The 72,089-nt window shown below is 41.3% G+C and overlaps 1 long non-coding RNA gene and 1 pseudogene across 2 annotated transcripts, besides 3 other annotated features; both read left to right on the top strand.

Moving 5' to 3' along the window:
- Window positions 1-15,472: 15,472 nt before the first annotated feature.
- On the top strand, window positions 15,473-34,751 carry LOC105377616 (uncharacterized). Of its 2 annotated transcripts, none has more exons than XR_007058515.1 (2): window positions 15,473-22,396; window positions 30,142-34,751. It is a non-coding gene; the product is annotated as an uncharacterized LOC105377616 (long non-coding RNA). The 2 variants fall into 2 exon arrangements; XR_007058514.1 differs by having other exon boundaries at window positions 15,473-22,406.
- Window positions 28,917-29,092, top strand: RNU1-51P (RNA, U1 small nuclear 51, pseudogene; annotated as a pseudogene).
- Window positions 43,129-44,328: an enhancer, noted in NCBI's record as "BRD4-independent group 4 enhancer chr4:190615457-190616656 (GRCh37/hg19 assembly coordinates)". NCBI's record gives its function as "activates an origin of replication core promoter dependent on BRD2, P300/CBP, MED14 and CDK7 cofactors, and independent of BRD4, by STARR-seq in HCT116 cells {active_cell/tissue: HCT116}" and the evidence as "EXISTENCE:reporter gene assay evidence [ECO:0000049][PMID:35650434]".
- Window positions 50,174-51,373: an enhancer, noted in NCBI's record as "BRD4-independent group 4 enhancer chr4:190608412-190609611 (GRCh37/hg19 assembly coordinates)". NCBI's record gives its function as "activates an origin of replication core promoter dependent on BRD2, P300/CBP, MED14 and CDK7 cofactors, and independent of BRD4, by STARR-seq in HCT116 cells {active_cell/tissue: HCT116}" and the evidence as "EXISTENCE:reporter gene assay evidence [ECO:0000049][PMID:35650434]".
- Window positions 51,887-53,086: an enhancer, noted in NCBI's record as "BRD4-independent group 4 enhancer chr4:190606699-190607898 (GRCh37/hg19 assembly coordinates)". NCBI's record gives its function as "activates an origin of replication core promoter dependent on BRD2, P300/CBP, MED14 and CDK7 cofactors, and independent of BRD4, by STARR-seq in HCT116 cells {active_cell/tissue: HCT116}" and the evidence as "EXISTENCE:reporter gene assay evidence [ECO:0000049][PMID:35650434]".

The following is a 72,089-nucleotide window of genomic DNA, read 5'->3' as shown; positions in this document are numbered from 1 at the left end:
TGTTATATGTTAATAGAAATCCTCTCTATACAGAGATTTAAAAAGAAAATGCTGTTAAAGTGTTATCCAATAACAACTACCCTTATATTTGTATTGTAACTTTATACTGTTAGATGAAAATGCCAACAGAATGTCTCTTCTGGTCTGAGAAGAATAGCCACATATAAAACCTGTCTGCAGCTTACTGTTCTCTAGCAGAGGTTGTGCTTTTATGGATAGCTCACTGGCCTGCTTCCTAGCAGAGGCTCCTAGCTGGAGGGAGGACTCTAACTCTCATGGCATGTGCTGCTTAGTCTTGAGACTAAGAATAAGGGTTTGGAGTATAATAATTAGTTCTTGGTTCTGTTCTGCTTGGAAAAAAACCTCAGAAAGCCTCTTGGTGCCCACAATGATGAAAATAGTCATTACTAATTGTATTCGTGGGCACCCAAGGCATAAACATGTACAAGGCACTTAATAATAACACCATCATCACATCGACTTTTATGATTCTTGGGCTTACCCTGGGCCACACACTTTGTTGGGAGCTCCACACATTGTCTTTCAACCCCTCGCGGCACCTTGAAAGCTATAATCCTTTTGTAACAGATGAAGTGTCTGAAATGCAGAAAGGTTACTGGACTTGTTTAAGTCCAAATAGATACTGCAGAGTGGGGCTGGGGCTCCCTTGACTCCAGACTTGCCCATCTCCAATGCCAGCATCCTTCTGATTTTCCTGCCTCCAAAACTCAGGGATTTAGATGAATGATGTATTCATAACATGCTAACTCAACAAACACATTGATTTAGTGTTTTCTACATGTTAGAAACTGACTTAGCTTGACATTGGAGGATAAAAGATTGATTGATTGGTTGATCAAATGGTTTTTGAATGCTTATTATATGCCAGAGGTGTGCAATACTATAGAAAGATAAAGATGAATGGTCCTTTGTCTTAAGAAGGAACCACCGTTTCTTGGATGTCCTGGATGGTGGTGTTTAAATACTATAGGACAAGAAGCAGCAGAAACCTAAATGGGAAGCCTTCTGTTTGAAAACCCTTCCTTATTTAGGCATTTTAAAAATGTATTAATCTAAGAAATTTGGTACTTTTTGAATTGGAAAGTGGACAATCATATTTCAAGAATGGTTTGAGGCAGGCTTAGCTTAGGTACAAGTTATTATAATTATTATAATTTGTACGTAAGCTAAGTGTATTAGTCTGTTCTCGTGCTGCTAATAAAGACATACCTGGGACTGGGTAATTTACAAAGGAAGGAGGTTTAATTGGCTCACAGTTCCACATGGCTGGGGAGGCCTCACAATCATGGCAGAAAGTGAAGAGGAAGAAGGACACATCTTACATGGCAGCAGGCAACAGAGAGCTTGTGCAGGGAAATTCCCCTCTATAAAACCAACAGATCTCATGAGACTTATTCACTACCACGGGAACAGTATGGGAGGAAACGGCCTCCATGATTCAATTATCTCCACCTGGCCCCGCCAGGTGGCTAATGTGCAGGGATTATTACAATTCAAGGTGAGAATTGGGTGGGAACACAGCCAAACCATATCACTAAGCCTACCTCAAACCATTTGTAAAATATTCTTGAAATATAATTAGTTTTCTAATGTACTCTCATTCAAGTTCTTGTTTGCCTCTGAAACTCACCAGTAGATATGTAAGAAATAGTATTCAAATCACGTGAGGCTCTGACCATATCATTTCAAAACATGCTCATCTCTACTTGAGAACATGACTCCAGCGCCATCTCTTCTGAGATCCTCCTTGCTGATTTTACTTAAATTAGACGCCTTCGCATACCTGCCACATCACTTTACACTGTTAGATTTTTACATAGCTTTGTCATTGCCAGAAATTATCACCTACCTGTCTGTTCATTTATTGCTTTGTTTTGACAAAGTGTTTGATTTATGCAATATAACATTTAAGTGAAAAGAGACTCAATGTTCATCAATAGAGTTTAAAATTTCCAATCTATATGACATTATCAATAGCTTTTTTATATTAAAATACATTTTATATTAAACATACTTGTATTCACGGATGACCCAAATTGTTGGAACTAAAATTTACATTTATATAAACCCATCATTGATCTAAATACAATATGGATATGAATTTATATGTACTTTAATGTCATCAATATTAATGTGAATTCCAAATAAAAATCCATAAAATTGTTAAACATGGAGGAGACAGATATAAAGGTCTAGGGGAACAGCATTTCAGATGGAGGAACAGGCAAGGAGAGGAGCTTGGAGTGTGGTGAGGAACAGGCTTGGAGAGGAGCTTGGAGTGTGGTGAGGAACAGGCAGGAGAGAAGCTTGGAGTGTGGTGAGGAACAGGCAAGGAGAGGAGCTTGGAGTGTGGTGAGGAACAGGCTTGGAGAGAAGCTTGGAGTGTGGTGAGGAACAGGCTTGGAGAGAAGCTTGGAGTGTGGTGAGGAACAGGCTTGGAGAGAAGCTTGGAGTGTGGTGAGGAACAGGCTTGGAGAGAAGCTTGGAGTGTGGTGAGGAACAGGCTTGGAGAGAAGCTTGGAGTGTGGTGAGGAACAGGCTTGGAGAGAAGCTTGGAGTGTGGTGAGGAACAGGCAAGGAGGGAAGCTTGGAGTGTGGTGAGGAACAGGCAAGGAGGGAAGCTTGGAGTGTGGTGAGGAACAGGCAAGGAGAGGAGCTTGGAGTGTGGTGAGGAACAGGCAAGGAGAGGAGCTTGGAGTGTGGTGAGGAACAGGCAGGAGAGAAGCTTGGAGTGTGGTGAGGAACAGGCTTGGAGAGAAGCTTGGAGTGTGGTGAGGAACAGGCAAGGAGAGGAGCTTGGAGTGTGGTGAGGAACAGGCAAGGAGAGGAGCTTGGAGTGTGGTGAGGAACAGGCTTGGAGAGAAGCTTGGAGTGTGGTGAGGAACAGGCAGGAGAGAAGCTTGGAGTGTGGTGAGGAACAGGCAGGAGAGAAACTTGGAGTGTGGTGAGGAACAGGGAGGAGAGAAGCTTGGAGTGTGGTGAGGAACAGGCTTGGAGAGGAGCTTGGAGTGTGGTGAGGAACAGGCAGGAGAGAAGCTTGGAGTGTGGTGAGGAACAGGCAGGAGAGAAGCTTGGAGTGTGGTGAGGAACAGGCAGGAGAGAAGCTTGGAGTGTGGTGAGGAACAGGCAGGAGAGAAGCTTGGAGTGTGGTGAGGAACAGGCAGGAGAGAAGCTTGGAGTGTGGTGAGGAACAGGCAAGGAGAGAAGCTTGGAGTGTGGTGAGGAACAGGCAAGGAGAGGAGCTTGGAGTGTGGCGAGGAACAGGCAAGGAGAGAAGCTTGGAGTGTGGTGAGGAACAGGCAAGGAGAGGAGCTTGGAGTGTGGTGAGGAACAGGCAAGGAGAGAAGCTTGGAGTGTGGTGAGGAACAGGCTTGGAGAGAAGCTTGGAGTGTGGTGAGGAACAGGCAAAGAGAAGAGCTTGGAGTGTGGTGAGGAATAAAGAGCATTTGAAATACTCACAGAAGGTCAATGTGACGCAGATGCGGTAAGCCAGGCAGAGTGTGGCAGGAGATAAAAATAGAAAGATAAACAAGAGCCAGATAATACAGGGCTCTGTGGAACATAGTAAGGAGTTTGAATTTTATCCAAGAGGAATGGGAAGCTACTGGAAGGCTTAACCAAAGAATGACATGCTTTTATTTATACCTAAAATAGATTATTGTGTTTCCTCTGTGGAAAAGGGATTATAAGTGGGCAAGAACAGAAACAGTTAAGAAGTCATTACAGTACTTGAGGAAATGGTTCATGAGTTGGACTGGGTGGTGCAATGGTGTGAGAGAGAAGAGGGCAGATTCAGCTGGTGAGCTGATTGTGGGAAGTGAGGGGGAAAGAATGGGACTTCTAGACTTTTGGCTGAAGCAACTGGGTGGATAGTTCTATTTTCTTGGATTGAATGTTTTGGATGTGTTAAGTTTCAGAGGCTTATTAGGAATCTATGGCTAGTCAGGACTAGAAAATATAAATTTGGAAGTCATACACTTAGGGATGATAGTATTTGAAAGCGTGACCCAACTTAGCTTAAGTGGAGATAGGGAGGATAGATAGAGAAGGGAGAAGGCCCAGGACAAACATCAGGGTTTAGAAGTCTGGCAGAGAAGCCAAAGCCCTCAGAGAAGACCGAGGAGTAGCCAGAGAAGCAAGGGGATTGACTGGAGAAGGTGGCAGGGAAGCTGATAGAAGGAAATGCCTCAACAAGCATTCTCAGGTCTGCCGGATGCTGCTGAAAGAAAACGAATCACCATATTTGGCAGAAAGAAAGAAAATGAATCACCATATTCGGAAACATGAAGGCCACTGGTGGCGATGATAAAAGGAGCTTTATGGGAGTGGTGGGGAAGGACACTGACAAGAATGGAAGGAAGAGAATGAAATTCAAGGGAGTGGAAATGAGGAAAAGAGCTAGAAAGACACTGGCTCAGGGCAGGGTTTCAGAGGGAAGGATATCTTGGAGTTGGTTAGTGTGTTGGTGAGAATTCTCTTGTGTGGATGACATTATGATGGTGCAGAGGAGAGAGCGGAAAACAGCTGAAGCAAAGCCTGTGCACCTTGAGAGCTGGTGAGGTCCCGAGTGCTGGGGGAGGTGTTGCCTTGAGACAGGAATGGGAACACCTTGACGTTGCTTCCATCCTCCTGGAAGGTTGGAGTTGGTGGAGGGGAGATGGAGTTCCTCTATCTCTTCTCGATAGAGAAGGAAGAAGAAGAAATATTGGAGGCTTCAGGAGCATAAAGAAAGTGTGAAATACTTGGATGTCTTGAATACTGGAGTTTTGTTTACAAGGGAAGTGTAGCACAACCTCTGGACGGTGATAAGTATGTGTTTCAGATTTGTGACCTTGAGTTTAGAGTGTGGACAGTCACTATGGCTTTGTGATTTTCTTCAGCTGCTGGCTGATGGTGCAGTGAAATAGAATTGTAAATGGGACCTCAAGCTCTCCGGAGGAAATCGGCTCTCGGTGACTAATGGAGACACCCAAATTTAGATAACAGATTCAAGTGGCCATAAGGGGCAGTGAGAGGAGAACCATCTCTTCACAAACATCGTACTTCATGTGCTTTCTGTGACCAGAGCCAAGAAAAACAGTGGCTAGACTCCTCATCTCCACCCCATTGGCCATTTTAAAAGAAAACACCTGACAAAGACACTTTTAATGTTGGGATGGGAAGCCACCCAGTCAAGGCTTGGCTATCTCAACCAATAAGAACTGAACACACGTGAATCCTACATTTGCATAAACAGACGTGACAGAGAACCTGGGAGAAAACTTTTCCTATTTGAGCCATAAACCCTTCCTTTGTTCTTCGGTGCACACACTTTCATTTGTGCTTCTGAAGAAATGTCTGCGGGAGTTGTTTTTTTTTTTTTTTTTTTTTTTTAACTGTTTTATAGACAACAAAGCTCTTCCTTTTTCCTCTGCAGATTTCATGATCTTTTATTAACAGCGCTGAGTAGGTGAATAGTTGGTCTGAATAGGTTATTGCTTTGCTGTGTGAATTCAATGGAAACAAAGTTTGTGGTTATAGTTTATCAAATTGAATAACGTGATTATAATGATGGGCCCTGGACCCCAAAGTGGGAAAGTTCAAAGTAAGACCAGGAGGGGATGATAGATAATAAAAACATTTTAAGGTCAATGGATTTGTGGTTTACAATGTTGAAAATGGTTGGAGTAGGCAGCACAGAGTAAGTGAGCTGGAAAGATAAGGCTTAGTAGGAGAATGAGATGTTAACATCAGTCTTTTTAATATTATTATTATTATTTTGAGACAGAGTCTCACTCTGTCATCCAGGCTGGAGTGCAGGGACACAATCTCAGCTCACTGCAACCTCTGCTTCCCAGGCTCAAGCAATTCTCCTACCTCAGCCTCCCGAGTAGCTGGGACCACAGGCACCTGCCACCACGCCTGGGTAATTTTTTGTATTTCGGGTACAGATGGGGTTTTGCCATGTTGCCCAGGCTGGTCTCTGACTCCTGAGCTCAGACAATCCACCCACCCTAGGGGCTTGGATTACAGTGTGAGCCACTGCACCCAGCCAGTATCAGTCTTATGGGGTGGGGCATTTATTGTTATATGGCAAGGGCTAAGGTGTGGTCGTGGGGCTGGGTCTCATGGGATGGTGGAGGAAAGAGTGTCGTGGGAGAGAAAGCTAAGGATCTGAGAGCTCACTGCTCAGTGGATTATCTACGCGCAAGCTGAAGTCACTGAAAATGGTAACAAGGGTAGGTAGAGATGAAGATGGAGCCAGCCGCTGAAGTCCGTGGTGGATGAAGGAAAGAACGTGGGGGGTCTGAAGATGGCAGGGAAACGCAGGTGGTCTAGTCAGATGGCGTGTGCTCCAAAGGAGCTGGAGGCTTTTGGAGGAGAAAGGAGGAGATACCGTGTGAATACAGCAGTGGGAGTAAGGGCGTGCTTGCCCCACCTGCAGGCCATGGCTTATGTGCAATATGGGAGGAAAAACATTCCCGTGGAGAAGGAGGCTGGGAAAGTCATGCTCGCTGATAGCTAGGGGTGAAGAGAATTTTTAAAGAGGAACTACAGTATGCAAGAGAGGATTTAGGGAGCTGATATATACGAGCAGGATGCAGAGGAAGAGTTTGGGAAAATGGGATAGGGTGAGAAATTATAGAATGCACAGGAAGTGATGGAGAGGAGTTAGTAAATGGTCAAATGACTTTGAAAATCCAATCATTTCAAAGCACATAGCCTTCTGTGCTAAGGAGAAACACACAACTGCTTTGCTAAGGCAGGCATGGCAACATTAACTGTCCTCTGCTGCCCCTTCCCTCTGTCTGTCTTAAACTCAGAAGCCCCATTCTCCTGAGCTTTGGTTGGGCATATGGCTGCCTGCTGGAGACTGCATATCCCAGCTTCCCCAGTGAAAAAGCTGGACCATGTATCTAAGTCCCCCAGCAGTGAAAGGCCCTTAAAAGGAGGGATTTGGGGCTCGGTTTCTCTTCTCATAGGATTAAGCATGGGTGTGGTGGGGAGTCAGTATCGACGGCATGGATGATTAGAACATCCCGAGGAAAGCCAGTGCAATGTCAAGGGTATCAGAGCCCCAGATGACTTCATGCAGCGGAGCTGCTTACCTGCCCTGAGCCGCCTGCCTGCTTCTCGAAAGTGTGAAAGATCAATCGGGTCTACTTCGTTAGGCCCTAAACACTACATCGCATGTCCAGGTTCTGGCTTTGAACGTATTTGAACATATGCTAATAGCCAGTCTCATTATGTCACTTTATAGAATCACATAAATCACCCTTTCGGACCCTAGAATATTCCTGGTCGAGGTCAGGACACATTTGAAAATGTGGGAAAGGCTGTATAATAGCCTTCAGGTTTTCATGACTTGTTTACTACCTGAGGGATTAGTCAACAAATTTAGTAATCAATCCACAGATATTTGAATCAACAAAAAGGACTGACAAGTGTCATGTAATTTTCCTCATGTTTTTGAGGGTTACGTGGCAGGTGCTGTTTGTATCATGTCCTCTTCAGCTCCTTTTTAGGGGAACAGTATGCCAGCATTTCTGCGTTTTGGGGTGAGGCCTGCTGTCCTCACCCTGGTGCGAGCACATGAAGTAAACGGGACACCTAACAGTGTGGTTTTCCTCTCTGTGCCAGCGGCTCGGATTCCCTCCCTCACCTGCAGGCTGAGCAGGTCGGCTTGTCCGTCATTCTGCCTTTTAAGTGAATCAGAGGGCAAAAGTTCCCTTTCCCTGGCACAGTTGAGCCATCTCTTTTGATTCAGTTGTGGAAGTCTCCAGCCTCAGTGAGGGCTGTAAAAGGCAATCATGCAAAGTGTCTCGTTCTTTAAGGGAATGGTATTCGTCAGATTTCTGACTTTTTGGAGATGCTGTTGGTGGAGAAACACTTTCTGATGCTTCAAATGCAACATCTTTTATGCAGTTCAGTAAGAAAAAATCTTCCTCAATCCTCATTTTTACAAACATGTCCATTTGATTTGTTACTTTGCATGGTTACATTATTTTTGTGTAATAATTACTGTGGCTTTTAATAACAAGGTTAATTATCACTAGCAACTTAATGTATTCCACCAGGAGCACTTTTTTTTTTACCCTGTCTTCCTGTTATGTGGTAGTTTTTCTGTTTCTTCCAGTAGAAGCTTCAGTGAGGCTGCATGCATGCACAATAAAGGGTTGTACGAGCAGTGTTTTGGGCAAGACAGGCCTGGAGAGCTTTGTCCCATGCCAGTGCCATGGGGCCCAGTGAAAGCCTGGCCTGGGTATTAATTAAGGACAGAGACACGGAGCACCATCCAAGGGGAGAGAACAAATCTGTTCCTTCACAGCAGATCCTATTTGCAAGTGCCACTCTCTCTGCCTGAAATTCTCCTCTCCCAACTTTCCATCAGTTTCTTGAGAGTTTTCTTTTTTTTTTTTTTAAAAAAAAACAACTTTGTTGAGATATAATTCACATTCCATACAACTCACCCACTTCAACTGTATGACTCAATGGTTTTCAATATATTCACAAGTAGGTACAAACATCACCACAGTCAATTTTAGAACATTTTTATCACCTCAAAAAGAAACCTAGAACTCTTTCCAAATGGCCCCATCTTCTCACCCCCATGGCTAAGAAACCATTTACCTCCTTTCTGTCTGTGTGGACCCCTCCATTCTGGATTTTCATATGAACGGAATCATAGAGTATGTGGTCTTTTGTGACTGACGTCTTTCACCTACCACGATGTTATTAAGGTTCAAGCATGTTGTAGGATGTATTAGTACTTCATTATCTTTTATGGCTGAATGAGGTTTCATTATGCAGATAGACCTTATTTTGCTTATCCATTTAGCTATTGAAAATCTGGCTTTTGTGAACAATGCTGCTGTGAACATGGACATGAAAATGCCTCTTCAAGATCCTACTTTCAATTATTTGGAACATATGGGTAAGTTGTCTTTAGTGGCCTCATTAAAAAAGTAAAAAGCAAACAGGTGGAATTAATTTTAATAATACGTTTTACTTACTTCGATATATCCAAATCTCACGTCAACAAATCATCAATTAAACACGTAATAAGAGAGTTTGCATTCTTTTCCACTCTAAATCTGTGAAATCCAGGACATAGTTTGCACTTGCAGCTGACCTCAGTTGGAACCAGCCCATTTCACGTGGCCAATACCCACAGGTGCCTAGTGGCTACTGTGTTGAACAGGACCCTCTAATCCTTGAGGTGCTGGGATTCAGGAGTAGCTGACTGTGTGGTGATAGCTGCTGCTGAACTTCAGGTTGCATCCTCTTTCTCTCTCTCTCTCACTCCTCGAGAAACATACAGCAAAAGCTCTTGGCAAAGCTTCCAACCTCATTGTCAGACCCATCTGATTTTATTCAGTGAGAAGGATTATGTGATCTGGCTTTTGATATGATGAGCTAAGTTCGAGTTGTATTTCTTTCAAGAGAATTTTGAGTCTGAAATACAAAAAGTGTCCCAGAAATACACCTATTCTCCCTTGTGCTGAGTCACTTTGGACAATTTAACCTCAAATCATGACAGGGAATGCTTGATACTTTGCTGTTCAACATTTTGTCAGCTCTAATGAGTGTTCAATTTATAACTAATGACAATGCATCTTATAGGGTGGGCCAGCCCATATGGGTGGGGGTCGATGTGAGAGGGTTGTCGTTATAATTTCAGCACGTACTTTAACAGTGGCAGTTGTACATTTTGCATAAAGGCCTGAAGTCTTGTGACATCAAGAATATATGAGGAAAAGAAAAGCGTCTTCCAATACAAATAATGTAATATGATAGTTATTCACATAATATTGCCCCTTTTCACTTGCGTTGTTTATTTAAAACCGAGTTAGGGAGGGTGTGACAAAATAACAGATGCTCCCATGAATGCTCATCTCTTTAAATCTGGCCTCAGCTGATGTCAGTCAGAGTCTACTAGACTAATGGGGCTGCTGCAAATCTCAGCTTTGCCGCCGGCTTGGGCACGTTTCCTCAGCGTCTCTGGCTCCCCGTATTCTTGTCTTCAACACAATGGGTGGAAGTGTGGTTCAGTGTCTAAGAAAGTCTCCAGCACAGTGTGGGATGGGGACAGGCTCCTGTTTTCCTTTTCTTCTCAGAAGCCCAAGAGCTGGTGCACCATCTTGTTCGTCTCGACTCACAGGTACAGGTTTGGGATCACAGTGTGCATTATTAGGGACAGAAAGAGAGTGCCACTGAGATAAAGGCAGGAAGAGAGTACCACTGAGATACAGGCAGAAGGCTACCAAGGACATCTTTATATTCTTTTGCAGACCACTGGGGTCACTTGAATTTAGAATTTACCAGGTGCAATTTTGCAAACTATCTTAATTATCTTGACATTATAAAAGCCTGTAATCTTGTACTTCTGACATCTGAGTAATTAGGGCTTTGAACACCAGTGCCTTCTAGGTCACAGGCTTGCATTTTTTCCACTGCAGATTGGCTGTCAGCCATTACCACCTTTCTGCTCCAATGGAAACCTTTCTAAATGAGAGCGGGATTGGACAGGATGGCTTTGATTTGAATCTCTGTAAAAACAACTTTCATGTATTGAGCTGCATTGAATTTTTATTTGCGCACTGAACTTTATTTTATATTTTAAAAAGACAAATAACAAGCAATTATATTTGGCAGATAAAAAGAGACATATGAGCATGATAAATTTGGCTGTGGATCTCTCTGACCTAATCTAATAATCATTTTGGTTTCAAAAGCCGAATGATTTCTCAGAGCAGCTTGTTACTTGCTTATACAGCTCAGTTAAGAAGAACACAAATAGTTCCCCAGGCACACCCAAGATACAGCAACATTATAAAACACTGCTTATTAATTGCTTTTTAGGTTAAGAATTATGGTAAGGTAAGATTTTGATTTTTGAGAGACATTAAAGTAAAATGATATTTACCCTTCACATGCTAATTTACCCTTGTAAGTTATGCGACATTTTTATCCATTCTGTAAGTTGTGTGAAGCTTTTGAAACATCTTTAGATAGAAGTTATTTCTTTTCAGTCTATTTTTCTAAGAACCTTTGCTGGCAAATAAGAAAGTTCATTTACCAGGGGATATGTATAAGTATTGAATGTTAAATATTTGTTGGGGGAAGATGAAAATGACATTAACGCATCAATTAACAGTTAGTGCAAATATTTTTAACACATTGTTAGGCCCTACTTCTGGTTTTCAAAATTATAACACCATTACGTCATAGGAATAAAATTCTCCTTATAAAATATTTATATACATATAGTACATATTATAGGGTGTGATATATATATAGTGTATATTATCTGTTATTTTATATATAAATACACAGTATTTTACAGGACTTGTTTATTCCAGAAGAAAGCAATTTTGTTAGAATTTTATATAAATCTACTTTTTGACTAAAATTTACTTTAAAGAAATGATACAATCCTTTGGGCAAACTATTGAACAAACAAAAATTCCCTTTTCACTTTCCATTGAGATGATTTAGTTGAAAACATTCAGTTGAAAAAATCAATGTACATATTTTAGAATACTTTTTTTAGACCAAGCTGAGGATTTGGGGTCTGTTCTTTACTGTGGGGGAGGGAATGAAGCCTCAAAAATGATCTTGTGCAATCGGAAAAGTTGTTAGAAGCCTGTGTCCGTGAGAATGAGAAGCAGGTAACCATACTTGGTGAGGATGCTCAACCAGCTACCATTGCGCTCCGGGGAGCATGTGACCAGTGTTACTGCGGCAGACCAGAGCCTGGGTCACCCCCGGTATACCGACTGTGAGTCAACCACTCCCTTAAAAAATGGAAGCAGTGCATCAGAGTCATGCAAAATATCTGCTACACCTGCCTGACGGGTCACTGATGGGCCATGCTCACCCTGCAGTGAGTTCCCTTAGAGGCGGGTTATGACGAGGGTCCCATCCCTGCCTCCTACTGCTGCTTTAATGCTGCTGGCCTGCCCACTCACCATCACCCAGAATAGCCTAAGATCCCACCCTGGGCACTAAGCTCTGTTTCTCTGTCTTTCACAGATTTCCCTCCCATGTATCGTCATGGTCCAGTGTGTCTTATTTCACTTCCCTGGACCTTCACTGCCTGGGTTAGGATCAGTGCAGTGTCAGAAATACAGACTTTAGGTCGCAGCTCCTACTCGGGTAAGTTACTTAGCCTCTCTGTCTCAGCTCTTTCGTCTCCAAAACACGTAAATTTATTACATTGACTCATTAAAACCCCAAGCCTTGAGAGGAAGGTTGATAGTACATGGATCTTTTCATTTGCAAGGATGGGGAAGAAAGGAAAAAGAGAGAATTTAAAGGTAATAGAATAAAGTTGGAGAACTTGTTCAAATGACAATTACATTGTCTGCTTTTAAATCATGTATTTTATTTATTTGTTTTGCCATATTTTGTTATTTAGTACCAACTAATTGCCAGACACTGTACTGGGCTCTCGGTGTACAAAAGTACAGAGAACCCAGATCCAGGGCCTTCCATTTGCATGGAGAGGAGGTTGTAATAGACATATGAACACACAGGTATAGCAAGTGTAGAAACTGAAGTGTGACAAGATATTTGTCAGGCAAGAGGAAGGCACTGACGGTGGCCCAGAATTCTGTCACAGAGGAGGAGACATTTGTCTTGAATTTCGAAAGGTGGAAAAGGGTTAATCAGCATTAGCGGGGAGGAATCTGGGCAGAAAAGGAAAGATTAGAGTGTGCTCAGCCTCTTTGGGAATTGATAAGTGGTTTGCACAACCGAAAAGCAAGGTGTGAGGGGAGGACCTATGAGATTCAATGGTGGGGCATGTAGACAAGGGTCCTAGGAGCCAGACAAAGGCATTTAGAGTTCACACTTCAGGAATCAATGACCACGACAATGATGTGACGAGGTCACAGAAACCAGCAGAGAACATAGTTTTTTTAAAAAAGTTGCCTGAATATAGCGGCTCCTGCCTGTAAGCTTAGCAATTTGGGAGGCCAAGGATGGAGGATAGCTTGAGTCCAGGAGTTCAAGACCAGCCTGAGCAACATAGCAAAATCCCATCTCTACACAAAATTTAAAAAATTAGTCCAGTGTGGTTGCATGTGGCTGTAGTTCCAGCTGCTCAGGAGGCTGAGGCAAGAGGATCGCTTGAGCCTGAGAGATTGAGACTGCAGTGAGCCATGATTGCACCACCCCATCCCTGCCTGGGCAACAGAGTGAGACTGTCTCAGAACAAAAAATATTATTAACATTTGTTTTGATTGACAAATCATAACTGTATACATTTGTGGGGTACAATGTGATATTTTGATAATTGTATACAAGATGAAATAATTAGATCAAGCTAACATATTCATCGCCTTGCTTACCTGTTCTCTTTCATGGTGAGACAATTGAAATTTATGCTCTCAGTTATTCTGAAATATATGACACATCATTACTGACTACAGTACCTTGCTATGCAATGGATCACCAACCCTCTGTCTATCTGAAACTTTGTTCTCTTTGATCATCAACTCCTCACTCCCTGTCTTCCCACACCCCGCACCTGTCAGCCTCTGGTAACCATCATTCTACTTCCTGTTTCTATGAGTTCAACCTTATTAGATTTCACATGCCAGTGAGATCATGGGGTATTTGTCTTTCTGCGCCTACCTTATTTCTCTCAGCATAAAGTCCTCCAGATTCATCCATGTTGTCACAAATGACAGGATTTCCTTCTTTTGAAAGGCTGAATAGTATGCCATTGTATATATACCACATTTATCCATTCATCCACGGATGGACACTTAGGTTGATTCCACATCTTGGCTGTTATGAATAGGGCTGCAATAACTATGGATGTGCAGACGTCTCTTGGACCTACCTTCAGTTCCTTTGGATACACACCCAGAAGTGAGATTACTGCATCATTTACTGGTTCTATATTCAGTTTTTTGAGGAACCTCCATGTCATTTTCCACAATGGCTGTAGTAATTTACATTTCCATTACGCATAAGAGTTCCCTTTCCTCTGCATCCTCTCCAACATTTATTTTTCATCTTTTCGATGATAGCCATTCCAACAGGGGTGAGGTGATAACTCATTGTGGTTTTTATTTGCATTTCTCTAATAATTAGAGATGCTGAGCATTTTTTCATGTACCAACTAGCTACTTGTAAATCTTCTTTTGAGGACTTTGGGTCCTTTGCCCATTTTAACATCATCTAATTATTTGTTTTCTTGCTATTGGGTTGAGTTTCTTTTATATTTTGGACATTAGCTGCTTACTTGATGTATGATTTGCAAATATTTTACTCCATTTTGTGGGCTGTCTCTTCTCTCTGCTGATTGTTTCCATTGCTGTGCAGAAGCTTTTGAGTTTGATGCCATTTTATTTGTGTGTTTTTGCTTTTATTGCCTGTGCTTTCAGGGTCTTATCCAAAAAAAATTATTGTCCACACCAACGTTATAGAACTTTCCCTTATGTTTTCTTCTAGTCATTTTAGAATTTCAGTTTTTATATTTAAGTCTTTTATCCATTTTTTAAATTTTATTTATTTATTTAGAGACAGGGTCTCACTCTGCCACCCAGGCTGGAGTGCAGTGGTGTGATCTTGGCTCACTGCAACCTCCGCCTCCTGGGTTCAAGTGATTCTCGTGGCTCAGCCTCCTGAGTAGCTCGGATTATAAGCACCTGCCACCAGCCTGGCTAAGTTTTGTATTTTTAGTAGAGATGGGGTTTCACCATGTTGCCCAGGCTGGTCTCAAACTCCTGACCTCAGGTGATGTACCTGTCTCAGCCTTCCAAAGTGCTGGGATTACAGGCATGAGCCACCATGCCAGGCCAAATCTTTTATCCATTTTAAGTGGATTTTTGTGTATGTCATAAGATAAGGGTCTAATTTCATTATTTCACATGTGGATATGCAGTTTTTCCAACATCATTTGTTGGAGAGACTCTCCTTTCCCCATTGTGTGTTCTTGGCACCCTCATCAAAAATCAGTTGACCATAAATGTGGGGGATTATTTCTGTGTGTTCCATTCTGTTCCATTGATTGATTTGTCTGTTTTTTATGCCAGTTCTAGGGTGTACTAATTGCAACTGCTAAAAGAGTTTAAAATGAGGGAGTGTGATGCCTCCAGCTGTGTTCTTTTCCTTCATGATTGTTTTGGCTATTTAAGGTCTTTTGTAGTTCCATGTGAATTTAAGGATTGTGTTTTCTATTTCTGTAAAAAATGACATTGAATATTTGATAAGGGCTGGACTGAATCTATAGAACATTGGGTAGTTTGTACATTTTCACAACATTATTTCTTCTACCCATAAACATGGAAAATATTTCTATTTATTTGTGTTTTCATCATTTTCTTTCATCAGCATTTTATAGTTTTCAGTATGCAGGTCTTTTACGTCCTGGGTTAAATTAATACCTAAGTATTTATTTATTTTGTTGCTATTGTAAATGGGATTTTTTTTTGAAATTTACTTTTTAAATATTTGTTATTAGTATATAGAACGCTATTGATTTTTGTACGTTGATTTTATATCCTGAAACCTTAATTTGTTTATATGTCCTAACAGTTTTTTTGTGGAGCCATTAGGGTGTTCTATATAAAAGATCAATTTGTCCGCAAATAGAGACATTTCACTTCTTCCCTCAATTAGAATGCCTTTTGTTTCTTTCTCTTGCTAAGACTTCTAGTGCTATGTTGAGTAGGAGTGGTGAGAGTGGGCATCCTTCTCCCTGATCCTAGGAGAAACGCTTTCGACTTTCCACCATTGAGAATGACGTTAGCTATGGGTGTGGCATGGGCGTCTCTCCTGTGCTGAGGCAGCTCCCTCTATGCTGGATTTGCGAGGGTTTGCTATTACGAAGGGCGTTGAAGCACGCTGGGGGCTGAGCCTGGAGCACCTGTGGGGGTGCTTCCTGTGGCGTGGTGCCTCTGGCTAGTTTCTCTGATGTGGCACCTCCATGGGCCAGGCCCGATCTGTGCCCTGTTTGCTGTGAGCCCCACCTGTTTTTGTTTCTAACTGGCCCTGTGGGCACTCCCAATGTTTCCCGTGGGACAAGACAGGTGTGAGCTCCTGCAAAGTGGCCCAGAATGGTGGGGATGTGTTTCCCATGGGACAAGACAGGCGTGAGCTCCTGCAAAGGGGCCCAGAATGGCGGGGAAGCGTTTCCTGTGGGACAAGACAGGCGTGAGCTCCTGCAAAGGGGCCCAGAATGGCGGGGAAGCGTTTCCCGTGGGACAAGACAGGCGTGAGCTCCTGCAATGGGGCCCAGAATGGCGGGGGAGCGTTTCCCGTGGGACAAGACAGGCGTGAGCTCCTGCAAAGGGGCCCAGAATCGTGGGGAAGCGTTTCCTGTGGGACAAGACAGGCGTGAGCTCCTGCAAAGGGGCCCAGAATGGTGGGGAAGCAGAACTTCTGCCTCCAACTCACTTTCTCACCGTGCAACTGCGGATCCAGAGGAATCTCTGCATGTGAGGCTCTGCCAGGTTGGGGAGGAGTGTGCGCTCAACATCTCTCTCCACTTTTTACCATTGCAACAGCTTTTCTTAGCTCTGGGGTCCAGGAGTGTGTCTCAGCCTTAGTCCTGAATTCTGGGACATGCACGATGGTATTCTTGCCTGTGGAGAGCTGCTAGTTGAATTTCTGTGGTGGTGAGTGATGTCAGTGAAGTCCCATTCTGGTTTCTCTCTGATGTCACACTGAGAGCACAGTTTTGGTGAGAAGATTATCTTTGTGTAAAAGCAAAGAAGAGAGGAAAGAACCTGCGTTTCTCCTCTGCACTATCCGCTGCGTTTTTCTGTAGAATTGGGTGTGCCATTTGCAAGAGCTGTGTGTGTGCAGCAGAGCAGGCAGCCAACCAATCCTTGCGGTTCAGTGTGAGTTGGGAGGGAGAAAGCGCAAACCACTAAGTGTAGACAACACGCAGGGAGTTCATTTGGGAAGTTTAGCGAGTGGTGTCCAAAGCAGAGTTGCTCCCTCAGCACTATGGGCAGTTTGGGCCACACAATTCTTTGTTGTTGGGGAGAGAAGGCTGTCCTGTGCCTTGTAGGAGGTTTGGCAGCATCCCTGGCCTGGACACCCCATGACAGTGGCAACCCCTCCCCTAGCGGTGACAAACATAAAGGTCTCTAGATGTTGCTAAATGTCCTCTGGTGGGGGTGGGAAGGGCATTGCCCTGTGTGAGGACCGCTGGTAGAGACTGTTGCAGGGTTCAGAAAAGAGATTTTTGTTTTTCAGTTGGGACATACATGATCAGTCTTGGGGAAGGAAGCAGAAGCAATGGTGGAATAGGACAAAGATAAAGGAAAGAGGTGGAAAGTGATGAACACAGACCGCGATGACCCGGTGTGGGGTGATATGGGCGAGGACAGCATCCAGCGAAGAGGTCCTGGCTCCTGACTGCAATTTGGTGGCTCTACTGTACCCTGTGCAACGGGTATAGGTTGGTGCTTATTTTCTCTCCATGTGGTCAGAAGTCTCATCTTCAAAGTGCTTAAGCTGTAGCCCTTGCCCTGTCACCTCTGGTTATTGCTGGGACCTGGGTCACACTCCTGGTTCATCTGCTGGCCCCAGGCCGGGTGAGGCTCCCATGTGCCTGCTGGCCTGAGAAAGGCTTATGTGAGTCACGGGCTACTAGGGGCAGAGAGAAGGGAACAGGATGGAGAAATTAAGTGAGGAATAAGATTGTAGAAAGCCAGGAAGAAGCCGAAAGGGGACTTGGCTCTGGCAGCATTTTGTTTTGCATCAGTCTGTGCTGGAATAAGCTGTCGAAAGGTTGTCTACCCATTGCCCCCTGGTACCTTGTGCTGTGCTCATTGTTGGCAAAACACTTGAATGATTGTGGCCTAAATGTGCAGTGATAAAAGACAGAACATAGCTTTGTTATTTTTCTAACCAGAATAGGAGAGTGGCTTTTGGAATCAAGATTTAAAATTCAGCCTTATCCTCATGATTTGCTTGTGTTTTGGCTTGTATTTTGGCTTGTGCTTGAAATGACAAGAAGGATCAAGGGTTTAAATGTGATCTTGAGAAGACATGAGAGAGAGAATTGATATTTTCCTATCTAATATTTATATTACTTTCCTGTATAGAGTAGGCTAAGGATTTTATTTGGACGCTAATTGTATGTAATTCCTATAGCAGTTATTTTGATTAAGCCAACTAGATTTACCTCTAATTATTCATTTTAAGCCCTAGATTTAAAGATAACTTTTTATTCTCTGTAAACAACCTAAAAGTTGCCTTAGATTTATTTCATAATATGTAAAAATGCTGAAAAAGGGCTAGTTTGGCTGGAGAGACATTTTAATTTTTCCCTTTAATTTTAAATGACAATAGTGTGTGTATAGGAGCTGCGTTTCCTACCGAATATTCACCTGGTGTGGAGACTGAATAACATGCCACTCTAAGGGTTAATAAAAGCATTAAATAACTTGCATCTGGGAAACATCAATTGAATAGATAATTGCTTCTTTGTGTTTCTGCTTAGTAGTGGCTGGACATGTAAAGTTTCTATACCACAAAATGAAAACAGATGAGCAAACAAGAGGCCCGGGGTCACATAACCGATGCGTGCTCAAAGCTCGAAGCAGCGTCAATCAAACCTGGAGGGTACCATGTCGAGAGATGGTATCTTTCCATTAATCAGGAATTGGTACCCGGGTGATAGACGGCCTCTGTAATGAAAACCTCAGTTAGCAAACAGCCAGAAGAGAGAGAAAATAATCCAACCAGCCAAATAATCAAAGAACACATGAGGTGTCTGTAGGGAGATTTCCACAGTGGGAAACCCATAGAAAAAGTTCTGTCTCTCACTCTTGTTTTTGTTTTTTGGTTTTGGATACAATTTCATTTAAGTAGAAAGATCATCCATGATTTTCTCAATCTTCCTTATGTCTTTTATGCACTATACTTGCCAAAGTAGCATAGACAGAAAAAAAGCAGGAATCCTATGGATTTCCACCCTTAGTCCTTCAACTAACTTTAAAATAACTTTTAATTTTCTTATTCAGGTCTACATTCTAAGTCACACTCCCCTCCCACATGTCTTTGCCTGCTATTTTACTTCATTAATATTTACCAGCTTTTCTGAATTTAGACACCTAATTTTGTATTTTCATGTATTTCTCTGCATATCCTTCAGATCCTTATTTTCCTCAATATTCATGTAAAATATATAAACTATAATTTCTGTGTTCTTTTAAGAGATAGCAAGTACCTAAACAAAGGGGTGTTCTCCCGTGATTTTTTTAACTCAGCATTTTTTGCCAGAAATGGTCATTTGGGATTTATTCCCACGCCCTTGTGTTTTTCCCTCCCCCTCCCCTTTCCCTCCCTTCCCTCCCTTTATCTTTTTCTCTCTCCCTTCCTCCTGCCCACCCACCCTACATTTTTCCCTCCCTCCCTTCTTGCTCCCTCCCTCTCTTTCTTCCTCCCTCCCACCCTCCTTTCCTTCTTTTCCTCTCTTTCTTTGTCCTTTCTTCTCTTCCCTCCTCCTTTCCACCCTTTTCCTTTCACCACTATTTATTGAGTGCTTATTGCACAAGAGACTTTGAGTGTCCAGTGCTGGCTTGTGGCAGGACAAGCTGCAGACAAAACCCCTCAGACACCGAGTTGTAGAAGAAAGGGCTTTATTCGGCTGGGAGCTTCAGCAAGACTCACGTCTCCAACAACCGACCTCCCCAAATGAGCAATTCCTGTCCCTTTTAAGGGCTCACAACTCTAAGGGGGTCCGCGTGAGAGGATCGTGATCGACTGAGCAAGCTGAGGGTTCATGACTGGGGGCTGCATGCACTGGTAGTTAGAACGGAGAAGAACAGGACAGGGATTTTCACAGTGCTTTTCCATACAATATCTGTAATCTATAGTTAACCTGACCGATTAGGTCAGGGGTCGATCTTTAACTACCAGGCCCAGGGTGTGGCACTGGGCTGTCTGCCTGTGGATTTCATTTCTGCCTTTTAGTTTTTACTTCTTATTTCTTTGGAGGCAGAAATTGCGCATAAGACGATATGAGTAGTGGTCTCCTCCCTTAGCTAAGGACTCTGACTCCTCCTTCTGTGGGGCTCCATGTATTCTTTCTCATTGGCAACACTGGGAATAGCAGGGCCCAGTTGAGTTTGGAGAGTGTTGCTTAGTGCTCTTTAGTTGCAACCATCTGAAAATAACATGAAAAGAAAGGGGAATTTCCTGAAAAATGTTGGTGGTAGCAATGAGAGCAAGGCTCAAAGAATAAACTGGAAGCTGAGAAACTAGGCTTGAAAATAGAAATCAAAGGGACTGGGGAAGCAAGGACCCTGCATTCGTCTCTGGGCAGGAAGGGTTCGCTCAGCGCACTGGTGCTGCGATAAATATCATGTGCCTCTGCTGTTCTCTCATCACGGATCAAGAGTCCAAGCCTGGAGGGAGAGCGACTGACAGCCATGGTCTGGTCACACGCCTGCCTGAGAGCTGCACGGGAGCCGGCGAGGAAAAGCCCTTGCTGCTTCCAGTGTAAGGCAGGTGTCTGGATTTTTCTTCAAGAGAGCCAACACGATGAATGAAGGAACTTAAATCATGGCACGGTTAGAAAGAAAAGTAGCAAGACAGGAACTACTCCTTCCCTCCAAACAAAAAGAAAAACAAAATGAGATATTCACTGTAATTAATATGAATTTGCAAGGGAAATAATGCAGTATATGATCTCAGTCTCAACTTATATCTTTATTTCAACTATATCTACTTCAGAAAGGATTTGAAGGGTTTCCAATAAAAGACAAATAAAATGTTATAAATGGTAGATAAATGAAGATCAAATATGACCCTGGTAGAGGTATGAGAATTTTGTCTGTCTTGTTCAAGAGCTACACTGGCTGCACCTGATATAGTAGATGCTCAATAAGTATCATTACCTTCTGCCAGGTCCCTCCCAGGACACATGGGGATTATGGGAACTACAATTCAAGATGAGATTTGATTAGGGACACAGCCAAACCATATCAGTATTATATTTTATTGCAACTATTGGCTCAATAGGTGCACTATGTATTTTTGTTCAAAGTTATTGCTCAAGCGTTTACCGTGTATATTGTTAACTTATCACAGTTTATTCTTAAGTACTATTATATCATCTCCCAAGTAATATAAAAATCTTACAGCAGTCCTGGCTTTTCGTGGTTCTTATATGCAGGAATTTTTGTTACTGTGCTTTGGTTAGATAACATATATAATTCCTTCATGGACACAGTGCAAATTTCACTTTCCACAGTGTATTAACTATGTGTAATTTCATTCAGTACAAATTTTGATGCTGGTTTTTAGTACAAAAATTAGTAAGTATTTAATGGACAAGCATGATGATCAGTGAGCAATCATGCTGTCTCTGTGAAAGTGTGCTGGTTATTTGTCGCTGTGTACCTGTGCGTCTGTATGAATTTAGTTTAGACAGATATCAAGGTGTGTAGTTGTGTAAACTACTTGTCCTCCAGTCATAAACTCACATAATTTAACTTTTAAAGCACCATCACTGTTGGATAAGTGTCCAGGTCACCTTTATTCATTTGGATACCTCCATGAAGATGTTAAAAAGCCGCTTTTTACTAACAAATACAACTTTAATCGTCCAGCTAGTGGACCAAGGAGTTATTTCAATGTTTAAAGCCTACTGTCTTAGACAAACTTTTCAACAGACTACTGAAGCTACAACTGGAGATCATGCAATTTTTAAGCGAAGTTTTGAAAGATATATTACTTAAAAATGCAGTTGAAATACTTAAGCATCATGGCGGCAAAGAAAGTGAGTAATATGTGTGTGCAGTACAGCAGAAACTTGTATTGCTCTGTGAAAATAACATGCAGGATACCAACAGAATGCAAGTGGAGCTATTGGCTCATTTTGCTCCTGCTTGTGCAGAACTTTTCATGTCAGGCCATCTCCTGGGCTACTGGTGAGTTTATGGATCGGCCCAGCTGTAGTCTATCCTGTTGTTCCTGAAGTGGGGTGGAGGTCAGCCAGCAGCCTGCAAAAATGTTAGAAAATAAGAGTCAAGCAGGACTTCTGATGCCCCCAGATCATGTTATTGTTATGATCAGCCATCCACAGCAAGTGTCTTATTTGCATTATATCCGATGATAGTGATGGATCTGCATTGCTGTTTGCCTCTTGTAACCCACAGTGTGAGAATGCAAAATCCAGGGTTAGGAGTGCAGTCAGTGGCAGTGTGACTAGGTGTTTCTCTGTAGGATACTAAGAAAAATACAGCCCAGGAAACTGTTAGTGCTTTCATTTTGTTTCACTATAGGTCTGCCTGGATGATCAAAACAGATGGGAAGGAGCCATGGTGGGGCAATGATCCTGTTCTGTTGCCTCCTGGAGATTCAAGCATTATATATGGAGAGCTATCATCTCTACCCCTCCTCCCGGTTTACTCTCATGGTGAGCTCAGGTAGAGTTTAGCAGGGATGTTCATGTGAATATCGTCTGTGTTCGTGAATAGGCTCGTATTTCAGTTGCAAGCAACATGATAACCTTAAAGTTCAGTTGCTGGTTAATAACTGTCTTTTTTATTAAGTTGATACTGAACTTGATGTCTTTTTGCAGTACTAACAGAGATTACTGGTGCTACCTTTTAGCTTTTGATCATTTATGCAAGCCTAGATCTTTAGCTTTACGTTGTAAAAGGGGTATTTTTTTCAACATTTTTTTGGTGAGAGTATTAAAGTTGACATTATTATGATCACAAGTGTAAACAGGTATATAAGGAAGTGGCGATACATTGTTAAGACTGCTGTTATTCATGATGCTTAGCCAAATGGAGGTGCAATTAATACTGCCATGTAGAACTGGAATAACGTCAGCTCAGGAACAGCAAGTTTAGATAGTTTGACTGTAGTGAATTTTCATGAATGGAATAGTTAATCATTTTAGTGGATCTTGGGGGTCAATTCAGGCTGTTTTACTTGATCCACTTCTTATCATTATCCTAACAAAGTCTTCTGAGATAACACAGCACTGATAGTTGCTAACAGACTTTATATCTACCACGTTATTAGCATTTTATCTTGATACACTGATAAAATAAGCTTCAGGAATACTTAAAAGATTGCAATGGCTTCCAGCTGCCAAATGCTAGATTTAATTATTTTTTAGGACCAACATGAGGGTTTAGACACACCACTTGTGGTGCAGCACACATGTATTATCCAAACTGAAATTAGCAATTCAACTGAAGTCCATGTAGAGTCGAAAAATGTGAATATTTGGAGATGATCTAGCTCACTTTATTTTGTAGAAAAGAAAACAGATTCAGGGAAAGGGCATGCATTGCCTAAGGTGATTCAGCAGGTTTGGAGCAGAAATGCAATACAATCTCTGTTCTTTTGCTTCTCAGATCCAGAATTTTTTCACAGTACTGAACTACTTATGTTTCTGATTCCTTATTTTTTCTGTTTTATATTTTGCCAATATTGTCTTACCAAGATCCTATTCTTTACCCCAAATATTTAAATTCATTACCACTATTGTCTCTTTATAAGTAAAAGTACTAGTTGTTATTATAAATGATTATTCGATCACTTTTCATTTTTTTTTGGGTCCAGCACAAAGTTAGTAACAAATAAACATTATAGGCCTTGGCAATCCAAGGGGAGCTCAAGTCCTCCAGGGCACGTCAGGAAAAGGCTAAACGACAGCTGAGCTTCGAGTGGACAGAATACAGCTCTCATACGGACTGTTGAGTATTTGATGTTCTTCAACAATTTCATTCATCTTCAGTTTTTTCCTCTTTGAAGTGATGGATTTAGTCCTTGCTATACTCGACTTTCAAGTTTCTTTTGAAATAATTATAGATTCACAGGAAGTTGCAAAAGGTACAGGGATGTCTTAGGTACTCTTCACTAATTCTCCCAACGGTGACATCTCGCATAGCCATAGAGCATATCAAAACCTGGAAACTGACATAGGTACAATTCAGAAAGCTTGCTCAGATCACAACCATTTTGTACACATTTGTTTTTGTATGTATGTGTGTGTGTATTTGTGTGCATGTGTTCTGTGCATTTTTATCTCGTGTAGATCTCTGTAACTACAACCTCGACAGTCAAGATACAGAACTGTAGCCTCACCGCCAGGCTCCAACTTGCAATCTTTGTGGACACTCTGACACATTTTCCTCCATCCCTTCCCCTTGGCAACCCCATAGTCTGTTCTCCATCTTTACAATTTTATTTCTATAATTCATATAAATGTAATTGTACAAAATCGTATTTTTGAAGGGAAGAAACAAGTCACAGATATTTTTGTTAGCACTGCAAAATAATCTTTAATGCTAATTTATTCTATGTTCTATTTGTCTCAAAAAATGTGCTTTGTTCTTTCCCATATTTTCTGATATCAGGATAGGAAATCAATAGCAAACAAAACATAATTCCATTCATTTTTTTCCACAGCTTGTTTCTCACTGCTGTTTCCTAACGGTTATTGTTCCATTTACTCTTTCTCTCTGTTTTCCATCACATAAAAGTAACTTTGTGTTCCTTATCTCTTCTAAGAAAACTTGGTAATGAGTCTTTAATTGAAGCCCAGACCACCCTTGTTTTGATTTTGTGTTATGGGTGTTCTTTTTTGTGATCGCTTTCATGGAGAGTCCTTGTGAAGCTGGGCTTTTCCAATGGTTTGTCAAAATGGAAATAGATATTTAACAAACCAAACACAAAATGACCTTGCTCCAGGAATGCATCATTTCTGAGAAAACACTACCTCTTCCAACTAGAGATTGTGAATATTACTCATATTATCCTTTACTCCCTTTTATTAAAACTGTATTTTTTTTACACATTTGTATAACTCGGGTAATGAAATGTGAAACTAAGTGATTGCCTACCAATTACAATTGATATTAACGATGCTAGTGAGAGGCCACCTCTACAGTGGCTGCGCCGTGTCTAGGGACTTGCTAGCTTTGCTAAGTTACATGGGATTGCCTGCGTACTAAATGCAAACTTACTCATGTACATAGGAAACCATTTGTATTAATATGATTAAGAAGCCCTGCCTAACCCTGATGAAAAATTACTTGAAAATAACAGAAGACAGAGTCCTTATTTTAAAGTACATTAACTATTGGGAGTAATTACTATTAGTCCAACCATAACTGGATCTAATGAGACTGAATAGAAACAAATTAGACATAATTGGAAGCTAAGCAAAAGTCAATTAAATTCCTATAATTTTACCTTTATAAAAATTATTGAATTAAATGACCCGGATCAATTAGCAGAGGAAATAAAGCCATGAAGAATATTTCCAGGAAACTATTACCTTTTTTGAGGGAAAAATATTGTTTCACTTAATGATTAGAGTTTAGTAAAATGTAGCTTAATGAATTTTGCTGCCTTAGCAGTTTAATAACTTCAAATGAAGTAATTATGCAAATTTTTTGATAGTTTTACCTACAAAGTAATGCAGGAGTTGTTTTAAGGAATCCAGGAGTAGAATTTATTTGATAGAATAAAATAACATATTTATAAAAATCAGCAAATTCAGATGGTTTGGAATAAAGATATGATTGCTTTTACTCAATGTTCACTTTAGGGCTGGGTCAGCTGTGTGGGAATTGCAGTTGACCTGTTGTAGAAATTGTGTGCTTGGAAATATATCACCACATTGCTCCATGTAGACTCCCTCTGTGATTCAAGTCTTGTTCCTACAGCACTGCTGTCAACCCTCAACCACCGTCACCCTATAGACCCCAAGTCAGTTTGTATTCAGTAATGCAAGTGGTGTTCTGTGCAACTGGTCACCCAAGAACTTGGTGCTAAGAAACTGAGAAAGTGATGACCAAGACAATCTCATCAAAACACAGCCAGGGCCAGTCACAGTATCGTAATTTCTGCTTTCTGGATGTTCAAGGAAATGTAGATCATGGCTCCTTCTGTGATGCCTCATTATCTTCAAAAGGAGCTATAAGCGTACACTCATTTCCAAATGTGATGGAATAAGATCGCAGTTTCAATGAGGTCCTGAAGGATAATTAATTATATAATAGTTATCAAAATATTAATTCTGTAAGGACAGTCACAAAGGAAAGAACAGTGGCAAATAGGTCTCAGGAAATACATCAAATGGGATGTTCAGGTGTGATGCAGCTTCGTACATACTATGCTAAATACATTATGTCTGTAATTAAACCAGCTGCATACACAATGCAGGTGTGGCAAATTCTTTGCTGAAACATGTATGCCAGTTTCCTCATTTTTTAAAATGACAAGTGCATGCTTAATCAGGTTAGAGTGGATAGATTATGATATTATCAATGCACTGGACAAATCCATTAATGATACAGTGAGATTTTGTGCAGAAAAATGGAATAGAGAGGTGTGAATCCAAACTTTGAAGAATAAAGAACATACATTTGTAATTAGGAAATATCTCTCACTTTCATCCCTTATGTGCCACACATAGCACAATCCAGCCCCACCCAGCCATGACTCTTACATTTATCACTCCTGACAAAGCCGGCCTGGCAATTCAGACCCGGAGCCCGGAGAAAAAAGAGGAATCCCATGATTTCTGGCAAACACTGCTGCTTCTTTTGTAGTGGTGTGAGATGAATGCCTCTACATGCACACAAGTGCCATGTTGAGGGGGATGAATCTTTCAAGATTTGTTTAAAGTCAAATAATGTGAAGGTCCATGACTGACCTCCAGGCCTCTCAGAGCTTCAGTTAACTCCTTTGTGTTAGGGGATGTTAGAAGAACGTTTACAAGTCAGAGCAGGTGATGCTCAGGAGCAAGAGTGAATGAGGAGGAGGAACCCAAACAGGTCCAGCACAGAACATCAGCATCTGAGCATGAAGTCTACCCCTGAGAAAAAGTGGTCCAAAGGTTTGTGTGAACCCCATTCTCCAGGCCTTACAAACCCTGTGATTTCTGCCTCATTCTGTCCCGTCCTGTCACTTTGAGTCTGAATTGGAAGAGAGAAAAACAGTAACTAGATTAGTAAAGTAAGGAGGAGTGAAGAGCAGGAAGGTGGAGGTCGTGGTGGTGGAAGATGGAAACCTCTGCGAGTGAAATAGAACAGTTTGGATGTCAGCTGTGACTGCTCTAGATCTCCTAAAACCCACTCCATTTTTATTAAAAATATACATTGCATTTTTCCAGTGTACACGATATCATGTTAAGAGTTCATAAAGTTTTGAGGATGTGAGTCATCAGAAAGGAGGTTTAAAGAACCGATTATTTTGGTGGTCTGACTCCTTTACCCCAGTAGGAAAAGCTGCCATTTTGCTTATGCCCTGTGCTGAATCTCAGAATGCCTGTCAACCCAACACGCTTCAGCATGAACTTTAACTCAAAAAATCAAAAAGTACCAGGATCAATTTACAATCCTAGCTATATGATATTTTAGAAATTACAAAGCCTGTAAATGAGCTATTTTGTCAACTTCATAGATGAGAAATCTAAGAGTGGGTTAGTAAGTTCTCTTAGATTTCTCATATCCATAAAGTGGATAGAACATCTAATTTAGAGGCTTGTTGAAGGACAGACAGAAATGGCATTTATAAAGTATCTAGTGAAACTACTGCTAGGGATTATATGCTCAGTAAATGATGAGCACTATAATCACAAATAATTTGATCTTTGCCAGTGTAAAATGTATTTGTCTGTCTGCTTGGTTTTTCTCGGAGGCATAGTTTCCCTCTGTCACTCAGGCTGGAGTGCAGTGCTGTGCTCACTGCAACCTCTGCCTCCCAGGTTCAAGTGATTCTCCTGCCTCAGCTGGGATTGCAGGAGCCCGCCACCATGGCCCAACTAATTTTTGAGTTTTTACTAGAGATGGGATTTCACCATGTTACCCAGGATGGCCTTGAACTCTTGGCCTCAAGCGATCCATCCACCTTGGCCTCCGAAAGTGCTGGGATTACAGGCGTGAGCCACTATGCCCGGCCACATTTATGTTAATTCAGAGAACAATTTTTCAGTAAGGTTGTACAAATGATTGTCCTACATTCCTGCATGTTTGAAACTCTTTTTCTCTTTTCATCTCCATATGTGAATGACAGTTTGGCTAGGTATAGAATGCTTGGTTTACACTTTTTATTGTTCATAAATCTATAGTCTTATCTTTGTTTCTATCCTCTATACCAGCTTGAGTAGGATTAAGTGTGGGATTCACTATAAAACTCTATACCCACTGAACAAGTCCTCTTTTCCCCCTCCGCTAGTCCCTGGCACCTGTCATTTTACGTCTCTGTTTCTAAGAGTTTGACTACTTTAAAAACCTCATATAAGAAGGATCATGCAGCACTGTGTTTGTATTTTTGTGACTGGTTTATTTCACTTAGTATAGTATCCCCAAGGTTTATCTATGTTATGACATATGACACGATTTCTTTCTTTTTTAAGGCTGAATAATAATTTATTGTGTATATACCACTTTTTAAAATCCATTCATCTCTTGACAGATATTTAGGTTGCTTTTACCTCTTGGCTATTATGAATAATGCTGCAATGAACATGAGATGAACAAGCTCCTTTTTTATCTCTTTACTTTTGTTAGAAGCTTTTAATTCCTGATTAATGAGTTCTGAATGTATGCAGAGGTCTCTACCTGGCAGTGACCTAAAAGCCTTGTCTTCTGCCACCCTGCTCAGCCTTCAGATTCAAGTCTCTAGATTCTTGAGGTTGGGAAATGTTTCCGGAGCAGCCATGGTTTTGCATTCATTGGCCATTCAGGTTTTCTGCTTTGCCGTTTCCCCCCCATTCAGGTTTTCTGCTTTGCCATTTCCCCGGGGGTTTCCTTACCCTCTTGGAAGAACAACCATGCATTAAGTCCATGTTGACTGTATTTTACCTGCTGTTTCTATGTGTTTTGCAATAAGGGCTTTTCAAAATACCCATAACTTGTGGCTAAAAATGAGGTTTGTTCCAATGTGCCTTAGAAAGATCCAGTTTCATACTTACCTGGCAGGGCAGATACCATGATCTTAAAGGCAGTTTTCCCAGGGCAAGGCTTATCCATTCCACTCTGGATCCATTATAGGGGCATGCTGATCCCTGGAATTGCCCCAAATGTGGGAAGCTCTACTGCAAAATTTTTGGTAGTGAGCGATGGCATTATGCATTCATGTACGAATTCAACTGAGTATCCAGTTTCATACAAATAATAATAACATCTTCTATAAAATGTATTCTTGTGTATTAACACATGGGGCTCTGTAGTACTCCAGCTGAGATATATGGGAATCTTACCCTAGTTTTGCCATTTTCTCCTAACATCAGTCTACTTCTTTTAATATTCATTGCTTCTCCCCATTTCTGTAGTTCAGTGCATGTTCCTTTCCTCTGCAGGAACTACTTCTCTTTCCTCACCCAACTCATAAATCTCTGCCTCCCACCCTAAGGGTAGGCACATGACCCAACCTGGGAGATCAGAATGCCACACCCCCAATACAGGATTGGTTTGTGAGTAGGCAGATGATTCTGTCCATGCACAGAACTAAGTAGAAGAGAGTTTTTACACCTCAGCTTAGCTTGATGCTAGCAGAGAGCTACTGGAGTTCTATTTCCTCCTCTAGGGAAGAAAAGGATTTTGGTTTGGAGATAAAGCCAAGATACCAAGAAAGTGGGAATGAAAGACTTAGAGACAGGGAGTCCTGGCCCCTTTTCAGATGCTCAGATGCTGGCACTAGCTTGAGGCCCAGTCCTGCTTCTGCTCTTCCCAACAGCCCCTTTTCAGATGTTGGCACTAGCTTGAGGCCCAGCTCTACTTCTGCTCTTCTCAACATTTGGTAAGGGGAGCTCCCAATTTCTTTTCTAAGATAGCTGGTTTGACTTGGATATCCATCTCTTCTAATCAAGGGTCCTGATTCCTTGTCATTGTCATCAAAAAAATATTTGTAAATATTTCACTTCTCGCTGGTGTTGAACAAAGTGATTTGCACAGATACAATCTCTGCATCTTAATAGCTTACATTCTAAGAGCTGTACACCTGGCACTCTTTCTCTGGAACTATAACTGCTAAGTTCACGAATCTTTATTAATAATGCTTTTCAGATATATAGTTAAAAAATAATTTTAATAGTTGAAAGGCATCCATCTTTCCAAGAGGTTCAGACATACTGCAATTGAGTGCTAAGTAACTTTTATTTTGTATTTTTTAATATTTGTATTTCCATAGGTTATTGGGGAACAAGTGGTACTCAAGATGGATGAAGGACTTAAATCCAAGACAAGAAACTATAAAAATTCTAAAAGACAACATTGGAAAAACTCTTCTAGACATTGGCTTAGGCAAGGATTTCACGAACAAGAACCCATAAGCAAACGCAATAAGAACAAAAATAAATAGCTGGGACCTAATCAAACTAAAGAGCTTTTGCACAGCAAAAGGAACAGTCAGCAGAGTAAACAGACAACACACAGAGTGGGAGAAAATCTTCACAATCTATACATCTGACAAAGGACTGATATCCAGAATCTACAATGGACTCAAACAAATTAGCAAGAAACAAATAATCCCATCAAAAAGTGGGCTAAGGACATGAATAGACTTTTAGGTTACTTTTAGGTATTTGTGTGTGCAGACCTCTTGGTGTCAAGGCTAAACTGTTCCTTTCTCTGACACATGGGAAATTGATGCACAATACCTTGCAGTGTATAATTCCAGGCCCCTAGGCACTGGAGACTGGGTTATCTTTTCACTCAACTGACAGTTGATACATTGTTTGCACTGAAAAATCTGGCTTTGTTGAACCACACCAGTTTATGTTTTTAATTCCAAATCTTACCTTGTTATGAACTATTTTTTTGTCCTTTCCTCTAGAGAAATGCTAATGCTGCTTGCTTACATGGAAAGTAAAGTTAAGGAGTTGGTGTTGACATTTTGGCTTGCTGTCACAGGCAAAAAAGAATAGTGCTGTTTTTGTGTGTTTAATTTTCTTTCACTTTCCCCACTCTGTGTATTGGAGGATGCCTTTAGCAATAAGTAGTCCTTATCCAGGTCACTCACTCATTAACCGCCAACCACTGACAGTAATGTCTTTACTAGATATTTTGCTTCTTTTGATTAATTTGTCTCTATTTCCTTTGTTCTAAAGCCTATAGTGAGTAATCATATTTGGAGTAATAGCAGAGCTCCCTGCTGTGTTTTCATTTGCTTAAATCAAGACTTAGCTGCTGTATTGAGGAACCAAGACTGAGATGTGGGGCTAGGAGGGCCTAGGGTCTGTCAGGCACTCTTCAGTGACTTGAGGTGCTGAATGACTCACACTGTACTGGGAGATGACCACCTGTGTGCATCCAACACAGTCACAGATAGTGCCATTGAGCCACCAGGAGCAGCCACAGACCATCAGTGGTTGTGCTTTGGAATACGCAATTTTGTGTTTCTGGTGAGCTGTAATCTTTTCTTTTCCCATAGAATTATTTTTCATTGAATTATGCTATTAAAACTCATCTTTGGGTTTCTTGTAACGTCATTGCCGAGAACGTTATTTTTGCATTTCACAGTGATTTCTTGAGGAGGAAGTAAGAAGTAATTGTTTTCTGGACTCACTGTCTGAAAAACTTGCACTTTACTGAAGCGATTGTTTTGTTTACACTAAGTAACAATATGAGTTTTGTTAGCTTTTTGGATGGACTACAAAGCATAAAACCAACTTTGTTCCTCATCTCTGGCAAAGATGGAGGGTTGTTGGCTTGTGTTGTGTGATGAGTCTTATACCTGGCTCTGTCTGCTCTTGCCTTTTGCCTTACATTTCAAAGACCTCACTTTTTTCTTTTCTTTTTTTAAAAAATATTTTATCACATGATTTTCTATACATTTTAATAAAATTTCTTTTTTGTAAAAAAAGCAAAGCATAAATAAAATAGGGTAGCCATTTCTTCTAAGGTTATGTTGAATCTAACCCAAACTCTTATCAGAGAAAACTCTGCTTTAGATGTAGCCTAAAGCAGGAAGCAACAAACCTGTATACAGCCAAAGTATCATCTCAAGGGCCTGCATTCAAATCTCACACATGTGGCTTGAAAGTGATCTCTTTTGCCCTTATTTCAAGGCCTAATCTTAGGTTACATAGTACTTAAAGAAGCTTCAGTATGCAATTTCAAAGCCTGTAGTAGATGTAAAATGAGAAAATTAGAAATAAGGAGAAAAGCTGCTACATGAGGACACTGACAGCAAGGAAAGGGAGAGAAAAACTCACAAAGTAAGTGGAAAAATAGACCAATGCAAATAACCCCACATAGTTTAACAGACCTCATCATATCTATTGTGTACATGTTTGTATGACATAGATTATATCTATTATATGTAATCCAGTGTTCATAGTGTTGACTTAGAAATTATCAACCAAATTCAAAGCTTTTAGGCTTTGAAAATTGTTTGAAAAGATTTTCACCCAAAATATTTAAATTATTAAAAAAAATTATTGTTGATTAAAGTTGTAATCCTCAATTAATTAGAAGTTTTGGCTATCCAGAGACCTTATATTCCAAAGACTTTAGAGAGTTGTTTGTTAGATCACATAAATTATTACCAATATCCTACATTTAAGCTTCTAATTTACGTAAATTGTGAGCAAAATTGAGAGCCACACAAATATTCAATCTCTGAAGCTCTTATGGCAGCATTGATCAAATAGGTTAGAGAACACATGGATACAGCTTTATTGCCTTCTAGTTTTACTGCAAACGTGTTATTTAATAGTATGCAAATGATTGGCTAGATGTACAGACTGCCAGGGCCTTCATAGCAAACAGGTTTTGTGTTTACCCTAGCATACAAAAATGCTTCATCTACGATGTATGCTGTAACTGTGTGTATTGTCTACCCTAGCATGCAAAAATGCTTCATCTAAAATGTATGCTATAACTATGTGTATTATATTATCTATAATTATATTTCTCCTTGGTTTAATATTAGATATTTTCAGGTACAAGAAATGTATGCACATTATAGATTCAATGCATGTAGGTTATATGTGTAAATATTTATTGATAAGAGGCATTAAACCCCTGCCTTCTATGCTGGATAAACTCCTGAACTTAGCCTCCAAAACACCACAGTAGCCTCCCTGGTAAGCACAGGGCTCTTTCTCTACCCTTTTGTGTCTCCCACGCTCCCACTTGTCTACAAGAGCTGAGTGTAGACCAAGAGCAATAAAGTTCATTTCCCCAAAATAAGGCGTAGCATTCAGGTTTTGTGATACCTGATTGGTTTACATTGTTTACAGGTGGGGCCTCGAAGGGGTAAAAATCAGAAGCTTCTTATTCTGAGCGCAAGGGCAAGATCATTGAGCAGACATTGACCTCCCTTCAGACATTTCTTGGGAGGAACAGAATGAGAATTTCAGGGGCCAGTGCCTGCACCCTACTAGCTGTGGCAGCCTGGTGCTCATCTACTTCTCCAGCTTGGGAAGGCCTAGGTTAACCCCAGTCTTTGGAGGCATTGTTATTCCTCTTCTCTCCCTGCTTCCCCGTGTTTGTGTTCTGGGCCCGGTGTAACACTGAGGTTCAGAATTGCTTTCAAGAGAGGAGCCCATTTCTGTGTCTATGCAAGGCTGGACAATTTCTCCAAGTGGTTCAGCCTGTGGGGGTTAACGGGGCAAAAGCATCTCAGCTAGTAATAAACACTGCTTCGCCTCTTGCTTTTTTATTTTTATTTTTGCAAAACTTCTCTGTAGGTGTGTATTTCTCTAGAGGATTTCAAAAATTCTCTGTAGGTGCGTATTTCTGTAGAGGAAGGAGTGGTGACTGGGCCAGGGTGAATGGATTATTTGATCTATATTATCTTGAATTTTATATCTTTTATTTTAAAATTTGGGTGTTTTTTGAAGTAGGAAATCAATGCACATGGCTGAATATCTAAAAAGTGTAAAAGTATACATTGAAAAGTCTTCCTCCTAATCTCGTGATTGTCTTCGTTTCAGTCCCCATGGCCACATCATGAGGCTACTGATGTCATTAGTTTCTTTTGCGTTCTTCTAGGGTTTCTGTTGGCATATGCAAGCAACAATAAATGTATACCTTTATGTTTTCTCTTTTTACAGCAAGGACAGTTTATTAAACACACTGTTTTAAACCTTATTTTTTCTCTAAATAATATTTCATATAAGTCAGTATGTAGACTTTATGTATTTTTAAAATGAAGACATAGCGTTCCACTGAACTTAGACAATAATTTACTTAACTAGTCCAAGATTGAAGAATAAAATTATTTTGAATCTTTTGTTAATAGTTAATAGCTTTGATGAGTACACTTATGCATACATTATTTTACACATGTTCAAGTATGTTGTATAAACCCCAAAGTGGGAATGCTCTGTCAAATATTACAGGTATTTGCAACTTTGATAGATACTAATTGCCCTCGATAGAGGTAGTAAAAGCTTACACTCCACAGCCTTACTGATGATATATATTATAAAACTTTTAGTTCTTGCCAATCTAAACGTGAAAAATGGTATTTCATGGTAATTTAAATGCTTTTCTCGTTTTATAACTGAGGTTGACATCTATCAAAAAATTATTTGAATTTTTCTGAGAACTATTAATCTTTGAATCCTTTTCTGTTGTTTATCTTTTCCTTCTTCATTTCTAAAAGTTCCTATACAGAGAGATTCACCCGTTATCTGTGATATGATTACAAATGTCTGCCCTCCAATTTGTTATATGTCTTTAGATCCAAATACCTTATTTTTTGCCATGTAGAAATTTTTAATTTGTATGTGATAAAATGTTAATACTTTATGGATTCTGGATTTTCAGAAATAAAAAGGTCATCCTCACTTCCAGGTTTTAAAGAAATTCTTTAATGTTATTTTATGTTTTTGTATGGTTTTATTTTATTTTATTTTATTTTATTTTATTTTATTTATTTATTTATTTTTTTGAGACGGAGTCTCGCTCTGTCGCCCAGGCCGGACTGCGGACTGCAGTGGCGCAATCTCGGCTCACTGCAAGCTCCGCCTCCCGGGTTCACGCCATTCTCCTGCCTCAGCCTCCCGAGTAGCTGGGACTACAGGCGCCCGCCACTGCGCCCGGCTAATTTTTTTTGTATTTTTAGTAGAGACGGGGTTTCACCTTGTTAGCCAGGATGGTCTCGATCTCCTGACCTCATGATCCACCCGCCTCGGCCTCCCAAAGTGCTGGGATTACAGGCGTGAGCCACCGCGCCCGGCCTAGTTTTATTTTTATTCACATTAAAGTTTTTGTCTTATTTGGAATTTATTTTGGTATGTGATGTGGGAAATGAATCTAACTTTATTTTTTCATATATCTTCCTAGTTGTCCAAACATCAACATTGTTGAAACATCTCATCTGTCCCCTTGATGTGAGATGGCATCCTAATTTCCTTTACTTAGAGGGGTGGTGTCTGGGGATGAGATCACCTGGGGTGTAATCATACGTCTTTGACTGGGAGTGGGGCTGAAAAGGAGTTCCCATGTTCCTGGTCATGTGACGTGTGATCATGTGATGTGGAGATCTCCTGTGACATGGAGCTGGAGGAGGGAATAGGAACTAGCTCTGGCTCAGAGGGCACAGACTTCCACTGTTTTATCAACATTTAGGAGATTTTCTTGAATAAATGCTTATTAATTTGCATCTGCCCTTAGGTCAATTTCCAGAGACTTTAAGTGTGTTTTATAATTTTTACCAGTTAAACGGTTGTTTCACTGCGGGGAAAAGAGTATCCCAAGCTCCTCTCCTCTGGAAATCTGATCAAATTCTTTTTCAAGTCCTTCAGTAATGGTTAATTATATATGTGTATATCATATTTACATTTATATTTATTGATATAACAGTTATGCTTGGTGTTTCATGCGTATATGATAGCATCTTATGTGTTCATAAATTTTAAAAGTTGTTTTCTATGTGATCTGATTTATTTGCTTGAGAAAAACTTTTTTCTGGTAGCTTCGTCTGGGAACTTGCTCAGTGGTAATTTTTTAAATGACAGCTTTATGCAGTATTTTTATGATCTCTTCATTTACCCAGGAGTGATTACTTCTCTATTTTCCGCTGTGTTAAAACTAGGTGTTTTCTCTTTCTACTCCCTTCCAGGCCTCTCACTACTAGAATTCGGTCAATGAGAGTATCCGTGGCATGTTATTTAGTATTTGTTATTTTGCTATTACATACGCTTCTATTTCTAACATTTGATTTACTGCTTTGAATGATCCACTTTGAGTCCTGGCTGTTACAGCTGAGTTGACCAAGTCCTCCTCCTCAGACCCCCACCTGTGTGTGTGCACATCGTGTCTCTCAGCTCTGGAGCTGCAGATGATGTCAGGGTCTCAGCAAACAAGACCCCTCAAAGTTGAAAACTGTACAAACATCGTATGCAGCAGCCTTGATCTACCCTATGTCTTCCATTCTTTCCTCCTTCTTCTTCCACTTTTTGTTAGTTTCGATATTGGTTTATTTCCAGGGCATATGGCATTTATATGCATTTTATTACCCTGGTTCTCATGTTTATTTTAGTTTTAGTCAACACAATTCACAATTATAATATTTCACCATAGTTTTTCCTTAGTTATCTCTTTGTTGGCTAAAGTTTGTTCTCTGGGACTTTTCCCAAGTAGGAAAATATTCCCTGAGTTTGTGTGTATTTAAAACTGCCTGAAGTATACTTTGAAATGTAGCCTGACTAGGTATAAAACCTTTGGTTTTCATTCCACTTTTTGAATATCTTGTAAGTAATGGGCCACTGTATCTTGGCATTAAATTTTGCTAGGAAAAAATATGAGACTAGCCTGTTACATTCTCTTTTTTAAGAGCGGCTTGATTAAAGGATCTTTTCCTTAATGTTTCTTTAAAACTTTGTAGGGTGTTCTTAGTGTTTCCTTTTCTGTGGAACCTAATTTTATTCTGGAAAAGTTTTGTTGAATCAGTTCTTAAAGGGATTCATGCTCTTTCAATGCTGTCTTTTTTTTTTTCTTTCCATACCTTCCTTTTTTGATATATTTTAGATTGTCTCTGCTTATCTTCTATAGCCACTGTTTTCCCTCTAATAATTTTTAGATTTTCCCTTTAATTTTACTGTATTTACTTTTACTTTTTTATTTATATTTTCTATGTTCCTTACTGAGTTTTCTAAAGTCTGTTTTAATTTCTCTACTTCTTCTAGGTTCACCTTCGTTTCTATGAAGATCTTGGTTTTTCTTCATGTTTGCTGGTTTTTGTCAGCACATTTTTTTTATTCTAACGTTTCACCGCTTCTTTCTCTGAGTTCTTATATTTCTGCTTCATGGTCTTCCATTTTTGATCTGACAGCTCCATTAAGTTTTCATTTCATGGCAAAATATTTGGGTAACATTTTCATCTTGCTTTTGGCATTGATTTTTGTTGTGTGATCTTTCTCCATTGATAAGTTTGCATTTTTCCCCATAGTTTTTTCTTATAGTGTCTTTACATAAATCAATAATTATTAATTACTGAATTAATTGAAATGTTTTGAACCAATAATTTGTGAAAAGTTTCTATGAAGAAGAAAGGAGGAGGCAAAGTTGTCTTGCAAACTTAGCAACCCAACAATCTTCTCCTTCACCACCATAGAGTTAGATGGCTTCTGCAGATATGGCTAAATCTTCTCCTTCACCACCATAGAATTAGATGGCTTCTGCAGATACAGCTAAGTCTTCTCCTTCACCACCGTAGAATTAGGAGGCTTCTGCAGATACGGCTAAATCTTCTCCTTCACCACCATAGAATTAGATGGCTTCTGCAGATACGGCTAAATCTTCTCCTTCACCACCGTAGAATTAGATGGCTTCTGCAGATACAGCTAAGTCTCTTTCACCACCATAGAATTAGGTGGCTTCTGCAGATATGGCTAAGTCTTCTCCTTCACCACCATAGAATTAGGTGGCTTCTGCAGATATGGCTAAGTCTTCTCCTTCACCACCATAGAATTAGGAGGCTTCTGCAGATATGGCTAAATCTTCTCCTTCACCACCGTAGAATTTGGAGGCTTCTGCAGATATGGCTAAATCTTCTCCTTCACCACCATAGAATTAGATGGCTTCTGCAGATACGGCTAAATCTTCTCCTTCACTACCGTAGAATTAGATGGCTTCTGCAGATACAGCTAAGTCTCTTTCACCACCATAGAATTAGGTGGCTTCTGCAGATATGGCTAAGTCTTCTCCTTCACCACCATAGAATTAGGTGGCTTCTGCAGATATGGCTAAGTCTTCTCCTTCACCACCATAGAATTAGGAGGCTTCTGCAGATATGGCTAAATCTTCTCCTTCACCACCGTAGAATTTGGAGGCTTCTGCAGATACGGCTAAATCTTCTCCTTCACCACCATAGAATTAGGTGGCTTCTGCAGATATGGCTAAGTCTTCTCCTTCACCATCATAGGATTTGGTGGCTTCTGCAGATACGGCTAAGAGCTTAACAACCCAACAGTCTTCTCCTTCACTGCCATAGAATTCAGTGGCTTCTGCAGATACACCTAAGTCATCGGCTCTTTGTAGAGCATCACCTTCTCTGAGTGAAACTGGGTCCAGAAAGTCTTCGATGACCTCGGTCCATAGAGGTTCTGAATCCATTATTACAAACAAAGAATACAACTTTTATATTTCAGAGTCCCTGGCCTTCAGCCCTTTCTGAAATCAGCCACCACTGTGCCTTTAAGCCATCACTGTGCTTTTCTTCCTTTGGTCTTCCATGGCTTGCTTGATTTCAGCTGTTTAGAGTCTCTATATGTACTTTTGAGTCTATGGTCCATTTCTATTTACTCCTAGTTCAACTTAAAATGAAATTGTATTTTAAAATATATTCTTGCTGTTTTTAGTATTATTTTCAGGAAGAGTAGTGAGCAATGCTGTTTATTCAACTCTGGTCATACCATGTCCCCTGATTGTATTCTATTCATGCATCTCTAATAGAGCTCCTAGACTTTTCCAAGGCTTATATTGAAGTGACTTAATACATGTTTGTCAATGTTTCCTACATTTTCTACTCTTCATATGTCTCATATATGATGCTTCAGTAGGAGTCCCCAGTGTTTGGGGGACTCCTACTCTTTTGGAGTAGCCAAACTCTGAATGTATAATATTTATTTTCCCCTGCTTCCATCAGTGGTAGTAGACACCCTGGAGGGTCTAATTGCAAGCATAACCACCCAACAGTTCTCTCCTTTAGTTTAGAGCCCTGTAGTCAGTGTTGGCTAGTAAGTTGTCGTGGAGCACCCAGAGTGGACACTTCAACAGGGTCTGGTAGTCAGTGCTGGCCAGTAGGTTGTCGTGGGGCACCCAGAGTGGACACTTTGACGTGGTCTGGGAGCAGAGCATTATGTCCACTCTTGAATGATAGCTGGGACACGTTGGACGATGGAACCAACAGAATCACAGGCTTCATGGATGACCTGGGATTTTCCTGCATTCAGTCGGTAAAAAGTGTGAAGAGTATTAAGTCCCTCTGAGATTGAGAGGGAACATAATTTTAAGAACAACTGGCATCAGATCGTTTATTCATTTTACTTGACAAGAATTTACAAACATCTTTAATATGTGCCACAACCATGGACTAATATAAAATAGAATACAAATGCACAAAAGAGAACAGAAAAGTGGAAAATGCCAAGTAACACACAGAGTAAAATTACTGGCCGGGCACAGTGGCTCATGCCTGTAATCGCAGCCCTTTGGGAGGCCGAGGCAGGTGGATCAGCAGGTCAGGAGTTCGAGACCAGTCTGACCAACATGGTGAAACCCTGTCTCTACTAAAAATACAAAAAAATTAGCCGAGCATGGTGGCGGGCGCCTATAATCCCAGCTACTCAGGAGGCTGAGGCAGGAGAATCACTTGAACCTGGGAGGCAGAGGTTGCAGTGAGCCGACATTGCACCACTGTACTCCAGCCTGGGCAACAGAGAGAGACTCCATCTCAAAAAAAAAAAAAAAAAAAAAGTACTTGAGAGGATATGAAAAACTGTTCCCCAGAGGTGGCATAATTTGGAAGTCATAGTGTATGTTGGTGTCAAGGAAATAAGTGAGTTCTTTTTTTTAAAGAAAGATGTTTTGTTTTGTTTTGTTTTGTTTTAAAGAGAACAAGGTTCATTAACAATATGCAAAACAGATGAAATGCAGTCAATAACGCTATGAAAAATCACTTTCTCTACAGAATGCGAAAGCATCAATAACATTTTAGCCTTTATTTTGCTGTTTAGTAGAGAATTATCACTATAGTGTTTTCACTAGTTATCAGCATCTTAAGGGAAGTACTTATGTGTGTTGTACCTTTTGAAAACTGGAATCATAGAATGCTTTAAATTATTGTATTAAAAATTGAAGTGATGATAACTATTCAGCTGGAATGTCAGGAAAATGTTGAAAATGACCAAGAGTTTACCAGGAAAAGGCTGCAAGGTAGCATCTGGTCATACCTTTAAATGACAGACAAACACAGACACATACACACAAAAGCAACATTTAAGTAGAGGAAACTTGTTAGTGCTCATGTGTTTAGAGTAAGTACAATGAGTCGGATTAGTGCTTTCCATTGTGATGACCTCATTTGTGCTTGGAGCCACTTGGGAGGATTCTGTCAGCTTCATCCCGGCACCGACTAGCACTGCACAGCGTAGAAGGCACAAGGACTGAAAAGGTCATGTCTTTCTGCTCGGAAAGCTTGAATGGTTATAGAGTGTAGAGGGCCCATGCAAAACGCTCATTATCTGCTGTGTCTCTTGTTTTCAAAATTCTTTATCAGGTTACTGGCAATAAAATGCTGTTCCCTTTGGTTACCAGACAATGAGGCATTTATACCAGCAAGTCACCTGAGAACACAGCAGCCAACATTAATGAGTTGAAAGTACCACTGGGACAGTGAAGAATTGACAAGACTGCTGGCCTGCTGATCTTGTTTATCTTGCCTTTTTTTTTCTTTTTCAAGGTTTATTTGTGGAAAGTCTGTTTTCGTTGCTTATGTGCTCATCTGTGCTGCTTTAAAATGCCTTCGTGGTGGCAGAGAGTAATCAGCATATAGAGTCTGGAAACCAACTTTTAAATTTTATTAATGAGCTGAGTTTAGTTCCCCTTTATCTTTTAACTGACTCCAGGAGCATTAATGAAAAGTATATAAATATGAATACAGGTGTAGTAATAAAAAAGAATTATCAGTCACCCTTAATTTAATTGGTGTCACCTTAGCCTTTAGAAGGGTAATAGGATAGTATTGCCACCTGCAATCATTCAAGACTATTTTACTCACTACAGTAATTAGCTCACTTTAAAAAATTAGGTGACCTTTCAAAAGTGAGTAAAATAGAATCCGGTGAGAACCGTTAAGACACGTTTGTGAATATAGCATTGGTAGAATATCATAGATATTTAGGGTTTCGAGCGACCTGTGGTCATTTTGTGCAACTTCTGTTTATGAAAGAATCTCTTGAAACACTCTTTTCGTGCACGGAGTTACTAGGCATCTAGCAACTGGAGGTTATATCAATGTGTCAGATACTCCACAGTCTCTCTTCCAATATTACGTGCAAAATACCCTGTAGACTAGGAAGCATGTTTGATCTTCTTGGTTATAGGTGCAATTTATTCAACCAGCTTTCGTCTATGTGCATTGAATTCCATTATGACTACTTTTGGCATGGAGACAAACACAAAACATGGCCTCTGAAGAGAGTGTATGCTGGGATTTGGGATAAGGCATATAAAGAATAACTTTACTAAAAAGCTGAATATTACATCATATGAGTTAAACACTCTTGCCAAGAATTATCAGTAACCATAACAGCTGATGAAAGTGGATGTAACTGCAAATCAAACTAGTGGGCATCTCTTGTTTCTTAGCAAAATTTTCCACATTAAAGAAACGCTTAAAACGATATTTTTACTTGTAAGATACACAAGAGACATATTTGATTTAGGAGACATTCAGAGCAGTTTTCTGCCTTTGTTGCATATGTACATCAAAGTGCTTTAGTGATAGTTGCAATTTTGGTAGTTATCTGCCACGTTAGAAATGAATCCAAACTAGCATATTTTGACCTTTCAATTTAATTGCCACAAAGCAAAATTCACTAGTATTCAGTGCCTCCCATCAAGCGGAAATCCAAAGCACGTTTTCCCATTAAGGAGACTCCTTTTCTCACAGATAGCAAATTTCCTAATGAGGAGAGAGCTGATTGAAGGACCATGATGATGAGCCAATGATAGGTGTTATTGACCTTTCTTGAAAGAGCTTGACTTCTGAACATTTTTTGAACTTATACTTGAGATACAGTAGATTTGATATCACACATTATAATGGATGGTTTTCTGATAGGACCTGACCATTTACTAGCCTACATCCTTCTAGTTTTCTACATAAACTCTCTACTGCAGCAACTAATGATAATTATTATTATGGTTGCTAACATTTGCTGATCTTATTGTTTTCTAGGCACTGTGCTGAGAACTTCATATCCATTTATTTCATTTTATCTTGAGAGGTGACAGCGTGCTGGCAGCCCTCGCAGCCCTGGCTCGCTCTCTGTGCCTCCTCAGCCTTGGCGCCCACTCTGGCCATGCTTGAGGAGCCCTTCAGCCCGCCACTGCACTGTGGGAGCTTCTTTCTGGGCTGGCCAAGGCTGGAGCCGGCTCCCTCAGCTTGCAGGGAGGTGTGGAGGGACAGACACAGGCGGGAACCGGGGCTGTTCACGGTGCTTGAGGGCCAGCACGAGTTCCCGGTGGGCGTGGGCTCGGCGAGCCCCGCACTCAGAGCCACCAGCCTGCCCACAAGCCCCGGGCAGTGGGCTTAGCACCTGGGCCACCAGCTGCTGTGCTCGACTTCTTGCTGGGCCTTAGCTGCCTCCGGCAGGGCAGGGCTTGGGACCTGCAGCCCACCATGCCTGAGCCTGCCTCCCCCGCCGCACCCCCACATGGGCTCCTGTGCAGCCCGAGCCTCCCCGACAAGGGGCGCTCCCTGCTCCAGGGCTGTGCCTAGTCCCATCGACCGCCCAAGGGCTGAGGAGTGCGGGCTCATAGTGCGGAAGTGGCGGGCAGCTCCACCTGCGGCCCTGGTGCAGGATCCACTGGGTGAAGCCAGCTGTGCTCCTGAGTCTGGTGGGGACTTGGAGAATCTTTATGTCTAGCTAAGTGATTGTAAATACACCAATCAGCACTCTGTATCTAGCTCAAGGTTTGTAAACACACCAATCAGCACCCTGCGTCTAGCTCAGGGTTTGTGAATGCACCAATCAGCACTCTGTATCTAGTTAATCTGGTGAGGACTTGGAGAACCTTTATGTCTAGCTAAGGGATTGTGAATGCAACAATTGACACGCTGTATCTAGCTCAAGGTTTGTAAATGCACCAATCAGCACTCTGTCTAGCTCAGGGTTTGTAAATACACCAATCGACACTCTATCTAGCTAATCTAGTGGGGATGTGGAGAACTTTTGTGTCTAGCTCAGGGATTGTAAACGAACCAATCAGCACCCTGTCAAAACTGACCAATCAGCTCTTTGTGAAACAGACCAATCGGCTCTCTGTAAAATGGACCAATCAGCAGGATGTGGGTGGGGCCAGATAAGAGAATAAAAGCAGGCTACCCGAGCCAGAAGCTTCAATCTGCTGGGGTCCCCTTCCACACTGTGGAAGCTTTGTTCTTTTGCTCTTTGCAATAAAGCTTGCTACTGCTCACTCTTTGGGTCCACACTACCTTTATGAGCTGTAACACTCACCGTGAAGGTCTGCAGCTTCACTCCTGAAGCCAGCGATACCAGGAGCCCACCAGGAGGAACGAACAACTCTAGACACACTGCCCCAAGAGCTGTAACACTCACCGCGAAGGTCTGCAGCTTCACTCCTGAGCCAGCAAGACCACAAACCCACCAGAAGGAAGAAACTCCCAACACATCTGAACATCAGAAGGAACAGACTCCAGACACGCCGCCTTTAAGAACTGTAACACTCACCTTGAGGGTCTGTAGCTTCATTCTTGAAGTCAGTGAGACCAAGAACCCACCAATTCTGGACACAATCTTATACCACAGAACTGTAAGTTCTATTCTTCTTCCAGTTTTACAAAACAGAAACAGACAAACAAACAGAGGTAATTCTCTGAAAGATGTCTCTCTCAGTCCATTTCTGCTGCAATGTACCTTAGACTAGGTAATTTATAAAACAACAGAAATGTATTGCTAGTAGTTCTGGAGGCCAGAGGTCCAAGCTCAAGGCAGCAGTAGAATCGGTGCCTGCTGAGGGCCCATGCATCATGGATGGATTCTTCTGTATGTCCTCATATGGCAGCAGTAGACTCGGTGCCTGCTGAGAGCCAATTCATGGATGGAGTCTTCTGTATGTCCTCATATGGCGGCAGTAGAATTGGTGCCTGCTGAGGGCCCATGCATCATGGATGGAGTCTTCTGTATGTCCTCATATGGCAGCAGTGGACTCGGTGCCTGCTGAGGGCCCATTCATCATAGATGGAGTTTTCTCTATGTCCTCATATGGCAGAAGAAACAAGCAAGCTCTCTCAGACATTTTTATAAGGGTACTAAACCCATTCATGAAGGGTCCACCCTTATGACCTGGTCACCTCCTAGAGACCCCACCTCTTAATGTTATTGCATTGGGAATTAGGTTTCAATGTATGAATTTTGGAGGAATGCAAACATTCAGATCAGATCTGTTTGACCTCACAGCCAAAACTGGCAGTGGAATTTGCATGTTGCTCCTGGAACATATCTAGTAATTTTCCGTCTCTATACATTTGCTATGCTGTTTCCTCTATACTGAATGATCCATACTATCCGTTTAACTTTGTATCTTTAAAGGCTTGTGTGTGTGCCCATCTATTTTGGTGAGGTTGTTACCAAAACACCATGGGTTTGGTCTAAGTCCTGCTGCTCACTGCACAGAAAGCCAATCACTGAGATGGTGAGTGTTTCCAGGGAAGAAGCTTTCATCTGGTGCTGCAGCTGAGGAGATGGGAGCTCAGCCTCAAATCCATCGCCCTGACTGACTAAAAATGGGGTTTTATACAACAGGCAAGAAATGTAACAATGTGTAGGAAACACGAACTAGGGAGGAACAAGGAGGTCTCATCTGGTGAGTTTCAGTTCTTTAATGCTTTTTTTTTTTTTTTTGGAGAGGCCTGAAGGTCCTTTCCTGAGGAAAGAACTCAGATGAAACAAATACAAGTTTCAAGCTTTAAGAGCGGAAGAGTCAATGTCTATGTTTATACAAAAGAACACGCTGTGGGAGTATTGGGCCTGCTTCAAGGTCAGTAGGATTATTCCAGAATTACACACATCGTTTATAAGCCCCTGAGTCTAACCAGTGTTTTGAGTTTTTCACTTATCTTATGTGTAGCCAGCACGCATGTAACATGAAAACATCAATTACATGTGTGTGCTTTTGCCTCTTGTTAATTTTTGTTGCTGTTGTTTTTTCAATTTAATTCACAGGCTCCAGCACAACATGTAAGATGGGATAGGAAAAGCTTTTTTCCTACCCAACAGAATGCTGAAAATGTAAATATTTTTTCTTTGGTTTACAGTAATAAGGAGTGTGATTCCTTTTTTTTTTCTACCTCTTCTACTTCTACGTTTTAAGAGCTCTGTAGCTTAGTGAGCTCCCAGGCTTATGAACACCGTGACACAACTAGTCTTGAAATGTTGCCAGCATTGTAGGATTTGCATACTTAACATGCTTATACTGCCATAAAGTATGTAAGGTGGAAAGGATATTGTCTTTTAGTGTGGGTACATAGAGCATGGCACGACTTGTTGCCAGCCTCACATCACATCTGTCTTCTGCTTTTATACTTTATATCCAGGGTCATGCAGTCAATTTTAGACATTTTAAAAAATCTTATTTCTATATTACTAAATTATTCATGGAGCCCGACTCTTCTAAGTTACTCTGGGAAAATGCCTTAGGCCTTCCAAGGACACAAAATTTTCATTCTTATAAAAAGCATTTGGCTAGGAATCAGAAGACCTACATTTTCATTCAAGAACTGGTACTAGTTTGTGTTGTGATTTTAGGCAGATCCATTATTGTCTCTAAGCCACAATGTCCTGAACTCCAAAACCATAGCATTGGCCTAGATGGTTTCTTAGGCCTCTCTTTGTGTCAGGAATTGGTGAGTTCTTGGTCTCACTGACTCCAAGAATGAAGCCACGGACCCTCGCAGTGAGCGTTACAGTTCTTAAAGGCGGTGTGTCCGGAGTTTGCTCCTTCCTCTTGTCTGGAGTTGCTCATTCCTCCTGGTGGGTTCGTGGTCTGGCTGGCTCAGGAATGAAGCTGTAGACCTTCGCGATGAGTGTTAGAGCTCATAAAGGCAATGTGGACCCAAAGAGTGAGCAGAAACAAGATTTATTGCAAAGAGCAAAACAACAAAGCTTCCACAGTGCAGAAGGGGACCCTAGCAGGTTACCACTGCTGGCTCAGGCAGCCTACTTTTATTCCCTTATCTGGCCCCACCTACACCTTGCTGATTGGTCCATTTTACAGAGAGCTGATTTGTCTATTTTACAGAGAGCTGATTGGTCCATTTTGACAGGGTGCTGATTGGTGCATTTGCAATCCCTGAGCTAGACACAAAAGTTCTCCAAGTCCCCACTAGGTTAGCTAGACACAAAGCACTGATTGGTGCATTTACAAACCTTGAGCTAGACACAGGTTGCTGATTGGTACATCCACAATCCCTTAGGGAGACACAAAGATTCTCCAAGTCCCCACTAGACGCAGGAGAGGGTTTAGAAAGTGCAAAGGCCTTATACCTGGGAAAAAGGAAAGACAAAGGGGTGGAAGGAAAAGCAGTGGCTGAAGCACAGTGGCTCATGAAAGACGAGACTGGATAGAATAGGAGCAGGTCCTCGGGCCTGGAGGATATCTTCAGACATTTGTGCCTTATCCAAAGAGAAATGGCAAGACACGGACGATGTGAAAGCCAGGGGCTGTCCTCCAGACCATGAGACCTCAGCCAGCTGCCGCCCAGAGCCAAGTTGCTGCTTTGTGTGCAGCTCTCTCCAAGTGTGGAAGAGCAGATGGGGTGTTTTTACTTCCGCCCCAAAACTTACACATTTCACTAAAATATTCCTACTCCATGCTTAGCAATGAGAAACCTTCTCTATGCCATTCTTATCCTTTTGAAATGATACCAGATGCCAAGAAACACCACAGGAGTAGGGCAAAGAAGTTGAGCTTCAAGGGCAGATGTAGTCTAAGTGTCAGCTGTACCACAAATTGTGACAATAAGCACATCACCAGGCTTCTTATTTTACTCCCTCTTCCGTGCAATGAGGCAGCTTGACTCTGGGGCTGGAAATAGTTCTCTCCTCAAGGTGGAGGCAAACGGAGTATCGGACAAATTGATAATCCACACAATCCAAATTGTAATTAGTATAGTCTTTCTCTGGTTATTGAGACAAGTTTTTCACGTGAGCTTAGCTTCTGCTTAGCATTTTAACTGTGGGAGAGGGAAAAGTCCTTGAAAGTCCTGTGACTCATTGGTAAAATAAGAACGTACTAATGAAATATGAGAAACATCGAAATAAATTAAAAGACATTAAAAATCTATTGTGTATCCTGCACTCCAAAGTCATTTTTAAATGGTAATTACACCTTTGAAGAGCATCTAATTAGTATGAAAAGAACTTTGGATGAATGTGGAGCTCTTCATCTGACTTCAGTTGATACACAGTGATAATATTCAAGACCAATTTCTGCAGCTTTTATCGCCTGACTGAGCATTGCTCTGTTTCTGAAGTTTAAAGGGATTTTCTAATCTTTTGCTTATCAGAGGCTGAGCAAAGACCTGTCATGGTTTATGGAGGTAAAAGAGAGGAGGTACAAGTATTTTTAAGTGCCCTGTGGAAAGTGCTGTCAAGTCCAGGCTGTGTCAAGCTCATGCTTTGTGGTGAAACAGGGATCTAAGCCACAAACTCCTGAAAAGAAAGTTTCTAGTCCCTTTTTGTCTGGGTCATTCAGGAGCATCGAGACTGACACACCTGGTAAGACTCCTGTTCTTCATCCCTGTCATCAGTCATGTAACACTCTTAGTGCTCACTGTGTGCCTGGCTCCGTGTTAAGTGCTATTTCAGTGAAATGTTAGCACTGTAAAATGGTTTCAGAAAAAGGCATTTGTGGTCACTCTCAAGTAAATGCCCAAATGGTCTAACTAGCTTATTAAGCAGGATCACTCATTAAAATCTATGAGATTTGCATAAAATGCACTCTGCAGCACCGCTCTCACAGACACAATGGCAACAGCCCTTTGAACTAAGGCCGTAAGTTTCCTTAATGGGTTACATCAAAATTTAATGGCCCAGAGCTGGGCCACTTAGGTTTACTACCTGGACAGATGTGTTGAATGCTGCTAATGGGAAGACTGTAAGGTACTGGCTGTATGATACCCTGCCTTTAAATTCTGTAATGGATACAGATGCCATTGGTTAACAGTTTTTATTTCTTCCTTAACAAAAAGGGTTTTATAATAAGCAAGTCAACGATTTTTCTTCGGCAAGGACTTCAAGTACATTTCTGACCTCATCTCCCACTCTCCCTCTGTCCTTTCCATGAACGCCACGCTGGCCTCCTTGATGCTCCTCGAAAATGCCAAGCTCCTCGGGGCCACTGTATTTGTGCAGCCTCTCTTGGAACACTGTGTACATCTGGGCTCTTGGAGCAGCAAACACCGGAATGGTATTTGCCACTCAAGAGATTATTTGGGAGAAGTGCATGTGGAGGAAAATGAGAAGGGGCTGCAGGGGGCTGGGCAGGCAAAGTCTTAAAATGCAGTGCAATTCTGAGAAACTTTTGGCAAGGCTGGTAGTAGAACCCTCCAGCCCAGGCTGCCCAGCAGAGGAGTCTTTCATCTCCTCGCAGCAGGCCTGCCTTTATACTCCACCATGGTGGGTTACCGGCTGACAGTGGTAGATTTCAGGGCGGCAGCTGGCTGTTGGCCAGCCGCTAACAGTCACCAGCCCCTAGGGGCCACGAGATTTGACAAGCCCCTTCCCAGGGCCACCACGAGCTCTCTTGGTCTACAGTTCTCAGGACTGCTTCTCGTACGTTTAGCTTCTGTTAAATATCCCCTCTGTGGGGTCTGCCCTGTTCATCCCATGTAAACATATAAATAGCAACCCCTTCATTTCCCCTCACCTTCTACCCCATGTCAGTTACTGTTATCTGCTTTGTTTATTCATTGCATCAAGATACAACATACAGTCATCTGTCGATATTCATGAGAAATTGGATCCAGGACCTCCCCCAGATACCAGAATCCCTAGACGCTCAAGTCCCTGATATGCAGTTGTGTAGTATTCAGCGTAGACTATGCACATTCTCCCTATACTTTAAATCATCTCTAGATTACTGGTAACACCTACTACAATGTAAATGCTATGCAAATCGTTGTTACACTGTGTCATTTAGAGAATAATAAAAAGAAAAACTTTGTATATGTTCAATACAGTTTAAAGGGCTTTTTTTGCAAATATTTTTGACTCGTGGCTGCTTGAATCAGCACATGCACAAATCACAGATACAAAGGACTAACTGTATGTTTCCTTGTTGATGTCACGTGACCTCGCTTTAGTAACAGATAGAAGGTCTGTGTTTCCTTGTTGATGTCGCGTGAGCTCCCTTTAGTAACAGACAGAAGGACTGTGTTTCCTTGCTGATGTCACGTGAGCTCCCTTTAGTAACAGATAGAAGGACTGTGTTTCCTTGCTGATGTCACGTGAGCTACCTTTAGTAACAGATAGAAGGACTGTGTTTTCTTGCTGATGTCACGTGAGCTCCCTTTAGTAACAGATAGAAGGACTAAGTGTGTTTCCTTGTTGATGTCACGTGAGCCCCCTTTAGTAACAGATAGAAGGACTGTGTTTCCTTGTTGATATCGCGTGAGCTCGCTTTAGTAACAGATAGAAGGACTAAGTGTGTTTCCTTGTTGATGTCACATGAGCTCGCTTTAGTAACAGATAGGACTAAGTGTGTTTCCTTGTTGATGTCACATGAGCCCCCTTTAGTAACAGATAGAAGGACTGTGTTTCCTTGCTGATGTCACGTGAGCTCGCTTTAGTAACAGATAGAAGGACTAAGTGTGTTTCCTTGTTGATATCACGTGAGTTCGCGTTAGTAACAGATAGAAGGACTGTGTTTCCTTGTTGATGTCGCATGAGCTCGCTTTAGTAACAGAAGGACTAAGTGTGTATCCTTGTTGATGTCACGTGAGCCCCCTTTAGTAACAGATAGAAGGACTGTGTTTCCTTGTTGATGTCGCGTGAGCTCACTTTAGTAACAGATAGAAGGACTAAGTGTGTTTCCTTGTTGATGTCACATGAGCTCGCTTTAGTAACAGATAGAAGGACTAAGTGTGTTTCCTTGTTGATGTCACGTGAGCCCCCTTTAGTAACAGAAAGAAGGACTGTGTTTCCTTGTTGATGTCGCGTGAGCTCGATTTAGTAACAGATAGAAGGACTAAGTGTGTTTCCTTGTTGATGTCACGCGAGCTCGCTTTAGTAACAGATAGAAGGTCTAAGTGTGTTTCCTTGTTGATGTCATGTGAGCTCGCTTTAGTAACAGATAGAAGGACTAAGTGTGATTCCTTGTTGATGTCACGTGAGCTCGCTTTAGTAAAAGATAGAAGGACTAACTGTGTTTCCTTGTTTATGCCACGTGAGCTCCCTTTAGTAACAGATAAGACTGTGTTTCCTTGTCGATGTCGCATGAGCTCGCTTTAGTAACAGATACAAGGACTAACTGTGTTTCCCTGTTGATGTCGCGTGAGCTCGCTTTAGTAACAGATAGAAGGACTAAGTGTGTTTCCTTGTTGATGTCGCGTGAGCTCGCTTTAGTAACAGATAGAAGGACTAACTGTGTTTCCTTGTTGATGCCACGTGAGCTCCCTTTAGTAACAGATAGAAGGACTAAGTGTGTTTCCTTGTTGATGCCACGTGAGCCCCCTTTAGTAACAGATAGAAGGACTCTGTTTCCTTGTTGATGTCATGTGAGCTTGCTTTAGTAACAGATAGAAGGACTAACTGTGTTTCCTTGTTGAAGTCACGTGAGCCCCCTTTAGTAACAGATAGAAGGACTAAGTCTATTTCCTTGTTGATGTCACGTGAGCTCACTTTAGTAACAGATAAGACTGTGTTTCCTTGCTGAGGTCACGTGAACTCCCTTTAGTAACAGATAGAAGGACTAAGTGTGTTTCCTTGTTGATGTCACATGAGCTCGCTTTAGTAACAGATAGGACTAAGTGTGTTTCCTTGTTGATGTCACATGAGCCCCCTTTAGTAACAGATAGAAGGACTGTGTTTCCTTGTTGATGTCACATGAGCTCACTTTAGTAACAGATAGAAGGACTAAGTGTGTTTCCTTGTTGATGTCACGTGAGCTCGCTTTAGTAACAGATAGAAGGACTGTGTTTCCTTGTTGATGTCGCATGAGCTCGCTTTAGTAACAGATAGCAGGACTAAGTGTGTTTCCTTGTTCATGTCACGTGAGCCCCCTTTAGTAACAGATAGAAGGACTGTGTTTCCTTGTTGATGTCGCGTGAGCTCGCATTAGTAACAGATAGAAGGACTAAGTGTGTTTCCTTGTTGATGTCACATGAGCTCGCTTTAGTAACAGATAGAAGAACTAAGTGTGTTTCCTTGTTGATGTCACATGAGCCCCCTTTAGTAACAGATAGAAGGACTGTGTTTCCTTGCTGATGTCGCGTGAGCTCGCTTTAGTAACAGATAGAAGGACTAAGTGTGTTTCCTTGTTGATATCACGTGAGTTCGCGTTAGTAACAGATAGAAGGACTGTGTTTCCTTGTTGATGTCGCATGAGCTCGCTTTAGTAACAGATAGAAGGACTAAGTGTGTATCCTTGTTGATGTCACGTGAGCCCCCTTTAGTAACAGATAGAAGGACTGTGTTTCCTTGTTGATGTCGCGTGAGCTCACTTTAGTAACAGATAGAAGGACTAAGTGTGTTTCCTTGTTGATGTCACATGAGCTCGCTTTAGTAACAGATAGAAGGTCTAAGTGTGTTTCCTTGTTGATGTCACGTGAGCCCCCTTTAGTAACAGGAAGAAGGACTGTGTTTCCTTGTTGATGTTGCGTGAGCTCGATTTAGTAACAGATAGAAGGACTAAGTGTGTTTCCTTGTTGATGTCACGTGAGCTCGCTTTAGTAACAGATAGAAGGTCTAAGTGTGTTTCCTTGTTGATGTCACGTGAGCTCGCTTTAGTAAAAGATAGAAGGACTAACTGTGTTTCCTTGTTGATGCCACGTGAGCTCCCTTTAGTAACAGATAAGACTGTGTTTCCTTGTCGATGTCGCATGAGCTCGCTTTAGTAACAGATACAAGGACTAACTGTGTTTCCCTGTTGATGTCGCGTGAGCTCGCTTTAGTAACAGATAGAAGGACTAACTGTGTTTCCTTGTTGATGTCTCGTGAGCTCCCTTTAGTAACAGATAGAAGGACTAACTGTGTTTCCTTGCTGATGTCACGTGAACTCCCTTTAGTAACAGATAGAAGGACTAAGTGTGTTTCCTTGTTGATGTCACGTGAGCTCGCTTTAGTAACAGAGAGAGGGACTAACTGTGTTTCCTTGTTGATGTCATGTGAGCTCGCTTTAGTAACAGATAGAAGGACTGTGTTTCCTTGTTGATGTCGCGTGAGCTCCCTTTAGTAACAGATAGAAGGGCTGTGTTTCCTTGCTGATGTCATGTGAACTCCCTTTAGTAACAGATAGAAGGACTAAGTGTGTTTCCTGGCTGATGTCACGTGAGCTCCCTTTAGTAACAGATAGAAGGACTGATTGTGTTTCCTTGTTGATGTCGCGTGGGCTCCCTTTAATAACAGATAGAAGGACAAACTGTGTTTCCTTGTTGATGTCACATGAGCTCCCTTTAGCAACAGATAGAAGGACTAACTGTGTGTTTCCTTGTTGATGTCACATGAGCTCCCTTTAGTAACAGAAGGAGTAAGTGTGTGTTTCCTTGTTGATGTCATGAGCTCGCTTGAGTAACAGATACAAAGGACTAAGTGTGTATTTTCTTGTTGTTGTCAGGTGAGCTTGCTTTAGTAACAGATAGAAGGACTAACTGTGTTTCCTTGTTGATGTCACATGAGCTCACTTTAGTAACGGATAGAAGGACTAAGTTTGTTTCCTTGTTGATGTCACGTGAGCTCCCTTTAGTAACAGATAGAAGGACTGTGTTTCCTTGTTGATGTCGCGTGAGCTCCCTTTAGTAACAGATAGAAGGACTAAGTGTGTTTCGTTTTTGATGTCACGTGAGCTCCCTTTAGTAACAGATAGTACTGTGTTTCCTTGCTGATGTCACGTGAGCTCCCTGTAGTAACAGATGGAAGGACTAAGTGTGTTTCCTTGTTGATGTCACGTGAGCTCCCTTTAGTAACAGATAGAAGGACTAACTGTGTTTCCTTGTTGATGTCTCGTGAGCTCCCTTTAGTAACAGATAGAAGGACTAACTGTGTTTCCTTGTTGATGTCGCGTGAGCTCGCTTTAGTAACAGATAAGACTGTGTTTCCTTGCTGATGTCACGTGAACTCCCTTTAGTAACAGATAGAAGGACTAAGTGTGTTTCCTTGTTGATGTCACGTGAGCTCGCTTTAGTAACAGATAGAAGGACTAAGTGTGTGTTTCCTTGTTGGTGCCACGTGAGCTCCCTTTAGTAACAGATAGAAGGACTAAGTGTGTATATATCAATGTATTAGCATAATATATTTATATTATGTATTAACATACAATATTATTTTATTATATGTTACATAACTAATTAACATGATTAAATAAATGCTGTGACTTTACCTGTATATCGAATTATCTAGACTCCTAGAAATATGGTTGCAGGATGAAGACTTTACCCTTGCTGAAATTTCTGTGCCTCTCCTCCCTGCTTCCAGAAAGGCAGTGTTGGAAAATGCCTGTCTCAATGCACACTCAACAGCACTGTTTTTTGTTTGTCTGTCGTTTTTTTGAGATGGAGCCTCATTCTGTTGCCCAGGCTGGAGTACAGCGGCCTGATCTCAGCTCACTGCAACTTCTGCCTCCCAGGTTCAAGCGATTCTCCTGCCTCAGCCTCCCAGGTAGTTGGGATCACAGGCGTGCACCATCATGCCCAGCTAATTTTTGTATTTTTAGTAGAGATGTGGTTTCACCATGTTGGCCAGGCTGGTCTCAAACTCCTGACCTCAGGTGATCCACCCGCTTTGGCCTCCCAAAGTGCTGGAATTACAGGTGTGAGCCACCGCACCTGGCCAGCAGCACAGTTTTTTAATCTCTATCATTTTGATATTTAAATATATTTGTATCTTGTCAATTTATTTGCACTTTTTATTATTTGTATTTATAATAGCTTTGTTGAGGTAAAATCAATATAAAAAACTACACATATTTAGTGTACAATTTGATAAGTTTGGACATATGCATACACTGATGAAACCATCATTAAAATCAAGATTCATTATTCATGCTTTTGAACCTAGGTTTCATTTTTTATCTACTTACTGTTTCTTTTGTAGTAAACTGTCCAGTACTTGACCAGTTTTTCTATAGAAAGGGCAGTGTTTTATATGGGAGGGGTAGCTTACATCTGTAATCCCAGCACTTTGGGAGGCCAAGGCAGGTGGATCACCAGGTCAAGAGATTGAGACCAGCCTGGCCAACATGGTGAAACCCCGTCTCTACTAAAAATACAAAAATTAGCCAGGCGTGGTGGCGGGCGCTTGTAATCCCAGCTACTTGGGAGGCTGAGGCAGGAGAATTGCTTGAATCCGGGAGGTGGAGGTTGCAGTGAGCCGAGATCGCGCCACTGCACTCCAGCCTGGGCGACAGAGCGAGACTCTGTCTCAAAAAAGGGCAGTGTTTTTATTAATGATTTCATGGTGTCAATTATACAGCTATATAGATACACACATGTGTTTGTGTATATAGTGAGTTGAATTGTCTCCCCTCAAATGATATATCCATCCGGAACCTGTGACTATGGCCTTATTTGCAAAACAAACAAACAAACAAACAAAGTCTTGCCAATGTTATAAAATTAAGGGTTTTGAAATGAGGTTATCTTGGATTATCCATGTGGTCCCTAAATCCAATAAGTGTCCTTATAAGACAAAGACAGACAAAGATTTGACACACACAGATGCACAGAGAAGGCCATGTGAAGACAGAGGCAGAGATTGGAGTGTTGCTGTCACAAACTACGGGACACTTGAAGCCACCAGAAGCTGGAGACGAGGAAGGGGCCTCCGTAGGGCCTCCAGAGGGAACACAGCCCTGCCAACACCTTGAGTTCAGACTTGGAGCTTCCGTGGCTGTGACTCTGTGAGAGAACCATTTCCAAATGTTTTGAGCCACCGAGCTTATGGCGCTTTGTTCCTGCAGCCCTAGGAAACTCTGTGAGTGAAGGTAATTGTGTGTTTCTGTATCTATCAGACTAGTCAACGTCAATGTGACTCAGTGTAATTTAACTTCACCGCCTCACATCCTTGCTGTCTGACCTAAAGATTAAAAATTCTCTCAGAACTTCTCTAGCTCTTGCTTCTATGTGGTAACTGCATTGAATTTTTTAGTACATCCCAAAAATTGAAAGATACATGGTAAGCCATGTATCTTTCCTGCCTGCCAGTTTGTCATTTTTCACATAATAAAGCAAGGTCACTCAAAGGTATTTTTTTCTTGTCTCGCTACTTGACACATTCAACCATGTTTATAAGCTCAAAGAAAAGAGATGGCCAGTTTGCTAAAATGAAAATATCATTCAATCCTGAAGATTTCATTCTTCCATAAAAATCGTCCTATGTAAAGATGACTAAGTATGATTTCAGGCATCACCTTTCATACAAGTCTTCTTCCCTAAGACCTATCCACTGCTCTTCTCCACTGTGGTTTTAATATTTTAATGTTTCCATAGCACTAGATTATGAGATCCATGAAATCAAGTATTGTGCCTCCCTGAGTCTCCAGGGTGCAGCCCTGGCCTTGGGACATAACCACTGCTTAGTAAGTGCTTATAAGATAAATCCTCAAAACCTTGAAATGAATTAAGTGCTTGTCCATTAAAACATCCCCCTACGTTGGGGGACTAAATTCAGACTACTATATAGTTAGGAAGAGCACAAATGCAAATACATGGGGTCATAGGTAATTTGTTTCTTCAAAGACCATGTAGACTTCTCTTTGGCAATTGCAAGGGAAATTCTATCAATCATAGTCCACACATGGATATAAGCCATAAGTAACTCTTTTCCATGCTTGCTTAGCACAAAGCCTTATATACTCTAGATTTGGGGTTATGTTTTTTTTTTACAGTAATATATGTAAAGCAATGTCACAAACCTGAGCACCTCACGCATGCAATTTAAACACTGGAAACCAACTATGTGGAGAGTATAGCAATGGTTTGACTCTGAGGTAAGAAGCACGGTGAAAGAACTGGAAATAAACCCTGCATCTGAGCTTTATGAAGAAGCGATTATAATCAATACCAAAATGAAAAAAAGAAACATCAACAGCTACTGTGAACCAAGGTCTTCACAGTTTTGCTTCTTTCCACTAATCTTCCGAAGAGGTTATTTTGAGACGATATGTTCAAAACACTATAAGCCATTCTTCTCCAAGAAGTGGTGACAATTACTTTGCTTCTTGCTTCCCACTCCTAAAAGGGAAATTTAATCAAGATTGTCAGTTCTTACAAGAAAAAGGGAAAACGCACACACACGTTCAAGCTCTACTTCTATAATCAAATAAAACCATCAAGAATTAATCAAAACTTGACTCGAAGCCCTTCCAGAACTGCAAAGCTCACATGGCATCCCAGAGATAGATGATACCATGATCTTTGATGTACACAGTGGAGCATTTGATAAAATGGTGATGTTTTTCTGCCATAAGTGGTATAATTACGCTATGCATCATATGCATCCATTTAATAATATCCCTGTTCACAGTCAGCCAGGCATTTCTCACAAGCTGGCATCTTCACAGGCCACTTGTTCTGCTGATTCCACTTTCTTCTGTAGCTGGGCAGGCTGCAGCCCCTGTTTTTTCCCTTACCAGGCAAACTAATGATCTAGTGCTTTCTTGCGTGTTGAGGTTAATAGATAACTAATATATTTCAGCACATTCATTATAGCCAGTTTTCCCCTAAGAAAAAATTGCACATTTGGGTCTTCTGCCTTGACAAATGTGGTGCTTCATCTTGAAAGTTGATTAAAATCAATACCTCTGTAGAAAATTACACGCAAAATGTATTAGTATCCAGTATATTCTGATAAGAATGCTTCTCATTCATAACTCTGATACCAACCCGCCCACCGCAAACAAAACAAAACAAAACAAAACAAAACAAAACAAAACAAAAAATAAAAGAAACACACACACACATGCTAAAACTGGATGTGAGCACTCATGGGAATAACAGTGTGTTTTTAACCAACAATAAAACTAAAAATTACTCATCAGTTAAACCATAGCTCATAATTTAGGAGAAGTTACATTTTGAAGTCCTGTTTTATCTCCAATTGAAATTTCAGAAGCCTCCAGAAATTCTATGGTATAAACTTTGCAATTTTAAAAATACATCATTTCAAAGCCAGCGGTCTGGAAGAAAATTGCCTATGCTAATGAACAAATATATAATTTTCACTAAACCATACAGCACACTTTCTTACATCAACTTTTTTCATCTCATCTCCTGATTCTCTCCCACAACCCATGTGTTAACCACACTTACCTTTTAACTTTTCTCCTAAAATATTAAGCCTTTTCCAAACAGTTTTGCTAGACAAAAATCCCTATTCATCTTTCAAGGTCTAGCTCAAGTGTTGCATAACTGTTGTTCAAGTTACTGAGGCTGTGTAACAAACAACCTCAAGACTCAGGTGCCTAGAACAAGCCCAGATTCTATCAGTCAGAGACTTGGACAGGACACAGCAGAAATGCTTGTATCCGCTCTGTCATGTGTGGCATTTCAGATGCAAAGATCCAAAGGCTGGAGGTGACCCAAAGGCTGTTGGTTGGAATCAACTGGAAACATCATTACTCACATGTCTGGTGGTTGATACTGGTTGTAGGCTGGGACCTCAGGTGGGGTTCTGATTTGAGAACCTTCATGTGGCCTCTCCATGTGGTCGGGCTTCCTCACAGTACGGGGGTCTTCGGGTATTCAGATTTTATACATGGTGGCTCGGGGCTCCTCAGTAAGTGAAGCAGATGCCACATGATCTTGTAAGAAAGGAAAACTTTTCCTCCATCCTCTTAGGTTCTGCAGCTTAATTTGTGAATTAAACTGACAAAAGAAGGACCAATGAATGAAGAGCATACAAATTTTATTTGTTGTTAATATTTTTATATGCATGGGAACTGCAGAGAAAGAACTAAAAAAATCCAAAGAAGTGGTTACACTTAGGAGCTTACCTACCATTTTAACAAAGTACGATAAATTGTGGGGAAGCAACCAAAGAAAAGGGGCTTGGGCTTCTAGGGGCATTAAATTGTAGGAAGGTAAATACATGGGAGAAACTATTATAGAAAAGGGTTATTTAGTTAGGTTTCTTTATGTAGAGTAATCTTGATGCTGTCTCCTCTTCTTGGTATGAGAACAAGGGGACACCTTTATAATGGAAATTTATTCCTTGCTTTTAAGCAGATAGAGGAAGGGTAAACAGCTCTTCTCGCATCTTCTTTTTCTCAATTGCCTTCAGCTTAAAATAAAAATTAAAAATTTAAAAAATAAAATTTATGCAAAAGTAACATATATTAGGGTTGTATATTCTGATACTCTTCAACATTTTCTGGTCTAGCCTCCAGAGTCATTCAACATCAGCATCACTTTCTCTACATTCTGTTGGTTATAAATAAGTCAAAGGACAAATAAGACAAAAAAGTATTTGTATTGTTAATACTGAGAGGTGACAACGTGCTAGCAGCCCTCACTGGCTCTCAGCAACTGCTCTGGCGGTGCTCCAGGAGCCCTTCAGCCCACCGCTGTGCTGTGGGGGCCCTTCTCTGGGGCTGGCGGAGGCCCGGCGGCTCCCTCTGCTCCCCACCAGGTGTGGAGGGAGAGGCACAGGTGGGAGCGGGGCTGTGCATGCTCGCGGGCCAGTGCTGGTTCCGGGTGGGTGCAGGCTCAGGAGCCCACACTCGGTGTGGCCGGCCGGTGCCTACTGGGCTGCCCCCTCTGGGCTGCTGGAGTACCCAGGCTAGGTGCCGCAAAGCCTCAGGGCAAGTGTCATTGAGAGGTGAAGCCAGCTGGGCTTCTGTGTCGGGTGGGGACTTGGAGAACTTTTCTGTTTAGCTAGAGGTTTGTAACCGCATCAATCAGCGCTCCGTGTCTAGCTAATCTGGTGGGGACTTGGAGAACTTTCCTGTCTAGCTAAAGGATTGTAAATGCACCAATCAGCGCTCTGTGTCTAGCGAAAGGTTTGTAAATGCACCAATCAGCGCTCTGTCAAAATGGACCAATCAGCTATCTGTAAAACGGCCCAATCAGCTTTCTGTAAAATGGACCAATCAGCTCTCTCTAAAATGAGCCAATGAGTAGGATGTGGGTGGGGCCAGATAAGGGAATAAAAGCAGGCTGCCCGAGCTAGCAGTGGCAACCGGCTAGGGTCCTCTTCCAGATTGTGGAAGATTTGTTCTTTTGCCTTTGGCAATAAATCCTGCTGCTGCTCACTCTTTGGGTCTGCACCGTCTTTGGCGGCTGCTGCTCACTCTTTGGGTCTGCGCTATCTTTATGAGCTGTAACACCGTGAAGGTCTGCACCTTCATTCCTGAAGCCAGTTAGACCACAAACCCACCAGAAGGAAGAAACTCTGGACCCATCTGAACATCTGAATGAACAAACTCTGGACACACCATCTTTAGGAACTGTAACACTCACCGCAAGGGTCCGTGGCTTCATTCTTGAAGTCAGTTAGACCAAGAACCCACCAATTCCGGACACAATACTATTGGATGTATGTTTGTTTGGTGTTTTCTTTGGTGAGTGAGTTTGTTTGTTTGTAACTGCTAAAAGAGTAGAGAGGAATGAGAGGGGGTTGAACTGCAACATCACAGAACACCTTAAGATGTAAGATTTAGGGTGTCTAATAGGCCATCTTAATTTGTTTGTGTTGCAACTGTCCCCGATATGGGAGTATTGAGAGGGGCATCCTTTAAGTGGTGATTGGATCACAGGGGTTATCCCCTTATGAATCAATCTACTCATGGATTAAAGAACTAATGGGTTAATGGATAAATGGGTTATCATGGGAGAGGAACTGGTGGCCTTATAAGAAGAAGAGAGATCTGAGCTAACACGCTAGCATTCTCGGCCCCCTTGCCATGTGGTTCTCTGAACCACCTTAGGGCTTTTCTGATTTCCCATCAGCGAGAAGGCCCTCACCAGCTGCAGACCCCCATCCTTGGATTTCTGAGCCTTCATAACTCTAAGAAATTAGCTTTTTAAAAATAAGTCACCTAGTTTCAGGTATTCTGTTATAAGCAACAGAAAAATGGACAAAGTATGTCTTAAGTAAATCTCACAATTGCCTGTACGGTAGATATAAATAAATATTATTACTCCTATTTTACAGAAGACAGAATCAGAGAGGCTCAGCAAATGCCAGAACTCAAATTCAAGCGCAACTCTGCCTGATGGAAACTCAGGTGATTTCCACTCTGCCTCCACCTGCATTCCTCAGCACCCTGCAGTTGGTCCCCAGACTCTATGCTCCATGCTGCTTGTGTTTGTTGGTTGGCTGGTTTCGTGTTCATGTGTTCTGGCTTCTTCATTTTGGGTCTTTACATCTTTACATCTCTATAGCAGTTCTTCCCATGTTGTGTAGCAGTTGTCTCTACGTGACAGTCTGTCTTGTGAGGTCGAGTTCCCTGAAGGCAGCAAGCATGTAATTGGTAAATTCTCATCAGTTAGCCATGTCTGGAACATGGTAGGTATTCAATAAAGGTTTTTGCTCATTTAATCGACTGTTCATTAGCATTTACTGAACCTCTACTGTGTGTCCAACACCGTAGCAGGCACTGAGGATGGAGCGGTGGAGAAAAACAGGCAACACACTCTGCACTCCATCTAGTGTGCAGAAAACATGCAAATAGTCATATACACCAAAACACTTCACACAACACAGACACTGCTGTAACATGCAAATAGTCACATAAAACACTTCACACAGCAGACTGACACACTGCTGTAACATGCAAATAGTCATATACACATGAAAACACTTCACACAGCACCCTGACACCCTGCTATAACATGCAAATAGTCATATACACATGAAAACACTTCACACAGCACAGCGACACATGGCTTTAACACGCAAATAGTCATATACACATGAAAACACACAGCACACTGACACGCTGCTATAACAAATAGTCATATACACAAAAACACTTCACACAGCACACTGACACGCTATTACACGTAGATAGATACACGAAAACACTTCACACAGCACACTGACACACTGCTGTAACATGCAAATAGTCATATACACATGAAAATACTTCACACAGCACCCTGACACCCTGCTATAACATGCAAATAGTCATATACACATGAAAACACTTCACACAGCACCCTGACACCCTGCTATAACATGCAAATAGTCATATACACATGAAAACACTTCACACAGCACAGCGACACATGGCTATAACACGCAAATAGTCATATACACGTGAAAACACTTCACACAGCACACTGACACGCTGCTATAACAAATATATACACAAAAACACTTCACACAGCACACTGACACGCTATTACACGTAGATAGATACACGAAAACACTTCACACAGCACACTGACACACTGCTGTAACATGCAAGTAGTCATATACACAAAAACACTTCACACAGCACACCGACACACGGCTATGTCAGAAAGGCGTGCAGTACTCTGTGAGTGTAGGATGGTGTCGAGACTCAGGAAAGAGTTGTGCAGAAAAGGGTATGTGAGTGAGGGGTCAAGGCCGAGCATCTAGGTGGAAAGTCCCGGCAGAGGGAGCCGTGCAAGCATCCCCTCAGGCAGCAGGGACGTGGCACGACTGGGGGACCGGTGGCCCGAGGGCAGAGGCAGAGCCGGGAGTGTGCGAGGTGAGCATGGAGAGGAAGCCACTGCACCCCAGAAAAAGGCACTCCTCCCACGAACAGGAGAGTCCACAGAGATTTCTGCAAAGGGAGAAGCCATGAGTGCTCGTTCAGTGCCTACAGTGTTTGGGGCAGCTGTGCATTTTCTTCACAAATTCATTCTTTAAGAAACACTGCTCCATGCGTTATACGAGACAGAAAATCCCGGTTAATACTAACAGATCCTTAGCTCGGGATTGTCCGGAGCAGGCACGCTGTCGGCAGGGGCTGCTCTGGGGTCTGTGGTGTCAGGGGCTCCCCAGAAGCTGCAGCGCAGAAATGGGGGAGGCTGAGAGCGACTCAGGCCTCTCTGCAAATGAAGCTGAGGGGAGATACCTTTCCGATCATGCTGGTGATGAAACTCGCAGACACAAGTGACTAACCAATTGATAAGTATTGCTCACTACTCGCAGAAAATATAGATTTTTTTCTTAAAAATCATAGACAAAACACAGTTAAATAATTTAATGGTTATACCTTTCCTGACATACTATGTAACCTTGGCTTATATGCCTGGCTTAGAGATGTTTTCCAAAGTTGTGGTGTAATAAAAACATTTAAATAGTGAGTATTCCGGTGGTATTTTTGAAATGGCAGTTACCAGCAAATAAACGTCTGTTTGGACGTGGTAACAGGGAAACTACTCTGCATCCGTTCACCCCTCTCAACAGTTGATTCTCCTGCAGCACAGAAGACTTTCTTTATTTATGAAGCAAACGTCTTCTTCACTCCCAGGACTTCACCACTGGTAGGCCACCCTAGCCTGCCTCTAATCATCACTTCATCGTCTTTCACAACCTGCATTTTCCCTGCCCCTGATTTCTCATTCTGTTATTGACCTCTTGCACATTCCCCCTCTGGTGTGAATTACTTTTGCCGACTAAACTCAGGCATGGTACCAAAACTATAATTTGAGCTCACCCCCATGGTCGCAACCTCAGGCTGATCGCATGACCTAATCTCAGCAGAATCCTCCCAGCTCAGGGACCGCACTCTCAGACGGCAAGGCCAGTGATCCCTCAAATTCATCCCACGCAGGTGAAGACAGCTCTTCCCTCAGAAGACGCAGGTTGCAGCTAGCTTGAGGAGAGATCAATTCTTCCCATGCAAAGGCACGAATATCCTGTGGCTAAAGTGTATTGGAATTTCCCTCTGATTAAGTATGTTTATAATTCCATCTGCAAAAACCAGCAGTAAGCTGAACTGGAAAGCATTACCTGAGATTATATTTCCATTTTGCCCCATTAAAAAAGACTAGAATTTAATTTTATCTCAGCACAGATGCTTAAATCGAATGCGTACTTCCTTAGGAATGAAGAAATAGCAATGTATGTAAGGATAAGTAAGTCAGAATGAGAGAAAAAAACAGTTTTTAAAAAAAGTACAGGTGACTAAAGCAGCATAGGGCTAAGTAGGTTTAAAGGATGAAGACATTAATAAAGAGCTTCCTGCAGGGTTATCAACAGAAATACTTTTTCATAGAAATTAGTGGGGTTTACACACTGCATGTTCTCAGTTATAGGTGGGAGCTCCAAGCTATGCATTGAGCACACATGGACGTACACATGGGAACAACAGGCGCTGTGGACTGCGCGGGGCAAAGAAGGGAGGGGCATGCATTGAAAAACTAGCCAGGGGTACGATACTCACTAGCTGGGTGTAATACACCCATGTAACACACCTGCATGTGAACCCCCATATCTAAAATAAGAGCTGAAACTTTCAAAGAGGAGCAGTTACTTTGACTGACTTTTATTAGTAGTTGTAACTCTTTTCTTTTCCTGGAAACCTGAGTCCTAAATTGGAAGGTAGTAGCCACAGGGTACCGTAGTTCAGACAGTTTTTGAAGATAAGCAATTAAAATAGATCAGGGAATGGCTCCTTTTCAAACTTGTGAGCTAAGAATCCAGAAAGCAGGTTGTTCCAAGACGATGCTGTGAAAGAAAAAATTGGCCTTTCACTGGGGACAGGGTTCTTTCCAACCTTATGTCTGGCTCTTGTACTTTCTCTTTCATCTCCTTTGTGACCCCATGGACTCTCAAATTGAAATGAATTAAATTTATTCACATTAAGGCATTAAACTACTAATGGCTTCATGTGTTCTGTCTTCCACTGGTGTTTGTATTTGATAGAAAATAATGCCCTAAAAAATGAATGGTTTAGGGAAGCTAATGGAAGAGATGAAGGCTGGAAGGGGCAGGTTCTCAATCACATGACGTTCAGCGTGCTCAGCTACATAATCAGCTCAGAAAGGAGCCTGAACATTGATTCTCAAAGTGTGGGCCAAAGTCCCCTGGGACATCCTGAGACTTTTTCAGTGGCAACAGGAGGCCAAAATGACTTTTATAATAATACTAAGATGTTATTCGCCATTTTTACCCTCATTCTCTCACAAATATACATGAAATTTTCCAGAAGATTCATGATAGGTGACTTCATAACAGATTAAATGCAGAAACAGAATAGTAGAGTTATCTTTTATTAAGCTACACATTAAGGAGATTTGCAAAAATGTAAAACAATTTCTCTCTTCTCAACACATTTATTTGGTTTTAAAATAAATGTGATTAATATACGATTAAAATAAATTACAAAATTAAATATAATTTTAGAACTAAATAAATTAAAATAAAAATTAAATTGGAATTTAATTTTTTTTTTTTTTGAGACAGAGTCTTGCTCTGTCTCCCAGGCTGGAGTGCAGTGGCACCATCTTGGCACACTGCAACCTCTGCCTCCCAGGTTCAAGCAATTCTCCTGCCTCAGCCTCCCGAGTAGCTGGGACTACAGGTGTCCGCCACCACACCCAGCTAATTTTTTTGGATTTTTAGCAGAGATGGGGTATCACAAGGTTGGTCGGGCTGGTCTCGAACTCCTGAACTCAAATGATCCGCCCGCCTCGGCCTCTCAAAGTGCTGGGATTACAGGCATGAGCCACTGCGCCAGGCGGAATTTAATTTTTTTTAATTTTCATTAAAATGTTATTTATTTGAAAGGTTGGTAATTATTTAAAATTAACTAATAAATATTTTAAATATTTGTCCATTTCAAATCTTAGTATGATAAATATGGTTTTATATACATATTTATATAAACAAATCATAAATTTATTTATATATTTATATTTTTTACTATATATTTTATAAATATTTATTTTTATCCCATAAAAGTGAAAGCTTTTCAGGGGGTGCAACACATTTTAGATTATAAAGAAGTTCTGAGAACAAAAAGCTTGAGAACCACTAAACAGTGTTCTTATTCTGATCCTGACTGTTTTCTGTGGTTTACCTGTTTAAGACTTCTTGGTGATCTTTGATTGACATATTCATCAAATCTGCATCCCATATATTTAATAAAGACAGGAAGAGAGAGAGGGAGGCAAAAAAAGAGGAAGGAAGAAAGGAAAGGGAAGAATAGATGAAGGGAATAAAGGAAACCTAATAAACTATCCACAGGGAATGCACTGTAGGGGCCACGGGGTGTGTATTCAGTGCACACCAGGTTCACGGCCAATACCCAGCTGTGCTCATGACTGAAATGCTTCCAGCAGATGTGCTACGCCCTGGATATCTTCCACATAAACCTGACCTGTGTTCATTTCCTGAACACACTGTAGACAGATTTACTCTTAGACGTTTTGTTTGACTTACCCTTTGTTTTACGACAAAAAATGTAATTGCTGGTAGTTAAATGTAGACAGTTTTATGTGAAAGTCTGTATTTCCGTTTTATCTTGAATTTGAAAATAACTGGTAAGACAGTCACCAAGGACCTGTGACGAACAGTGGGCTGGAGCTGCGGAGCCGCTGTCCCTCGCAGCAGGGCACCAAGCACAAACGTCCCGGAGTCACCTCTGACCTGCCCCAATCTTCCCTGTTACCTACCCCGGCAGGACTCTGAGAGGAGGCTAATTGTCTCAAGATCATCTTTAAATCTCTTCGGGCACATGAGAACAATGTTCTGTGCCAACAAAAATATAAATTAAAAGGCAAAAAGTCACCCGATCACACCACACAGTGGCAGCCCTCTACATTTTGGTCTGTTTTTAGCAAGCATTTTTTCTCATGTTTAGTATTACGTACTTAGGATCATATATGATACACGATTACACAAAAATGAGGATGTTTTTGTATATCCACGAAATCACTGTATTTTCCATATTAGAGTAAGTGTTTGACATGCCATTAAAAGTGCTTTTAAACATAGTGTTCAGTCCTGCGTAATTCCCCACTGTGTGCAGGCACCATAGCTCACTCCGTGAATTCTGTCAACATTTAGGTTCATTTTTTCTTACTGTAAATAATGATGATGAACATCTTTATAAAACAGCTAGTTATACTTAGGATAAATCCTAAAAGCGGGTGAAAGAATATACATACTTTTAAAGTATTTACTATGTGTATCTTCTTTCCCTTGGATGGAAATATAAGCAGTTTTTTATTTTACTTTTTGTAAAATTTTCAATTAAAAGTTTATTTTTTCAAAATTTATGTTCTGTATTAGCAAACAGAAACAAGGAGCTAAAATTTGAATCCCTAAAGTACATTTTAAGTGTTACTTTAAATATATTAGGCTGTCTATGCTATGTGGCACAAAAACATAAAAACTGTGGACTTGGTCCAAATGCTTGGGTGGTACCATTCTTTGTGGGCTGGTGTTCTCATTTTTTAACTCCTTTTTTGCACATCCATTATTGGGACACTTCTGGACTATGATGTCAAGGTGACCATTCTAACAGGCTAGTTTTTTAACTGCAGTCTGTGGCCACATGAGAGGCTTTGTAAAAGTCCTGGATGAAATTCTCACTTTAAAAATTGTACGTCTGACACTAAGTGGACATTCAAGTGTGCTGATAATGAGTGCGGGGAAGCTTTCACTAACTGAGAAGAAGGGCAGAAATTAGCACGAAATCATGGAGTAGGTGTGGGCAGCAAGAAGCCAAGCACAACCTGAAAGAAAAGGGAACATGATTAAGCAAATCTGATCCCAGGGCAGCTAAGAAAACCACAGACGATGTTGCCACCAAAATGGACATGTGACTGATGCAATATTTATATACACAAATGTAAAGCAGAATTTGCATTCTATCATCTTCAGGTTAGGCATGGATCAACCCCAAAACAAGGATTCTATGCTACAGACTTAGGAGAAAACCTTACCATAAGAAAAACTACTTCAAAGTCATCTGGACTAACAATCTGATCCTCATGGCTAATGCATGCTGAACAGAACACAGGGCAGCAAAAATTGACCCCAGAGAAGGAAGGAAGAGGGAACGGGAAAGGAGAGTTTGGTTATCATTGCTCTTGGAGAAACAAGATGCATGATGTTTTATTAATAGGCACAATTCCTTTATGTAAGTAACCTGATAAAAGGTAGTAGGTTGATTTCATGCTCTGCTGAAGAGAAGTGGGATGGCTTTCTACCCTGAAGCCACTAGGGCTCTTTTAGGCACTGCATGGAGCATATTTGCTTTTTTCCTTTATATAAATTGCAAATAGCATCTTAGTCACATAAAAGAGTTGGTCCAGCTCCCTGCAAAAATGCTCTGTTATGTCCAGTGTGCATTTCATATATTTCACATGCTCCAGGGGCTGTCAGCTCATGCAGTCATATCCAACATTGACATTGACTATGGCAGTCACAGTGACAGCAGTTTTGTTCTTTCATGCCATTTGGTACTCCACAATGCACTACTTAACCCAAGACAATTTTCAGGTTTCACTGATATCTTTGAATCCCCTTAGAAAGAGGAAACCTCCCTAAAAAGATCTTAGGACATGCAACCAAGTATGAATTCTACTTAGAAAATCTTATGATATGTGACTAAGGTACATAAAATTCTCATATTTTAGCCAGTTTTATTCATCACAAAGTTTTGGAGACATAGATTCCATTGTGTTCTGATTCACAACTGCTATTTACTCATTCAATTAATAAATCTGTACTGAATGCCTAGTTGTGCCAAGTGCTTCTAGGCCCTGGTCATAAAGCAGTAAACAAGACAAACAGGACTTTCTGATCTCGTGAAGAAAACTAAACAGGGCAGACAGAGTGCCAGCCTGCCATGCAAGCACCGTGATCAGGGAAGGGCTCGCCAGAAGGCCCATGAGCGAGACCTGTAGAAGTGAGAGAGCCACCCACAAAGATGTTGGAGAAAGGATGTTGCAGACAGAGGCCCAGAGGAAGGAGCATAACCTAACACGTTTGAAGAGCAGGAAGCAGTCAAGAGAGGGTGAGCAAAGGAAGCACATGTGAGGTGGAGAAGGAAGGGGCTGGGGGCCACCAGATGGAGGGTTTTTGGTTTTTACTGATTGTGGTGAGAAGCCATTGGACATGTTTACAAAGGACTGATATTACCAGACCTGTCTTTTAACAGGATCCCTACGTAATGAATAGAAGACTAAGAAGAACCAGTGGAAGAGGGAGAACAGTTAAGAGACTATTGCCATAATCCAAGTGCAAGGTGGAGGTGACTTGGACCAGGAGTAGCAAGATGAGTGGTGAAGAGGGGTCAGGTTATGGATCTATTTGGAAGGTAGAATCACAGACGTTCTGACAGATTAAATTAAGCATAGTGGAGAAAGAAGGGAGTGTAAGGATTATCTCCTAGGTACGTGGGTATACCCATTTGGAGTTCAAGGGTAAGGTCTGGACTAAACCTTTGAATCTGGGAGTCGTCAGTGTATGGATGGTGCTTAAAGCTATGAGACTGTTTGAAATCCCTAAGGGAGTACATGCGGGTAGAGAAGATGTCAGAGGACTAGCCCCTAAGCTGTTGCAGCGTGTAAAGCACAGGGTGAACAGCAGGAACCGCAAAGCAGAGGGAGAAATGAGGCCAACGATGAAGGAAGGAAACCAAGAAGTCTGGGGTGTCATGGAGCCAAGTGAGAAAGTGTTTGAGGGTCAGGCAACAACCAGCTGTGCAAATGCTATTCATGGCTAAGTGAGAAGAGGGTTAAGAATTGATCATGGGCTATAACAACATGGAAGATATTCACATTTTGAAATGAGCAATTTCTGTGAAAGGACAGAGGAAACTGTCAGACCTAGTGGATCTGAGAGGAAAAATGAAGACAGAAATTGGAGATGGTAAATATGAAAACCCTTCCAAAGAATTCCACTCTGAAGAAAGCAGAAATAGTGCAGTAGTTTGAAAGGAACATAAGATCAGGACAGGTAGTGCCAGATGGGAAAATTCAACTGTGCATGTTGATAGGAACACTCCAGTAGAGACAGAAAAGTCGACATTGTGGGAGGTAGAAGGAGAATTGCTGGAATTCGAGAGAGACATTGGGATTTAGTGCTCCAGTTTAACTTATGGGTAACAAAAAGGAAGACAGTGTTTGGACATAGATCCAGGTGGGGGGTGATGAGGAAGTAGCAGTTTGCAGAAGCTCTCATCTTATTCTGGTTTTGGCTTAAATTTGTTTTTCTTTCAGTGACATATACCCCAAAGTCATTAACTGAGAGTGAGGATGGGAGAGAAAACATTAGAGGCTTAAGAGGAGAGAGAATCTGAAGGAGCCTCCCAGAAACATGAATGAGCGAGGGAAGGCATTAGAATGGCAGGTGTGCTAGGAGCCTACTAGCGGTTAGCGACAGGGCCAGCTGCATTGGTGGCTTAATGTGTGTGACTGTGGAGTCACACATAATTTTTGCAATTTGTAAGTTTATGTTATTTCTCGTGTGTCACTGTTGCCTGCTTTATGGTTTATAAGTCACAAATTATTTTGAAAATGAAAACACCTTAGATTTTAGTGCATTTAATGAGGCTTTTTAAAAATGTCTTTTGAACGAACAGCCCCACACTTTCATTTTGCCCTGGGCCCTGCAAATCAGGCAGCCAGCCCCGGTTAGTGATCACGAATGTAAGGGAAGAGCAATCAGCGTCACTGTGGGCTTCTCCAGCCACACTCAGCTCTGTGGAGAGCTGGATTTACAAGGGATAGAGTTGTGCCAGGTGGTTACCACGAGGAGAGAAAGGGACAGGTTTGTTGAGAATATATAAAAATGATGATTCTGAAAATCAACTGGGAGTAAATAGACCCCATCTGGCTCCAACTCAATAAAACGTATACACTATACATCAGTGTATATTGTAAGTGTCACATCATACCTCAGGGAAGGTGCATTCCCCAGGGATCCTCGCACAGGATCCAGCAGTGGCTGAGCTATCTCTCTAGTTCTTTGATAGAAGCACCTGAAATTTTACCTGCTGTTGCTGGTTACACGCAAACCTCCTGTTAGTGAACAGTTAATTACTCCCAGAGGATGCAATACCTGAGTAGCTCCCAAAGTTTCCTGTGGGAAAGTTATCTTGGAGGAGCCAGTGTATTGAACTTCTTCAGCTAACAAATTTCTTCACCATGTGCATGACTATCTCGTTACAAGTTCCCACAGGCATTCAACACATTTGCTTTCTTTATTATTTTGTTAACATCAGACCATTTCCTAACTCATTACAGCTTATCCTATTACACATTACCATATGTCATGATTACTTTTATGTGTCAACTTGACTGGGCTACAGGGTGCCCAGATATTAAGCCAAACATTATTCTTGGTATGTCTGTGAGGGCTGTGAGAGTTTCAGGAGGAGACTAACATTTAAATTGATAGAGTAAAGCCAGTTGTCCTCCTAATGTAGGTGAATCTTATCCAACCAACTGAAGGCCTGAATAAAACAAAAAGTCTGGCCCTCTTGTGGAACAAGGGAACTCCTTCTGCCCGGCTGCTTGAGCTGGAACATCACCAGTCTTTTCCTGGCTTCTGACTCAAATGGAAACATTAGATCTTCTGGGTCTTGAGCGCACTGGCTTTTGAACTGTAAATCACACCATCAGCCCTCCAGGTTCTCAGGCCTTCAGACAGGCTGGAACTATACCATCAGCTCTGCAAGGTCTCCAGACTTCAGCTTGCCAACTAGAGATCACAGGACTTCTCAGCCTCTATAACTGTGGCAGCCAATTCCCTACAAATAATCTCTCTCTACACACACACACACACACACACACACACACACACTTCTGTTTCTTTGGAGGATCCTGATTAATATACTGTTATTCCTTAGTTTGCAGTTATTACTCTCATGTTTACAGTAACCACAATGTTCCTGTATTCCTCAGCCATCATACAACTGCAGGCTGCACTCCAAATTCTCACAAGCTTAACTGGATATAACTTCACAATAAAACCCAGGTATAAGAATAAAAGGTGTCTTGCCCAAATCCCTCTGCAGAAACAGTTCAAACATCTGCTATGCTGATAGTTGCTCAACAAAAGTAATTATCATACTTTCATATTCAACAAACATAAAAAAAATTCTGTGAGAATTTTTACAATTATTAACTTTAATTCTTAAAATATTCTAGTGAATAAACCATTATTATGCCCATTAAAACATGAAGAATAAAGAGGATAAATAACTTGCTTGAGTTCATACATTTAGTATAGAGAAGAGAACATAGGATTTGTAATTAAATTCTTGCTTTTCTACTGTTACAAGTTACCTAAACTCTCTAAGATTGAATCTTTCATCCATGAAGTGGGAATAATACTGGCTACTGCAGGTAGTCATGGTGAGAATTCATGCTATTCTATATGTTCAAAGCCCAACACAGTGTCTGTTTTTTAGAAACTTAACACCTTTTCTTTGTTTCTATTTTCCTTTGTCTCTCTCTCCTAAGATCTTTTTGTCTGCCTTGTGAAAGACACTGAATTACATGGATGTCTCTGAAATAAGAATTAATATATTTTTTCAAACTCTGATTTTTTCAAAGCTGATAATTTATTCCAGGTCTCCTGTTTTGCAGGCTTGGTATTTGTTTTCTAAATCCAAATTTGAACATCCTTAGAAGCATATTCTTTCTAGTTTTCCACAGAACCCACTCTTCCCCGCTATCCACATTTAGTCCGATTCATACATTCACGTTACCTTCCTGTCCCTACAAGGTTTGGAATTTCAGCCCCTGCAGTGCATCCTATGATTCCATCACTTCAATGACTTCAG

Source organism: Homo sapiens, chromosome 4, assembly GCF_000001405.40.
Source record: "Homo sapiens chromosome 4, GRCh38.p14 Primary Assembly".
In the NCBI taxonomy this organism is placed as follows: domain Eukaryota; kingdom Metazoa; phylum Chordata; class Mammalia; order Primates; family Hominidae; genus Homo; species Homo sapiens.
Note: the sequence above shows the minus strand (reverse complement) of the source record. Positions and strands in the feature narration are given on the sequence as shown.